The sequence below is a fragment of the Rhyacophila brunnea genome, unplaced genomic scaffold, assembly GCF_057557595.1.
Source record: "Rhyacophila brunnea isolate RB1 unplaced genomic scaffold, BYU_Rbru_1.0 scaffold_6, whole genome shotgun sequence".
NCBI lineage: Eukaryota > Metazoa > Arthropoda > Insecta > Trichoptera > Rhyacophilidae > Rhyacophila > Rhyacophila brunnea.
In genome coordinates, this window is record NW_028233276.1 from 18,453,276 (window position 1) to 18,525,364 (window position 72,089).

At 34.1% G+C, this 72,089-nt stretch overlaps 2 protein-coding genes across 7 annotated transcripts in view; one reads left to right on the forward strand and one right to left on the reverse strand.

Annotated features, from left to right (window-relative positions):
• The first annotated feature begins 5,893 nt into the window (after positions 1 to 5,893).
• On the forward strand, positions 5,894 to 6,274 carry LOC147065339 (uncharacterized). Its single transcript, XM_085956968.1, has one exon. It carries the CDS (start codon positions 5,894 to 5,896, stop codon positions 6,272 to 6,274), a length of 381 nt encoding a protein of 126 aa, XP_085813094.1.
• Positions 6,275 to 53,617: 47,343 nt separating this feature from the next.
• Positions 53,618 to 72,089, reverse strand: part of pyd (zonula occludens-like protein polychaetoid) — a 210,948-nt gene continuing 192,476 nt past the window's right edge. For 4 of the 6 annotated variants that reach the window (XM_085957305.1, XM_085957306.1, XM_085957310.1 and 1 more), the window contains 12 exons: positions 71,379 to 71,618; positions 68,652 to 68,832; positions 66,442 to 66,551; positions 66,204 to 66,353; positions 65,702 to 65,835; positions 64,816 to 65,046; positions 64,306 to 64,477; positions 63,515 to 63,766; positions 62,763 to 62,865; positions 61,504 to 61,579; positions 56,619 to 59,560; positions 53,618 to 53,985 (listed from right to left, as the gene is read on the reverse strand). In XM_085957305.1, coding sequence (XP_085813431.1) covers positions 53,756 to 53,985; positions 56,619 to 59,560; positions 61,504 to 61,579; positions 62,763 to 62,865; positions 63,515 to 63,766; positions 64,306 to 64,477; positions 64,816 to 65,046; positions 65,702 to 65,835; positions 66,204 to 66,353; positions 66,442 to 66,551; positions 68,652 to 68,832; positions 71,379 to 71,618 — 4,821 coding nt within the window. In that variant the 3' untranslated portion in view covers positions 53,618 to 53,755. The remainder of the gene's footprint in view (positions 53,986 to 56,618; positions 59,561 to 61,503; positions 61,580 to 62,762; positions 62,866 to 63,514; positions 63,767 to 64,305; positions 64,478 to 64,815; positions 65,047 to 65,701; positions 65,836 to 66,203; positions 66,354 to 66,441; positions 66,552 to 68,651; positions 68,833 to 71,378; positions 71,619 to 72,089) is intronic. The other 2 variants (XM_085957307.1, XM_085957311.1) reach the window with 2 other exon arrangements.

The window sequence follows — 72,089 nt, forward strand, 5'->3', positions numbered from 1 at the left end:
TTTGAATCTCGTAGGTCACATCTGCTCTTGAGATATTTTTGCCTGTTAGCGCGTGGGATAGTTTCCAATCCTAGTGTCCTAAAGAATTTAAATTTGCATGCGTCTGTCAATTACCTACGTGGTCGTGATCTATTCTGGGTCGGAAACGTTTCCTCGTGTCAAGCCTATCAGCTACCATTAGCGAGGAAAGTGCAAGACTAGTCAATGCGCTCCCCAAAGACATAGAAATTTTCAGTGACGTGCTATGTATTTTGCTTTCGAAATTTTATATTTTCTTCTCTCTTGTGAGGGTAATATTTGTTATAATATAAATTTCATATTATTGTGATCGTCTTGAATTTAGATTTTTTATGTCGACAATGTATTTTTTTGTTAAATAATAAATAAATAAATAAATAAATAACGTGCATTACGGTCGGTGGCGTTAGGGAGGTCTACACCAAGCGTTATATATTATAAATTATGTACAGCTGATTATGTCGATGCCATCAATCGTGAACATTTGGTTAAATGGTGGCTTAGAAACGCAATTATTCCCGACAGTAAAAAGTTAAGATATATTTACGATACCAAGTTTAATTCAGCGTATTGTAAGTACTGGGGGTTTTAAAAACAAATAAAGCAATAATCTACATTCCGTTTCAGTGGAGATACATAAATTTGTTTTTAGTACAAGGCCCGAGCCTAAGAGGGTTTCTGTTGCTGTGACAAAATGCTGTAAACCCTTCCGAATATTGTTTTCTTTATCTCGTCCTGGGGCCGTGAGGAGACTGCCACACTAAAGGGAGCATATATTTCAAGAAGGATGACTTTATATTCTACACACTATCACGTACACTTTTTGTTTATTTATTCTGTACGATATATGACGTATAACTATATTATAGTATGTATATGTTTGGGAATATGTATGCATGTTATTATAAATTTCATTTAAAATATAACTAATCAATTAAAAATATTATTATATAATTAAATTTGTGCATATACACAAGACAGAGCTAATGAATGAAAAATCGAGTCGGATGTGACAATCAAACGATGAAATATTTATCATGAATTGACAATTTAAAACTCTATTGCAAAACATCAGTTTATACTATAAAATACAACAATATACATTATAACAGGTATGGCAAACATGTCGATCGCGGCCGTATTTAATTTTACAATATCGAATTAATAAATATTCGTTTTGTACGACTACGTAGCAGCAAAAAAAACGAAGACATTGGTTTAGCTTTTATGTTTTCATTTTAAAGCAGCTTTGTTTTTAGATAATTTCAGACCGATATATTTACGGATTCTTCTTTAATTATCGCAACATTTAAGATTATTATTTCAATCTGTAGTATTTATGATTTTTTTTTCCTCCGTATATCTCAGATTTGAATCTAATATTACTTTGGGTGCACGTCCTTATGTATAAAATAAACTAATACAAAAACCACCTTCCTTGCTTGGCTAATTCTTATTCTGAAGATTGATTAAAATTTATTATCGTTATTAAAATTTAATAACTTTAACTGATACCTTTTATTTAATATTTAATACCTTTAAGGTGAGATGTTTATCATATTTTAATACCTATGTCTTAAATCGTTCGTTTCCCTTATTGAATATAATATATATTTACCTAACTAAATGAACGTATGTTTTTAAAATAAATATATTTCCATTTACATAATAATTTTTAATAACCATTGTTTACAAATTTCACAATTATAGTAAATATATCGCGAATAGTTTTTCTTCAATGTTAAAATCAATCGCAATAACAAATAAGTTAACCGCTTCTATCTAATACTAGCATCACTATCGGTAGTACAACTCATTGTGGGTCGAAACTACCTACCACTCGCAACTGTATTTCACAAGCTGTCATTAGGTACTTCCCGATCCTCAAGGATGCAGTGTCTCTTTCTACAATCCAATCACCTCAGGATATATTATTTTCCTAATCACCCATTTTTCCTTGTTTCTCTTCTGGTTTATTGAAGAAAACCCTTTTTGATGGTGGATTACCTTCGTCCTAAAGATGGCTTTTCACTTCTGCCACAATAGAGGTATTATTGTACAATACATACTGTACCTTTCTCACCGCTTGTTTTTGGCATATGATAATATCTTACGTCTTGTATCTTTGCGTTTTGAATTGTTGGGACGAATTGAATGTACTTCTTCTTTCACCCTGTCACGCCACAACATTGGGGCATAGCGCAAGCACAAGTTCGCGCCAATTCCTTTTGTCTATCGCCAACTCTCACGCCTACCGCCATGCCAGACATGCAGCGCGTAGACACCTTTACTTTAGAGTTTAGAGTGTACTTAAAAATAATGTAAAATATAGTTAAGTACTTACTAGTAATTGAACCAATCTTCTCAACTAAAAAAAATGACATTTTATTAACTATCTATTTCCTACCCTTAATATTTTATTACGTGTGAATTTTTAAACACTTGTAATAGGATTAAAAATTAATTTTCCGTAAATAACATTTCATACATACAATAACTTAACAATAAATAAATAAATAAATATAGAATTTGTTCCCATTTTTCGACGAATTATACACCTTAATATTGTAATACCTAAACAAAGGGGTTGCGACCCCTCTGAGAGTCGCTTCAAGGTTCAAGAAATACTGACAAATTTAAAGCATAATTTTTAATTTCATGCGTGATTTCCTTTTCAGCCTTTTTATATCGTTCTTTTGAAGAATAAAAATCGAAATTCTCAAAAAAACTCATTATTTATTTATTATCATCATTAGACGTGACAATCGTTGAAGAATTATGTGAGCTTATCCAGAGATACTGAAGTAGTCATGTTGCATTATTTGTTGTGCCCTTACTTTTGACTAATTTTTAACGTCATATCAGCTGTTTCTCCAGTGATCCCTGCATTCCGCCTTCAGCATACCTGTAGGTATTAGAAGTTCCGTAACGTCCTTCATTTGGCTGGACCATCGTGTAGGCGACCTCCCTTTTCCGCATCAACCCGCGATATTTCCGCTTACGAAAGCCTTTCAAAATTATTGTTTTCCCTTCTGGTTACGTGGCTAAAGAGCCGGTGACATATTTTTAAGAGCCGATGTTTCACTTTTCTTTCAGAATGGAATTATTCGTTTTATTTTGCTCGTAGAATTCACCTCCGACAATAAATATTATCAAATCTTGACTAGCTAAACTTTGATCCATTTAGATATGACACTTATTTTCCATGCTGTATCAAGCATGGCATTGCCCCCGTTATGGTGACGGTGCATGTTCAGTAATTAATCGTCTGTTCACCAACATCCGGTGTTTCTAATGCAATTGACTATTGTGAATGATAAAGAAAATTGTCAATATCTTCACTCTCCAGTTATTGAAGTGCGTCATTATTGAGCAACTAACTGTTGACCAAGTTCTATCATTATCATAGTTTTGGAATGTATTGTATTTTGGATAATGTGATATTATGATAACTAAATATTTTTTATACATAACTACCGTTTGTACCGAACTCACTTGTTGTTTATGTATTTTTATTATTCAATTCACTTTACGAAATACAAAATAATACAGCTGTTGTTAGTTCTCATTTCCAGGGTGTTTGACTTATTAGGTTCTGATAGTGTGTTAGCTTGTTTCGATTATATTATTCTTCCTAATGATAATCTTTCAGCCTTCGACATTATGTCGTCCCTAGGCAAAGTGTCGCCGTTATTCAGACGTGTAATGCCGTCCCCTTTCGTTTTTTGTCTCAAATTGTTAGATGCATCCCTACCTATTTTATTCGCTTAATAAACTGACAAATGAAACAAAAATCATTACAAAAATGATGATAAATTATCTACTGAGGATTAAAGTATTTCTGGGAAACCTACTCTCAAACAGCAATAGTTTTAGATGCGTGAAGGTCTGAGGCACTGGCATGTTAAGAGGCCCCTTCTGTTTTCTTTAAACTAAGATGTCGGTACTTTCTAACGGAACGACTGCATCGTCATCTAAGTGGAAAACCGTCACTGCTTTCAAAAGTTGTAATGATAGTATTCATTCCTTAATTTGCTGCTTATAATTTTCCGTCTTCAAGCAAGAATGAAGCAGAGTTTTTGAGAAATTAGATTATGCATGGTCATGGCAGGAAGTTTCGCTGGTACATATAACAGCTATCAGCCTGTTATAGTTCTTCACTGTTTAGCCTGTAGGCCACTTATGAAGTTGGGTAGGTAACATTTCAAATTTTCCACGTTTTCGAAAAGATAGCACTGTAAAATTAAATAGGTACTTATATAAAAGTGAGCTTTTTTTGAGAAACGATAAATTTTATAGATGATAATGTATAGGAAACGTCATATGTTTATATCTCGTGAATTAAAGCACACAAAACCATCAAAATATGTTCGTACACCCTAATCGTGGCGAAGGAATCTTCAATAAAAATTTAAATGTTCTATAGCCTACTGTAGCCTTTGAATTACGGACATACTTTGTGTTTTATAGTAAGTATAGATTTTATTTTATAGTATTTATTCTTGAACTATACATACACCCTAAAAATAATAAGTTAAACTCATGCATAGCTCAGCAATAGCTAAATCTGCAGAAAATATGTATTTTAATGCACGTCTGAAAATATAAAATACCTAATGTTACGCAATTCCTTCTTTTTAAATGCCTGAAACGAATTTTCATTTTGTTAAACGCTTGCCACACTTTATGAAATATTTTTGCGTGTGAACTCGAGATAAGATTTATACGATAGGTTTAGAATTTTACGAATAAATTATGATTATTTTTAACCCGCACACACGAGGGATGCGATAAAATTTAACGCGCCACAATAAAGTTAAATCGAGAGCCATTTTTTCAGTCATGTAGCGTTCTTTAATAATATTTTATTAAATTGGCCACACGTCTCTCGTGTATTATTGTTTGCTATTATGGCTGTCATATATTATAGTTGAAACTTCTCTTGGTTAAAACGAAGATAAAACTTTGTACAATTTATCATAGAAGCAATTAAGTTGTTAAATATTTTACATAGTTAATGCAATGCAATGGTTACAAATTTTGAAATATTTTGTTCGGAGGTATGTGACTGGATAAAATTAATATGTTAATTTTTATGAGTGGCAATAAAATGCACCTTGGCAGGGCTATTTTAAAAGTTCAAATGGATAATTCCAACGTAATATTAAGAACAGACATTCTAATAGTTTTGCATTATCTGGGGTCGTCCTTAAACGTCATCACATGATTTTTATAGTTTTTTGACCCCCCTCCCTTCAACGTCTTCTCTTTTACCGCATTTCTAAATTACGTCACATTTTTAAAACTCCCTCCATTCATTTAAAAACATGATATTCTTCTAAAATAAACGATTTTAGTAAGTATCTTATCAACAACAAAAAAACATTGTGTTTGTTTTGAGGCATCACATTTTTTACAATTATTCTCAGTGGGAAAATATTGTAATACTTAAAATAAAACACGATAATATATTATTATTATTATAGGACTTAATACACATTATTCTCTATTGAGAATTATTTTATAAGGTCTCACTTCTAAATGGCTGAAAGCAGTCAAATATTTAATGAGTATTTTCTATAGTTGGTACCGATACAAGTTCTTAAAATCATTCTGGAATTGCTTCCAAATGTTATAATATTTTGCGGTAGATGAGTGAAGGAGATAGAAAGTCGTTGGTGCTTGGATATTGTGAGGACTTTATTGATCGGTACCAGAATACAATAATACTTGAATAAAGATAACAGCGTGAGATTATAATCGCTGGTATGGATGTACTCGTAAGATCGATGTGATCGAAAGATTGATTTTATTCATGAACTGACCTAACCTAACCTATGGGTCGGAATGCTGGGCTTTATCAAAAAAATATGAGATGAAGCTGGATATCTTTGAAAGAAAGATATTAAGAAAAGTCTTTGGAGCTGTGTGTGACGAGGATGGCACGTGGCGAGGAAGGTACAACCATGAACTATATGCATTGTATGAAGATCCCCCTGTAGTGTCACACGTGAAAGTGGGGCGATTTCGTTGGGCAGGCCATGTCTCACGGATGGAAGACACCCAACCACCAAAGAGGCTTCTCTTCAACATACCAAAAGGGAAAAGAAGGGTCAGGAGACCTAGACTACGGTGGCTGGACTGTATAGAAAGAGACACAGCACCCCTGAGACTGAGGCGGTGGAGGGAGCTTGCGGTAGACAGAGGGGAGTGGAGACGTTTCCTGGAGGCGGCCAAGACCCACATTGGGTTGTAGTGCCGATGATGATAATGATGACTTGGTCCGAGTAAAATGACGGTTGACTATGTCGAATGAAGGACTCGTGACAATAGTAGTGCGTCTCGTGACAGACTCGATGAATGAGTAAGGATTCATGTATTGTCCTTCAAATTTATACGAATGCAGTACATTTATTACAAGAGATATTGTCGCTATTAACACATCATATCCAACCCTACCGATCTAGTTATTATTGAAGAAATGCTGAAGATCATTATCGCTCTATTGTTTTGTTTGACAACAAAATATACATATTGAAGTGTGTCACGCATGTAGTATGATTGTTACAAATATATAATTCATTCAAGAAGTTCATATGCATCCCTTTTTCTACGGTTCAATCGCTTTGATATCTAATATATAAAAGATAATATTTGTTTGTTTGTTCGTACTGTATGCGCTGCCATACCGTTCATCCGATTGTAACAAAACATTGTCAACTTATTGCTTGCACTTGCGTGAAGGTTATAGGCTATATCTTATATATAAAAATGAATGTCTGTCTGTCTGTCTCGTATGCGTTCCTATACCATTCATCCGATTGCGATGAGACTTTGGTGAGTTGTTGTGTGCACACCTGCGAACGTTTCTGAATTAGAAAAACTATCTTCTTCTTCTATACGTATGCGTTCCTATACCATTAATCCGATCGCGATGAAACTTTTGTCAGTTGTTGTGCGTACACCTGAAAAGGTTTCTAAATTGGTATTATATAAAATACAAAGTTTGTTGTTTGTTTGTTCCACCCAATTTTGAATTTTTCACTACATATTAATACTATTAATAACGTTTGCATATTTTGGATTCGATTTTAATTTAGTTTTTTTTTTGTTTGACCTTTACTCTTATTAGAACTATTTTCATATTGCCATATTGTATTACACAGATATTTTAATATTAAAAAAATAATCACTTATTACTATTTTTTAAATATCTAAGATAAATGTATCCACGAAGCGACCCTGTGCGAAGTCGGGTACTTCAGCTTATAGGTTATTATAATATTATTATCTCTTATCGTTTAATAAATATGGCGGGACATTTATCGTTGTATTCCGTATGATGGATTTCAATTAATTTCAAATACAACATTTACATTAATTAGTACATTTTTTTATTGCACGAGGTAACTCTTGTCCGATTAAAAAAAAATCCTTTCATAAGTAGATACGTATTTCATATTTTGGAAAATTCTCAATCGTATTGCATTTAAAATAACTATAAATAATAACGTTTTGTTGAAAATCAATTATTTATTGAGGTTATTTTCAGTTTAGTTTTCTCTTGGGTAACAATGGCGATTATATCGATCCTGTCGTCGTATTATTATCGGCGCGGCTTAAAAATAGCTAGTTGTACATTTTGAATATCATTTCGAAAATAATTTCATTTGCTTTTTATTTATTCACGAGACTTCCGCTCGCGAGAGAAAATGTATTTCCTGCCTGCCTCTAACAGCCCCAATTCCCGCCAATTCCCACTTGCGATGTATTTTTTTATATTACTTATTTCAATCGAATCGTGCATGAACGACGGATGGAACAAAAATACTTGCACATAATATATCCGACACCTGTGTGATGAAAAGCGAATTTGACAAAACAACACTGACACATTGTATTGAATATTACATATTATAAACAAATAAGTTTAGTCAACTACATATTATATTATTTTGAACAACCATATAAACATACATAGAAAAACACGTGAGGGCACTTTTGTTATTTAGTTTATTTGAGTTGATTATTATAGAATGTTGATTTGGATTTGAATGCGTGACTATATAATGCGCGTGTGGTGTGCCCTTAGGTTTGTAATGGACTGAGTTGAGTTTGACGGTCCATACATTATATTGTAATGTCGATGATTATATATGTAAATGAAGATCCTCTTAAATAATGGACGGATGGTCACCGTAAGTATACCAGTATGTATATCTTCAATATTATATTTAAATGGGTAACTTCTAATGTATTTAAGTTTTGTACTATTCCATTAAAGTCGTTTTTTGCGACCCAGGTTTCGCCTTTCGGTATCTTCAGGCGCCGTGTACACTCACCAAAGGCAAACACACACTGACAACGAACACTCTTAACTCTAGGTGTATAATTATTGTATTGATTTATTATATAAGCTAGAGTTAAGAGTGTTCATTGTCAGTGTGTGACCTTTGGTGAGTGTACATGGCGCCTGAAGATGCCGGAAGGCGAAACCCGGATCGCAATAAACGACTTAAATGGAATAGTACAAAACTTAAATCCATTATAATTTAAATTCAAGTTCCATCAAGTACCTTCGGTCGATAGTATTAATATTATAAATGGGTAACATTAAAATTTGATCATATATATGAAGTTTGTATAATAACCACGTATATCCAAAGAAATATGCTTATTGATGGCGTTCAGTTCGGACAGGTAAAGAACCATATATATATATATATATGTGTTACAGAATGTGTATGCATATATGGATCCATGTTTGATGAAATTGTTCGCAGATCAAAGCTGGACTGGAGTGTTTTTGGCAGTTTGAATAATGTCTTCAAAAGTGACCTCCCGTTGTGCCTTATGTGATAAATTACAATGTGTTCAGTATTACAAGTACACAGTTGACTCCGCCTGGCGCCTATTGTTATATAGGTATCCCATAGTATTTTTTTCAATCAATCAATACCGTGAATCAGATGGAGAAGTGCTTAAAAAAACAATCCGTATCATCAGCCAGAAATATGTTGATATTGTGGAGGTATATAATATGAACTGTTTTGGAGGGGAAATCTTTTGCATAAAAAATATTGTAATTAGGTAGGTATTAAAATACTTAATTGAAATATCTACGTTCACATAAGCAGGCAGGTATGACATAATATATAAAAAAACAAGATTTGAATAATAATATTTATTATAACAAATAAATTGAAACTACTAGAAGCAAATCCAACCATGCTCACATTACTTTTTTCGAAAGACGACGTAAAACTAAAAGAATTTTTAAATTTGTTTATTTACCTACATATTATTCTTTTGTGGAATCATTATTATTAAAGTAGTATTAGGTTCTTTAATAATTCAGATCGTCGGCATTTGTACGTACCAACTGTGATAGACCCCGATTTCGTCATTCATTTATTGTTCAATGCCAAGGATTCATTCTCTTTAGAATAGTTATTATATTGATATGTTCAATACCAATGCCCTGACGCTCAAACACTGCATTTTTCTATCTCCCACTCAACTTTTTTTCATAATTTGACATGCTGCTATCATGTTATTGAACTTTTTTTGATTATATTACCTGACTGTAATATTGTATTATTATTATTATTCTGTGTGCTCTGTTTTATTGTTATTTTTACATTTTATAAATATTAAATAAATCAATAAAATAAAATAAATAAATACGTTCAGCATAAATTAGCCTATCAATTAAAATCTGTTTATTTACATACTATCTAAAAGAGTCGAAAACAATTTTTCGATTCTTGGGTGTTGGATTTACTTCTAGTATCTTTCGATTGTAACCAGTGAACATTTTTATGGCGACTTTTAGGTGTAAAATGACTTCTAACGACTTTAGAGTACTTGTTTCGTTTATTTAACGATTGATTCCTTTGCGCCCTTTCTGCGGCAGCGATTCAAAAATGTTGACGCCTGAATTCCGTAGGTATCGTTTATATACATCAAAATAATGTAAAAACTCGTGACAGAGAGACGAGAAACGTCATGTTGCGCGCACCACCATTTCCGAAGAAGACGCAGCGCAGAGTGAGGGGCGGCCTTGATTAAAATGTGTTTCGCGATATGTACAACTGACACGTGAGACGGCGTGACGTCATCTGCAGCGAGGGTGGAATTCACGAATTGTGAATTTGCTGTCCAAATCCGCTTAAAAGTACAGAGTGGAAAATATATTTTTTATTTTAGCTAATAGGCCGCAATATAAATACTATCTATAGTGTTTCGAGGTGAAATTTATGAAAAGATTTTTTGTAGACATGTGGGAAGGCAATCGATGCCTTCAAAATGTGGTGTTGGTGAAGTGAGTCATCAAGAAACAGTTTCTTGATGAGAAACTCCAAATAATGATCGGCTCTCGACAATACGTCTGAGACGCATTCTGCAGTTTTTTGCAGATAGTTTTCAGTGCGGACCAGATAACCTGAAAAGACTCTTGGCTGTATGTAGCCTCCAGGGAATGGAAAGCTGGAGTGACCAAGTGAAGGAGCTTACTGGGAGCCATGAGAGAAGCAGTGGACCAAAAGAGGTGCAGAGTCTTAGTCGCTCAAAAGATGACACAGGGTGGTCACGACTTCGCCCAAGAGAGAATGACCGAGAAGAATAAAGTAGTGTAACCTAATAAATTATGGTTATTTTTAAAATTTATGGAAAAAAAACTCTAATAATTTACGAATTCAAGCGCTTGATAATTTTCTGAAAGTAATAATCAATAGAAAAAAGTGTTAAATGTGATATATTTTTTAACACGGCCGCTCATAACCGCGTTATCCGCATACTGTCAAATATCTTCGAGTAACACAGTTAACACGTCTTTCTTTATTATAAATGCAACCGATTAAGTAAGACGCAGTGCGGTGTGTTAAAAAATATTGTGGAAAACCGCCTTTTTGATGGAATTACTCCGAGTAATATCCATGTTATTTTGGAGCAATAAAATAACGGAAATGTGTTACCGTATTAACTATTTAGAATAGGATTACTGGTCAGATCAGTTATTGTAAATTGTATGTAAATCATTTCACCGTGGCACAGTTCGCCGTGAGTTTTCTTATCGGAGAGAGATGACCGTATACTAAATGGTCTCAGATTTTATTAGATTCAATATGAATATTAATTCAACTTTCATGACCGATTTTGGCAATGAATTGAATTGAATTCAAGAATGAAAACCTAACCAAACCTAACAAATAATCCAGTAAATCGGCTGTTTTCAAAATTTGTTTGCTGCTGGCTTACTGTAAAGTGTAAACTAACAAGAACCGTGTTTTATTTAGACATGAATTTTATGTCAGTACTATACAACCCAAGAGGTTGAGCGGTCTTTAATATACGGCCATATATTTCCGATACAACATTTCACGGTGAAGTGTGACACGGCGAACTGCATACGTACAAGTTTCCGGGCACGGGTCAGGTCTAGGTAACATATTAGGTAAGTGTGGATAGATATTCGAGAGGCGGCCGAGATACACATTGGATTGTAAACATAATGATGATACATACCGCAAAATGGAAATATATAATCTATCGTATATGAGGTCGCTTGTCGTGGAACAAATTGACAGTTGCGACTTTTTCTCGTGCCATCCCGTACCGAAAGTCGACCACTATCAGAGCGATCTTTGGATTAGTTCGGTAAAATTACACTCGTATCAATCACGGAGGTTATTAAGCCACGAAATGCCACGTTTATTTTTCATAGTTCCTTGGATAAGTTGATAAGTTGGAAAATACCTCCTCTCATACCTACTTCAGATTAATTCTGGTTAAGGATAATTAATATTATACAGAACTGTCCTTTCCTATTCATTGGAGGACATCAACATTAATTTGTCACCCTCTCAGTTCAAGAAATTATAGACTAACCTCTACGTGATATTCCAGAGAAATCTTAAAATTAGCTCAAAAAATATAGAGCCATGTTAGGTCTATATTAATGCATGATACCTACCATTCCTAAGGTTCATTGCTGTGCTTACTTCGTACAGGGACAAAGCTACCGTAAGCTGACTGCGGTCAGATTGTAGCTGGTTGGGCTTCTGTCCCATGGGATAAAAATCGTTTAAAGCCTAATTTAGACCATAGTAGGCAGGAGGTCAGCGAACAAAGTAAGAAATATTTCAATGTATTTAATTTTATTAACAGCAAAAATCAGGCGCGCACAAATAAAATTTTATGTCCATAATAATTTATTATTGTATTTTTAAGGTGGCAGGATGAGCGGGGTTAACAACATCTAGCAAGTGCCACTGATCTCCACATTTATTCAGCAAACCCTCGTATTTTGACCTCATATCCGACCTGCAGTTTTAACTATGGATTCCCACCTACAAGTGTTTGCGATCTGTCATGTCCATAAGTGGTTATAGAATACACCTGGTCTACCGGTTACAATTTAAGGGTCGCTAGTGACCGTTTGTCTCGTCTGCGCGGTCTTGTATTTTAGTCTTTTATACAATAATATGATGAGTCACAATATTAAAGATGTCTCAGATGATAGCATCAATTTGTGAGTGCCACGTGTCTTCCACTGACACAGGTTTTGCGTAACGTAGAATGCCGAACGGAGTGGGGTCAACCCTTTAAGAAGGCTATTTGACAGCCAAATCATCCGGGTCAAGATCCTCAGGCATGAAAATAAAAGATGAAGAAGAAAAGGTAAATGTCATTTACCTAAATAATTTGTATTTTTTTCGCTCCTGAAGGGGGAAGGACCCTAAATCTCTCATGCGTATGGAGGAGATACAAGTAAGGAGGGCTATGTACGCAGCCCCTGAGGGCAAGAAAAGGCCTGGATGGCCAAAACTGATATGGCTAGACTGCGACACAGGATATGTAAGAATGCTCGGTCAAAGCAACTGGAGAAAGTTGGCGTTGGATCGTCCAGGATGAAGGAGGTCAAAACCAGCCAAGGATTGTAGTGCCATAAATTATGAAACTATGTTATGGCTGGTACTCATAATCTACGTATCTTAAAATGGAGAGCAAAACAAGAAGTTTCATTTCTTTGGCGTATGCTCGTCACGTAAATTTTTTGTATCATATTTAAACGTGGCATTCTAATTTTTACTGCATATGGGTTTCAAACGATATTCAAAATTATGTGAGAAAGTAACACCATATTCACACCTACACAAAAATATTTTAGTATCATTCATAAACTTTATAGATTAATAATTCTACAATACGGCCCTGCGTATAAAATACTTTCACATCTACGCGGTATACATTAAAAGCCCCCGGATATAGATACCTACTAAACCTCGTTTCGGGAGATTATGCTAAACACAGCAAAATGTAATTGTTTTTTGAAAATGTAACTGTCACCATTTTAGCATGTTACATAAATTATTACGAATTACATTGCTATTTGTATCACTTCTTCCAAGGTAAATTATACCCAAAGCAAAAGAACATATTATTATTTTAATATAACTAAATATATATTTTTAAGTTACATGACATGACATTAATATATTATGTATTTAACAAATGAGTCTATAGTAACATATATCAACATAAATTATTATAACTAAAAAGCCAAGACGATTCATCAAGTAGGTACTGGTCACTCGAACTTATATTAATATTATATTATTTGATTATAATATTTAGTCGATATCAAACCTTTCAATCAAGCAGTTGAAAATTAACGTCTTAAATAACTTGTCGTTCCTCGCATATTCTATTTTTGTCCGATAATGACATAAAACCATTGAAAAGTAAATTAATACAGGTAATCTAAATATCTTCTTGGTCGTGCACTCATGGCTGAGGATCGTGACCACATTTAAATTTCGCCATCCTTTGAGCGACCAAGACTTTCCATCCTTCTCGATCTTCCGCTTCTCTCAGGGCAGAATGGATGGTGCCCCCAGTCAGCTCTTTCACTTGGTCGCTCCATCGCGCAGACGCTCTTCCTCTGCTTCGCCTTACCTGGAGGCTACCCAAAACTACCAGTCTCTCCAGGTTGTCCGGTCCGCGCCTGACAATATGTCCAAAAAACTGCAGAATTCTTCTCAGACATATCGTCGAGAGCCGTTCCTTTATCTTAAGTCTCTGTATGATTGACTGGTTCGTCCTGTGCTCCGTCCAAGAAATGCGAAGCATTCGGCGCCAACACCACATCTCAAAGGCATCAATTGCCTTCCGTTCTCTTGCCTTCAGGGTCCACGACTCGACTCCGTATAGAAATATCGAGAACACTAATGTTTGCACAAGCATCATTTTTGTGGCAATCGAAATTCCCCGATCCTTCCATATATTGGTAAGGCGTGTCATCGCATTTTTTGCAATCTGTGTGCGCCTTCTTATTTCCGCTTCGCATCCGCCCTTTCCACTGATGGTCGATCCAAGATTTACAAACTCGTCGACTGTTTCGAGGTTTTGGAGTGTACTTGGTGTTGGTAGAAGGTTGGCCCGATCAACAACCATAATATAAATATATACATCCTCAAAATATAATACTGTGTTCAAAGTGCATATCATAAATTACCTTTATAAACAATTCTGTATATTAATTAAGTATGTATCAACATACCTATTATCAAAAACTTAAACTTAGTAGTTAAACACCTACAAATATAGTAACCTCTTACTTAAATTAATAAACAACTGACTAAAATGAATGACTCTCTTATGATTAATTATTTTAAGTCACTGAAATAAAAAAAAAATATTTTTAAATAATATACAAAATATTTAAATACGTGGATATATTAAAATATTAAATAATATGTACATATATACCCAGTTGCCTGTGCGTTGATTTATGCTGAAAAAAGAATGTAGGTACATAATTTCAAAGTTATAAAAAAATAATTCTTCAATAAATATTAAGCAGAAAAACATGTAAATTTACCAAATTTTGAAATATAATTGGGTAAGTAGTAAAAATGTCTAGTATTAAAAAATATCAAAGTAAAATTCGAATATATTGGGAAGTATGAAAATATTAATTAAAACCATTTTCCTGGAGAAAACTTCCAGTAGGTAGCTGATTAAAATTACCCAATTCATTTTCTTAGAAATTTTTCATATAATTATTATTTTACACCAACTTTAGCGAGCGTGAAATAATTTTAATGTTCTGAATTTGACATTCCCCTAAGATATACGGCGCCTATAATTCAAACAATTTTTATAGGCTATTAAATAGTCTAAATTTTACCCTGTTTACTAACAGTGTTTTAAACGTTGTAATTTTGGAAGAAAGTACATATATTTTTTAAATGTAGCACCTAATTACCAAATTGAATGCCATGAAAAGTTGTTTTAGTATTAATTAAAAATATATTTCAATTAATTATTTCAAGGAATAAAAATAATTAAATATAGTTACCTACTGCGTTTCTAACATAGTGTAATGAGAAAAGGTTCCATAAATTTTATTAAATGTTTGACTGGATCTTGTCATTCAAGAGAGGTTTCTCGGTAAGCGTGGTTTTGGTATAAGAATAGCGTACTGGATTAATAATATCAGATACTGGTTTGAACTGAACTTTAAACCAGCGACAGACATGAAAAATCATTCACAGAAGAAAAACGTGTACTTATGGCATAATTATGATAATATATACTATGTTTTATAATACAAAAGCCCATTACCAACAAATAACGCAATTTAGAAAGCGCTTTTAAGATTATTGTAAAAATCACTATAGCGGAACAACCTAAACTTGAAATTGTGCAGATTGCGATTCCTTCTACTGCGCACGAATTATATGGATAAATTAAATTATTGTTACCATTATTATTTCCGACTGGTCCTACATGGAGCCTATTGCATCGTTTTCTCTCGCATCCAATTACGTCATATTTTCAGTCAAAACTATGCTTCACGTAATATACAATAACTTCACGATGATGTGGTATGTTTATAGTTAACTTTTTCGCAATTAGATAGAACACGTGTAGTTTAGTGGTCAGAACTAGAGATGGGAAAACTGGTCGATTTTGAAGACTAAGTATACTTAGAAAATATTCTTCTACTTAAAAAAAATATTTAGTATATAAACTTGTTCCAAAATACTTACTAGTATTTGGAATACTATATAGATCGTTTGGCGTGCGTATGCGACAAAAGTTTCATACTCAACTGAAACTAAAACCAACTACAAATTATTAGTATTTTAAAATACGTATCGGCTCAGGGAACTCAGACTGTGTATCGGCTTCAATATAATCACTAAAAATACGCTAAGCTCCGCTTGTCGAAAAGTCCCATTTATTATAAAATTTTAAATTTATGAGTTGTTTTTCTTTTAGGTTACAATATTATTGTTAACAAAAATGAATAACAGATTTTTTGATGATTTTTTTAATTGTAAACATGTTTTGAGCGGTATATAACAAGCCTAAGCCTGTGCGTCATCTCACCACTGTGCTGCGACCCAAAATTTATGACCTATTATTATTCACACATTCGAACGCAATAGACTAATAAATTAAAATATACCTATATTCAAGTGATATTTCGTTCGTGCGCATTTAATGTCAAAAGTCTACTAACTGGCGAGTGCACAGAACAGCGACTCACGATGATATCATCACAAGTTTTTTGGAATAAGTTTATTGGGCCACAAATACTTAGTATGGGTAGTTTCATCCGAAACTTGAGTACACAAACTGGTGACAGTATTTCCAACTCACATCTAGTCCTTCGTGTCAATAGTGTCAACGTGAACAGTATCGTATTTTGTTAAAAGATTTTTTTCTAGTGTTATATTTATATTTCTCAGAAGTGTATTCATATTATGTATGTTAAATAAAGGAATGTTACTTTCTAAAACCTTGTACATTATTCGTTGAATAATAAAAATCGTTCAAGTAGATAATTTCATATTTGTCAAAACTATGTATTTTCAATAAAAAAGTAGGTAATGATAATTACATTCTTAAATTTTATATTTATTCTGTCTAGATAAGTCATTTTTTGTTTATATAATAATTATTAATATAAGGTTCGAATCCTGGTCCTGGAAAATTCACATATTGTTTTTCAATTTGTGTTAGAAGTCAGAGTATGGACCTAATAGATTGAGCAAGTGGCTAACATCCATTTCTTGTAAAAAGAGAATCTGTTAACACAAACCTCCACACTGTAGAGGCTTATAATATGATCCTATCAGGATCGGACATGGTCAAAAGATGAAGAAGGAAGTATTAACTTTGGTTTTGGCTTTTTGTGTTATGTACTCAAATTTTCTGATTTATATTATATATGTATTTATATATCATATTATATACCATCATAAACCGTTCTGTGTTCGAATTTAGAACTAAGTTCATATAAAAAGTATTGAATGCTATGCCAAATGTTAGCATAATATGGCGCCCTCAGTCAGCAGACAACTTATGCTGGTGGATCTATAATTTTTTTTTTCCGTTTCGCAGTGGATTCTTATAACAGTTTATGATCAAGGTTAGATTCAAAATAGTTGTATATCACTGAGTTATAGAATACGTAATACGTAATTCTTGCTTTATAAAATACGAATAAATTTAATTTACGTCTTTAATTTATTGGACCATCATTTACACGCGGTCTTTCAAACCCTATGGTTGTACCCATGGGATGGTAGTTAGGCTGCTAAAAGGCTTTGTCTTTGTCCGATGGTGGTTAGCGATTGCTGGTAATGATGGTAGTAATCGGTTAGGTGAAATGGGTGCGAGATAAATCGTCAGTTTGAATTAAAGGCAAACCCCATTATGTGGCATTCCTGTTTTAACTTAATTTAAAGAAAATGTTTTTCATCCATATAATATTCACGTATCAAATAAAGCATTCTTGGAACTAAGATTTCTTAAGTTTTCGAGATAATACGCATTTATTTCGTGATAATTTATACAATTTGTCTATCACCGCATTTTAAATTACTTTTATAAAACGTTTCGTTTACATGGTAAGATAACAAAAATGTATGTTCGAGTTTATGCAGAAATAATTAGCTCGTCGTAGGTCAAAATTGAGTTTTTATTGTATTTTCAAACCATGATCCTGGACACTCCTTAAACGTTGTAGATAATCTATATATATAATTTTGAAGCCTTATTATCCTTTATATTTATTTTAAGCATTTGATGACTGCATAAAGTATTTTTGTTACATAAAATAGTATTCTTTTAAACCTCTCGCTCTAATGTTTTAGAATATAGTCATATTTCGGTACATGAATGTGCAGTGGTGTTAAAATTTTTTACGTTTATTAATTTTTAATCGCATTTATAAAACCATTAGTATAATTTATGACGAGATAATTTTAGTAAAATATTTACGATACAAAATTATATTGATAATCTCTGTGATCCTAAATTTGACAAGAATTAGGCATTTTATTATTCAAAAAATCGGCAAGATTAACACATTTGAAGATGATTCTAAAGATATATATTATAAGCTATGTTTTTGCCCATTCAAGTGTAATAAACATCTTATGAATAATGATTGCTTTATAATAATTATTGACCTAAGAATAAGGTAGTGTTTATCTGAAATACGCCATTTCTTTTGTCATTCCCCAGTGGTTAAGCTACAACATACGGCCGTAGCCATAAATTGACAAACTATAATTGAAGTAGGTCATTTTGACATGTCATATTGATTTCCATAGTAACGCACGTATATATTAATAATTTAGTTGCTAGGACCCCAGAACCCTAGCAACAAATAATGGTGTCGAAATAACTTTTCATACAAAACAGAATTAACTGAAAATAAATTCAATTCTACTTAAAGATGGCTAAAAGTATTTAAAAAAATGCATTGGCATCGTGTTCTGATATATTCTATAGGTTTTAAATGTCTAGCTAGTCGGGAAGTTAGTTATAAATCGATTGCAAGATTTGTACTGGATAAACAACCACCGGACAAATAAAAACGTTGTAAAATAGTTTGGGGGGGTCCATTTTGGAAAAATATCCAAAATATGTTTTTATTGATTTTCAATGTGACGTGTGGGGTCGGTTTAACAAAATCTAGGGTGCCACTGACTTATAGAATCTCGTCGCTTCAATCGTGGAATACAGCGATTTTACGAACTCTGCGGCAGATACATTCCCCATACCCAGACACTCTCCCCCAAGGCAGTCATTTGATTTACATGTATAATAGACAAAACATCCGGGTCATGATCTCGGTCATGAGGTTCTGATATGGTATTATTCAGTATACTTGAATAATTTGTTTATTTCTGGGGAGGGTCCCGTAGCCAACCCCTTGTCTCCGCGCCTGAGTTTACATAATGAGTAATGCCATAATTGATTTGCTTGGGGTCATAATTTACATTCACCAATAATCAAGTTTTAAGAAAACCGCAAAAACCATGACAGCACTATGTTGCATAATTACAAAAAAGTAATAATCTCCCATGAATATTAATGAGTGACATTATCAATTTGCATATATTTTTAATACACATATCTATATAAAACTCATTGTATCTGCTTTCAGAAATATAAAATTCACCATGGCAGTGTGAAATACGAATTGGTTAGAAAGGCTTAGTGCCAGGTCAAAATTCAAACCAAGAGTCATCTTTGATACAATTAAAATCACTTAGAAATAACACAATTATTACAAAATGTGAGTTACGACTCTAGATTAGGGATTCCAATCCCGGGATCCCGAGCTATTTTGGATACATATGAATCCCGGGATTGGTAAACATAATCCCGAAACTTTCAGGATTGATTTTTTTAATCAATTTTTATGGAAAATAAAATAAATACGAACATATAACAGAAAAAATACTTTTAATTACAAATAACTACATTAGAAATAAACTGAGTTTGAATAAAGTTTGATTTATGCCCATGTGTAAGTTGCCGATTCATTTTATTTTTTCACATAAAAATGAGAAAGATTGGAAAAAACAATGCTTCGTACTTTTAACAAAGTAATTCCACCATGATCTCATACGTTTTACGGCAGTTTCATATTTGGCTGACTAATTAGATTTATGGAGCGGAAAGGCCATACACCATGATTTGGTTTACTATTTTAAATCTTGCTAACCCATTCATTAAGTCTTTACTATCAGAAACAGCAATCTCATATTAAATTCACATTAATATTTATATTACAATATTATTTACTCCATTAAACTTATGTATTTCCAAGATTGGAACGTATACAATATTAAACAATAAATGTCTTAAATGGTATAAATTATACAAACCTTTTTTTTGACCGATTTTATCAATGTTATTTGTAAATATAAAATTTTTATATTAACTATGGAAAAAATGCCAATCGCGGAATTGTCAAATTGTAATCCCGAAATCCCGGGATCAGAATTTTGGCTAGGGATTGGATTCCCTACTCTAGATGACTCTATGATTGCCATTACTGTGTGAGAGGAGGGGTAATTAATGTGATAAAATAAAATTTAAATACATTTAAAGTTTGAATTGAGTATTTTGTGAATTGGGAATTTTTAATAGAAAAATCGTGTTCCGTAATCAAAAATCTGTAACGACTTTTTATTATTAATTTTGCACCCCAAAAATATTGTTCTAACGATTGGATCTATGTACCTAATAATGAGCAATGTCGATTCATACTGCAGAGTAAAAAAAAAGGCGATGAATGACAATATATAATATTGCAATGTCTAACGAAGAGTGACCAAAACTACTCACACCTGTAAAACCTGATGGTAATTGAATGACACAGTTTTCGCCTTACAGCAAGTTAGGTCAGGTTAGTTTTGATTATCTTGTTTCCGGGCGTAAAAGTTAGTCGCATTAGTTAGAAGAAAGAGGCCAGCGCATCTATTCTATACACAAGATTCCTATAGGCCGCTATCGGCAAGTATCGAGCGTAGTTTTTCATTTTTTGTATCGAAGTATTAGCACTTATTGTAACAATTACAATAAGTTATCCATCTAAACAGTCAAAACTGTCTATCTCGCTCTAAAATTTAGCACAGACAAGAGACTAACTTATTGTAATTGTTACAATAAGTGCTAATACTTCGATACAAAAAATTAAAAATTACTCTCGATAGCTGCCGATAGTGGCTTATTATAGCAGTCTTGTCTATAGAATATATGCGCTCGTCAAGTGTCGCCTCGTCAAGTGAAGCCTCGTGTCAAGCCTATCAGGCACCATTAGCGAGGGGTGCAAGATTAGTAAATGCGCTTCCTAAAGACATAGACATATTCAGTGATGTACTTTGGATTTTGTTTTTGAAACTTTATTTTTCTGTGTATAATTATATGTTTTTTGTTTTCAAAATTATATTTTTCTGTATTAAATTGTACTTAAGTATGTTTTGATTTAATTTGTTTTTCTGTTATTATTATTATTATTATATTCTATATTCTATTCTCTCTTGTGAGGGTAATATTTGTTATAATGTAAATCTCATGTTGTGTACGTCTTGAATTTAGATTTGTTATGTCCACAATGTTTTGTATTCTTAAATAAATAATACATAATCATAGGTACGTATAACGCACTATATAACGCACAATTTTTGCGCACGTTGCGATAGTAACCAAAAGACAAATGTTTAATAATTATCTTTTTCTCATCGTGTCGTAAAATTTCGCGGTTGTATCAGAAACAGATAGCCGTATATCATTGAAATCGAAAATAAAAACCACCGAAGTACAAGGAAAAGACATAAGATAATAGATAAGTATGTAAATTAGAAATTCATTCATATCGTATATGTATATAGAATTCTGAATGATTCATAAGTAGGTTGACAGATAGGTGCTCGTTAAATGGTCCATGAACAACGCGTAATTTTTTATCTCTATGCTATACGGCCATCTGTTTCCGATACAATAGCTCACCACTGCATGTGTACATGTAAACCTGTCTCATGCCGACCGAGCAATTGTGCGCGCTATGAATTTCCAGGTGGCGGATGATAAAATGACATCGATCAATATAAATTATTTTTATTCAGTACAGTATGTCAATTGGTTTTTAATCAAAAATATCTTAATGAAATTTTCTGGAAAAAACTTAATTAAATTAGTAGGTAACTAATTTAATCAACAATGAAATAAATTAAATTTATTGTATAGGATCACGTAACTAATTTCATCAGCATTTTTAAAGCAATACTTTAATCAAGATTCTCCAAATACAAAACAAATCAAAAGCATTATCATTTCTCTCGGGAGAACTTTTTTAATTTCCATCTGCCCGAAAAAAACTGACTATGTAAGCTAAATTTATTTTCCGGCTATTAAGTCACGAATCTCAAATCCGAAATGACTTTTCGCAAGCTTTTGTGAGGGGCGGGGGGAAGTGGGTTTTGAGTAACAGTATTCATTATAACTTAACCAATTTCACAAGTCGTTGTTAGATAAGATTGTTGAAGATGCTTTTATCTTGTTTCTCTCCCCGATCCTGCGATTTCAGGTAGGCCCTCCCTGCCCGTCGCATCGTGATATAGCCGATCGTTATAATGAAACTGTCCGAATACATGGTGTCGCGAACCATTTTATTTGGTATAAACTTTCATAATAAAAGATATGTTTTTCAAATTCAAATTAAGAACAATCTGAGATATTATTATGTCGTGCGTAATTGAGAATATAATACGTTTTAGCAGTGTTACCAACTGTAGACTAAAATATACCAAACAGAGGAAAAAATAAACTTTTAGACCAAAAAAAATATTTCATATTCAACTTCACAACGAATAAATAAATTATACCTACAACTAAAAAACATTCATAAAACATATCAAAAACACAAACATATCAACGTTAAAGATTTTTTTTTCAAATATGAAAGTCTATAAAAATAGATGACTGAAGCTAATGATTATAATATATTGCCGATTCGTTTGTAGCAAACACACTTGCTCTAATTTTTTTTTCCAGGACTGATCTAACTGGCATTGCTGTTTAAAATTTGATTGGATCATTTGATTTGAAATGAATAGATTGAAAATGATATAAAAACCTATATTTTTTTATTTTATAGTAATAAACAGTATATTTAGGTAACATTAGTTTATTACACGACAACACGTATCAGTATTTATGGCAGTTTTCTTCTATAAATTGTTTTAAAAGTATCAACACAATTCTCAACAGTGCCTAATCTTGCTGAAGAAACAATAAAACGCGGAAGAAGTATTTACTAAAAAATTAATTCACGTTCAAGTATTCACGAAATACCAAAATAAAGTTTGCATAATTATTATGGATTCGATTTTAATGTGATGTTCTTTTGTTTGGGACTTAGCTGTCAGAATTATTTTCATTTTGACGTATTGTATCCCTAGATAAAGATATACTTACTAATATTGAAGAATATAATCATTATTATTGTTTTGTTAGATAAATTTATATTGGACAATGAAGCAACCTCGTGCAAAGCCTGGTACTTCAGCTAGTAAAGTTAAGTTAGGTTAGGTTAGGTTTGTATCTCCTGCCCAGGATGGCGGAGTGGCTTACGCATCCGCTTATAATTTCGATGGTCCCAGCTTCGAATCCTATAGATAGATCGGGCAACCAATCAATCTAATAGATTGGTTATGTGGCTAAATCTGTTAATACAAACCTCCACTCCACACAAAATATAGTGATAATAACTATTGCATATACTTACTTATTATTTATATGGTAGTTATTATCTTATTAGTATTAACTGATGAAAAAATGCGTATTTTCCTATTCCATTAGATTATTAGAAGATATTTCTACTTTGCCTAACCTAACCGATACTGTAGTTACATTCTTCTTCTTTCTTTCGAGGATGTCCGATCCTAATAGGATCATAATATGGGCCTCCACAGAGTAGAGGTTTGTATTAACAGATTTTGTTTTTTTACGAGAAATGGATGTCAGCCACTTGCTCAACCTATTAGGTCCATACCCTGACAGACACAAATTGAAAAACAATATGTGTACTTGCCAAACCCAGGATTCGAACTTGGTACCCACGGCGTTATAGTCCAACGCTTAAGCCGGGCGGCCACCGTGGGTAGTATAGTTACATACTTAACCCAATATTATACGATTATAATATTATTACCGTGAATGCATACATATTGATATATCGCACTTCCATTTCAACCCGACACGATCTATTGTATTACGTGAGAGGTTTTTGTACCTATTATTTTTGGCACATACTTTCCATTCAACCCTTAACATTAAAAGGTTATATGTAAATATGTTAAATCTGCCGGTTATGTAGATGAAACCTCGCCAAAATCGACGTTACGTAATATGTAGTTAGGTTAGAACTATTTCATTAACATATTATTGTATATATAAAAATAATTCAAAAACAATATTCGAATTTCAAATGTTCAAATGGATGTATAATTTATATATGATTCAAAATTATTTAATTAGGCATTTTTATATCACACCCTCTATGTCAGCTTACTGCCTTATCATTTTGATAGCACGTCCACATCTTGAATTAAGGAAATCCTTTTTAAGTTGTAATTTGGTTTTCATTTTCACTTTTTTTATGGTTTGTTAATCATTTTCACCTATGGCATAGATAGATACTACAGGTAACATAATATTATGCTTTTATATTAGACAAATTAATAAGAATGAATATTGTAATAAAAAGTGTTTTATATTAATTTAATTTGTCTCCAGATAGGATCAAATATATTATTTTCTTTTTGATTTTTTTTAAATATAGATACCACACGGCTCCTCCAAGAATCCCTGTCGTCCGTCAGTCTCCCAAGTATTATTAGAATCCTGTAGCTTTGCCGTGCATACCTTCGGATGGCATGTTAGGGCGTCGGAATCCGATTAGCTTGAAGAACAGGAGGGTCGATTTGGAATTCTTTTGAGGCATCCATAGCATGTTACCAAGCCAGGTCTAACGTTGCTTCTTGTATTCTCTGAAAAAGTGATGAGAGGTTACATGATCCAAATTCTTATCTCCTAGTTACTTCCAAAATCATACCACCCGCACACTCAGTAACCACCGCAAGAATTTGTTCACTCTGTCACTTCACGTTCTGCATTTTAAAAGGTTCGTTTTATTATCAGTTGTCTCCGAATGATAAGTACTAATTTTTCACGCCAAGGTGTTTCTTCTCTACGGTTCATATTATACATACTAAGAATTTTATTAGTTAACCGAGTAAACCCGGTTTTTTTGGTATTGTAGAAATCGGTTTCCCGGTTAATCGGTTTCGATGCTCCAGTTATCTGCGACTCGACCAAGTGCTACGGATACCTCCAAAGAGCCGCTAAATACCATCCACATACTATATATGGCAGAGCTACAAGATCCTGATAATCGTGTCCGGAAATTTGTATGTATGCAGTTCGCCATATCACACTTCACCGTGAAATGTTGTATCGGAAATGTATGGTCATATATTAAAGACCGTCCAACCTCTTTGCGTTGTATAGTACTGAGATCAAATTCATGTCTAAATAAAACACGGTTCTTGTCGGTTTACAGGAAGCCAGCGGCAAAATTTTTAAAATAGCCGATATACTGGATTATTTGTTAGGTTAGGTTGGGTTAAATTAGGTAAAGTTAGGATCTAATATAATTGAAACATTATTATCTGCAATGCTCCACAAACAACGCGTATTTTTTTTCATCTCGGTGCTATAACGATGACCGTATAGTATACGGTCGGTAGTAAGCTCACGGTGAACTGTGCTACGGTAAAATGTAATACGTACAATTCACATGTAACCCCTGATAATATGGTTTGGAAAGACTGGCAAGCGATAGTGATTCTTGGAGGCATGACATGGTATCCATATGGACAGGACGTAAGTATCGGACATGGTCAAAGAAAAAGGAAACACCTACTATTATATTGTTTCTAAAATAATATAGGTACTATTAATTATAATAAACTTTACCAGTTTAGATAACAACATAGATAACATGACTAATATCATACGTATGCAATAATCTGTACCTAACTATTACTTAACTACCACATAATCGTCTTTTCTCCAAGGCTTTGCTGACCTTTATTTAGGGTAGTGATCTAATTTTGGAAACAAGTGCTCTGTTTTATCAGCCATACAGAACCGACCCAAAATAATTTAATTTCCGGCAAAAGAAGGTTTTAATAATCTATTTAAACTGACATAATATAATTTAGTGTAAGGTATTGTTTTACAATAGGTGTAAATTTTATGTTGGAATTGGCATTTCCGGCGGAATTTCAAAATTCCATTAATTAATTCTTCGGGTAGTTTCCGGCGATGTTTTCCATCCATATCTATGTAGATACGTACCTTGTTATAATAATGGCAAATACTACCTGTTGGACAGGGCACAAACGAAAAGAATAACAATAAATATTTACACGTCCATTTAAGTTTCAATACATATTAAATTAACTTAATATATTTTTTAATTGTGTGGTGTTCGATGTGTGAGTTACCACTTTGGGAGTCGTCGATGTGTCGTAGGTTATGGTGTTGAGGTTGAGGGTGATGATGAAGAAGTCGAAGATGTTTGCAGGAGCGAATTTTATTAGGCGTAACGTTTGGTACAATAGTATGTTACAGCAGTTATGTTACAATACTAAACTTATGATAGGTACGGATCCGAGGTCCGCATCTCGGTACAATCAGATGTTGGGCGAAGCGATATAGAGACTGCGATGGTAACAGACTGGAAACGTCTATTCGAGTTGAGTTGAGTCCTTTTGATAAATCATTACTCGTAATTTATACAGTCGAAAGTAATACCTAAACATTATATTCTAGTACATAATTATATTGAACGAGTCAGCGGTTTAAATACGAGTAGCTGTGAATTTTATTTATTATTACAGTCATAATATAATATGCTACTATGGGAATGGATATTAGACTAATTTTCTATTGCGATACCGTATTTAATATCGCCAATCAATCTGCTGACACAGGTATTGAGTTGTTTACCGAAATATGAGTTGCTGGAAATTTATTATTGCGGTCGAATAATTTGATACATTAAAAATAGATATTTGATCAATAATATACTAACAGCTACAATTTTATTAATTATTTTTAAGAAAACTTCTGAATATTACTTTTTCAAAGTTTTGTCCACTATTAGATTACCAAATTGATATATATTTAATCCTAGTAGTGACCCACCTACACATATTTTCCCCAAAAAGATGCAAGCTTTTTAAAATTTGTGCTGAAACTTTTAAAATTAGTTTTATACAATATCATGTTTTTGTAGTATTCTACGTGAATCTAACAAAATAAATGTGAAAATTCACTGACAAAGTGCGGACATGTTGGGGACAAATGTTTATTATTTCACCAAAAGTACCGCGATTCGTGGTCTCGTGGAGTATGTTGTTTTGATTAAAGCGCTAATTTTTTTATGATATGTATTGCCCAAGCTACATTATTAATTTGATAGTAATGTATACAGGTGTGGATATATGTTTAGTTTTAAAAAAACGTTTGTGTACAGGCAGATGTGAAGAAGCAACAACTTACAAACAATAAATTGTTTCCGGAGAAATGTATGTATGTCCGTACTAGCCTTTATAATAATCTGATAAATTTCACTAAAACATTTGGCGTACAATTTGAAGAACAATAATTAATAAATTGTTACAATATGCAATTACAGACTAACTTATGTTTCTTCCAAACACTATTTTTCTTCGTTGTTTTCGTAGTTCTCTCTCGAACTTAGTCTCTTTAAAGAAGATAAAAACTCGCACGCAGCACTATTTTCTCGATGAAAATTATACGTTTTTTCACTCTGTCCATTCATAGGCTTTATGCGAATTTGGTATGCCTCGCTGTATACTACCTCTCGAATTCACAGATTCTCGTCGCTAATTCAAATCCATAACGCCTTATCAATTGAGGGCTGTAATGTGAATGGGTTCCGACTGCTGCGCGGCAGTTACGCTTCGAGGTGTCATAAATGGCGGGAGATAAGGGAAATGGCCTCCGCTATCGGTCGACAGGAGCCTCCGCCTGCAGCCTGCGGGAAAGCGGATGCGGAAGTCTCGTCGGAGCACCCGTTTGCTATGCTCACCTTCGCGAGAGACGTTTAAAAATCGATTTTGTTATTGCCATCACAATGTCTGTCAAATATATAAATATGTACATAGTTATAGTTACATAGACATAGGTGGTTTTCTATAAGTAGAAAAGGCCTTTACTCTGCTATACAATACCTACCAAAACCATAAAAAAAACATGTGTATTTCTCACAAAAAGTATGTTTAAAAAATACAATAAAAGCATAAAGACCTCAATCAATCCATTAAAAATCAACATAACGAATGCAGTTTTTTTCATTCAGTTGTGGTTTTTGACATTGGCGACATATTCCTACCGAAAACCACATATTATGCCTGCAAAGGATTTGAACTGTAGCTAGACTATAGGGTTTCTTATAAACATTTTGTATTGTCATACTTGATGATTTCACAATGTCTTTTGTGTAGATAAATAAAATTGATAGTCATATAAACACGTAATATCCAGCACGTTCGCGCATCGGAACATGAAGAATATAAACTATATTTTACAGTTTTCTTTAGTAGCTTATTTTGACTATTTTGAATATTATTCTATAGTATAAAATATTACTCAAACATAACAAAATCCCTGCAACTAACATCAAAATAGCCTAACATAACCACTCAAACATATGCCTACATAAATCCACTAATAATAATTCTGTATCATCATTGACATACCTATTTAACAATTATTATTTTTGGTTACAGAATGTGATTCTGCGAAAGAGTTAAATACCTACATACATTCATATTTTACTAACCTATGTTGGTACCTAATTTGAATTTATAGTTTTATTAATTTTTTATCGTGGGAGCCTAAAAATTTGTCAGTGATTCGGGCTTCCAGATCCCAAACCCCACCACTATAATATAGACACTGGCAACTAGAATAATAAATGTTCTTTATGTTATTGTCTAATATATTATTTTCCGCTTGCATTAGGCCCGTCCGAGCAATGTAAATGTGTGGCATAAATAAGATGTATGATAGGTATATGATCCATATTACAACATATATCGTGGATGTACATACTGGTATTTATTTACAGCATTGCCTGTAAAGTATGATGCTGTACTATAAATCATTCTTAAATGGAATTTATTTTGCGGTGTTTGACTTGAAAGTTGTTTTCATTCAGGGAACATTTCGAATTTTATTTATGATATTGTTACACCGCCTTTTATTTATTTGTATATTTACTATGCATATTCAATTGTGAATATGGTTAGAATTCAAATTGGATCAAGATATTCATTTATACAGCGAGCTACGTATCAATATAAACATACTTACGAATGAGAAAAGCTATTTAAATCTTTATTGTATAAAATAGAAAAAAATATATAAACAGCCAAAATTTTAAATATTTAATGAGTAGATAGGAAACAAACTGATTTCTCTCCATTTTTGAAATGCACAACGGGCACTCTTTGAAATGCTCAAATTAGACCAATAATAATGTTATGTATTTTAGATTAAACAATGCCCAAAGTAGCACTTTATTAATAAAACTATATAGTGAAATAAAATTTATAGGTAATGTGCTTATCAATCACTTAAAACTGTGTCAATATTGTATAGGCATATCATTTATTGTGAAAGAGGTGGAAAGATGCCTTTTTGCTTCATAATAATGATTATAAAAAGATTTAAAAAAAAAACATCAATTTATCTTTAGTAATAATATGTAGGTATAACTTGAATTCAAATTGTGATCTTTATGAAGCTCGATTCGATATAAATAAAAATAAAACATGTCATTCACATTTCTTTTAAATCGATGTTTTTAAAAATAAATATAAAATATGTACATTAAAACAATGAATTATTTTAATCTTTTATTTCGGAATAACTTTTTTTTTTCGACCATGTCCGATCCTGATAGGATCATATGGGCCTCCACAGGGTGGAGGTTTGTATTGACAGATTTCGTTTTTTTACGAGAAATGGACGTCAGCCACTTGCTCAACCTATTAGGTCCATACTCTGACACACACAAATTGAAAAACAATATGTGTACTTGCCAGACCCAGGATTCGAACCCGAAACCCACGGCGTGATAGTCCAACGCTCAAGCCGCGCGAACACCGTGGGTGATATAACTTATACTAAATTTTAATCATAAAAAGTAACCATATTATACGATGTATTCATAAAAATCTGGTATTCAATTGAAACGCAAAATAGAACATTTTTTTATTGTAAGTTTATCTTAGAATTTTAAGAATGATGATCATCTTTGAAATGGTTTTAGATACGTATTGATTAATTCACTTACAGCCTAAATTATCAGTCAATTGAATTACATTGCAACTTTCATACTTTGTGGATAGATTTCCTAGTAGCGGAAGCAAGATTTCCATAGTCGATGTGTTTACGAAAAGCTGACAATTATGGAAACTGCCCCGTTAACATTATTACGGGCATCGACGTTCGAGATTATTTGCCCAAATTCAACCAGGCGTAGGTAAAGCTGTCCTGATGGGATCTCACAATTAACGTGGAATTCGATAGCATCTCTATTCCCAGGTGCTAACCGCAAACGTAAAGCCATCGCTCGCATTCGGAGTATTATGTAGGCTACATTGCGAAGTGCCCACTTCCTTTATTAATAATTATTACATAATCCCAGCACAGATGGAATCTCCTGCGACCATTACCTATGCATGTCGTGGTTTAAAGTCAACGTTCTGTATGTATAATCAAGAAAAATTCGTACGCGGACAATTGAGGTCTTCTCCGGAAAAACCGCATTATCGCGATAACGCTAGTTTTCGGTAAATCAGTTCAAATGACGCGCCATACGCTAGAAAATCGCCATGTTCGATTATTAGTCCAGTCAAATTAGACCGAAAAATACGTTATGGTTGCAAAAGGTGGGGTAGAAGATTTATTTTTTCCAACTTGTATATAATGATAATGAGTAAGAAAAAACGAGTTTGCCAATTCTGATGACTTCGGCACAACTTTTGGCGGGCAAAAAACCACAAAATTTTGGGTTTTTTTTTTGGTTTTTCGCTTATATCAGCTCAAAAACTGCCGGTCGTAGCAAAAATATTGTTATATACAATTTTAAAGCTTTTTAAATTTCATAAAATTTTTATAAAACACATTTTTTTCTATCTCTGACCGTTTATGAGATATTTGCTGTTGAAAACAGTATATTATGTGTATTCGAAAACACGCGTTTTAGTAAAAATCAAACTTTAATGAGAAGAAATACCATTTTAAACTTAAGATCTTACAAATAAACAGTTTGGGGTTACAAACTAGACTTTATGTTCAATGTGTCCAATGTTCCAGTTGGTGCGTGGGAGTGGTAGAAAGGGCCACATTCTCCCACCAGTACCGCTGGTGCCACGACATGAATTAGTACCAGTTTTGCTTAAGTCTTTCAATTGTTGCATATCCTGAAGATACAAATGGGCACTTTTGGCATAAAGAAAATGGCCTGCTGCATGAAAGAATTGAATCATTTTTTCAATACTTTTCAAATGAAGGTTCCAGTCACCAGTTCGTTCGGCCTGAATAAAGTGTTTGATGAGCGTTGTCATTCGAAAATACTGTAACCATAGATTTGCAGGGGGACCATTAATTTCTAGCATACACATGGCGTTTTCAAATTTATTTATGACCATTTTGAGGACAGTATCATTAAACTATGATGGAGATATTACTAGTAAGGTGATAGAGTGCACCTACTTCTTCTTCGGTAAGTTCAATTATTTTATCCCAACACAATACACATGTACATAATAAACATAAATGCGCGTGCGATGAAGACCAAAACTGGTGCTAATTCGTGTCGTGGCACCAGCGGTATTGGAATGTGGCCCTTTCTACCACTCCCACGCACCAACTGGAACATTGGACCTATTTAAATCCCAAACTGTTTATTTGTAAGATATTAAGTTTAAAATGGTATTTCTTCTCAAGTTTGATTTTTACTAAAACGCGTGTTTTTGAATACATATAATATATACTGTTTTCAACAGAAAATATCTCATAAACGGTCAGAGATAGAAAAAAATGTACTTTTAAAAATTTTAGGAAATTTAAAAAGCTTTAAAATTGTATATAAAATATTTTTGCTACGACCGACAGTTTTTGAGATATAAGTGAAAAACCAAAAAACATCCCAAAATTTTGCGGGTTTTTGCCCGCCAAAAGTTGTGCTGAAGTCATCAGAATTGGCAAACTCGTTTTTTTCTTACTCATTATCATTATATACAAGTTGGGGAAAAAAATCTTCTACCCCACCTTTTGCAACCAAAAAGTACAGATTGACTGGACTATATATGATGAGAATACAGAATTCCGTATCCTATCCTATTGGGCGGTTGCACTGGATCAAATACACACTGAAAAAAACATGAATTTTTTGACTAGCCATAGCTTCGGCTTCCACGCTATCCACGGCTTCAAATTGATACGAAGGCGGCCGGTCTTTTTAGCCTATTCTATCCAGAATATAAATAAAAAGTTATATTAAAACCTAATTGTCTGCGGCGGTCAATTTTTCGTGAACCTATAAATTAGTTTATTCACTCGCATGGCGGGAGGATGTCAATGATAAACATAGAAATGACACAAATAATAACACAAGCAAAATTTAACTAGTTAACTAGTTATTTAACTAGTAAATGAAAATATAATATTGATCAAGGCTGACTGTATTCAGGGCGTAGCGCTTAATTCTGAATTACTATGATAGTGATAGTTATTGATTATCTTCCAATGCAATGTGGTAACCTGTTCGCTATAAATGAAAATTTTCGATTGCATATTTCGTTCATATTTATTACCATTTATTTCAATATGCAGCAATCATCATTTTCTACAAACAACTATTTACCATACACATAAATATTATACACTACCCTCGATAGCCGCCGATAGCAGCCTTGTGTATAGAATAGATGCGCTGGGCTAAATCAATCAGTATATGAGGGGCTTAGTATCATAACTCAGAATCTCCATCAATGTGTGTTTTTGGCAAACCAAAAAAAAAACTGTTTTCATGCTACAGTTACGAATAAACAGTTTGATTATAGTTTTATTAGATGGAGGATCGCAAAATAAATTGCCTGTAGTAAATAAAGATGTTATTTTTCTTCAAACATTCAAGATATCTTTAATTTAAACTTGGAGATTTTTAGTTTTGATGTGAATCTATGGAGATTATTAGTTTATAAAATACGCCATAAGGATATTATTGTGAGTTATATTTTATTAATTAGGTAAGTATATTATAATATAATATAAATGTAATTAATTATATTTTATTAATTATACTAATTAAGTAAAACTTGAATAAAACTGGGGAACAGATGCTTACACTTTGATAGATAAACAAGTTCAATGCTGCCTTCTCATTGGTTGGAATGGAGATTCTTAGTTTAGAAAATTATAGGGCATTGGAGAATATAAGTTTTGAAAATAAACACAGATTTCACAATAATTTTATATGGGAGATTGTCAGCTTAGAAAAATAATTTATACTTTGGATGGTAGGTATGAATGAGCACGGAGAACAATGCTGCATTCATAACTCATTTTTGGGATATGCTGGAGATTATGAGTTATTATATTAGTGGCGAAGGTTGGTGGTAAGCTGTGGAGATTCGACATAAATAGAGCACGCTACACTTTGTCATACTTATTTGGTTTCATTGAACTATAATTAGAAATTGAAGATGGAATTGGAATTGGTTAGTTTTTGAAATTAAATTATACCCCGCCTATACCATACCACAATAGTAAAGATCCGACAAATAAAAATATATATATATATATGCTTTACAGCATAATTGTAGATATTTTATGGATAGAAAAATATTGTTTTCTATTATGGTTTAGTTTAGGCAGGGTTTAATTAAATTTTTAGAACTTGAACTTAAAACCAACACCATTTGCAATTTGTATTCTTAGTTCAATGAAAACAAAATTTGTAATGTCTGACAAATTTTAGTGTGCACTATTTATATCGGATCTGAGATCGCCATAGCCTACCTCCACCCTTCGCCACTGGTATTATATATTTGGTAGACATATAATTATAATTATAACATAATTGGCATATGCTTGAATGTAACCATGTACCTATAGATAGTTAATAAAAATAATCCACGAGAGAAATGCTTACTTTTATTTTATATAGTTTAAAATAAAATTGCTTTCTGTGAGTTTTCCAGTTAATGTACCTATAGTGCGTATTTTTCTGACATTCGTTCTCAACTCTCCCGTCGAATTAAAAAATAATTTAAAACCCGACATTGTTAAAACAGCGCTGTTTTATAATGCTTTTAGTTTGTATAATAATGTTTTGCTACACAGAACGCCAACAACAATTATATATTTTGCGTTGTTGTTACGCGGCTATAAAAGAACATGCATTTAATTCAATGTTTCCTGAAGTTTGCCTTTCTAGAATCGTCCGACTCGCTACATTAAGTCGCGTTTTCGCATGAATTGAACCGCAGGAACAACGCTACCATACATAAAATATATTATTTTGTTGAATAATATCATCATCATCAATATCAACTGTATAAACTTCCAATCTTCTCCTCCCGGTTGATCCAGCGCAACCATTTCACAATATTATTGTAGTCGAGGCCTGTCGAGCATCTTCATAATAATATCATCTTTTCAGTTTCGGGCCTCGGGCATCTAGGTCTGCTGTTACATTCATGGGATATGTTTGCACATGCTTCAAATTCTAACAACATAAAGGCAAACAACTTTGTAATTAATCAACGTAATCTCTATATATATAAAAATCTCGTGTCACGATGTTTGTGGTCGAACTCCTCCTCCGAAATGGCTCGACCGATTTTTATGAATTTTTTTATGTATATTTGTTAGGTATGAGAATAGGTCAACAAGTATATTTCATACCGCTAGGTGATTAGGGTATCTCTATCCAGAAAAATTTTCTTTTATTTTTTGACAATTTTTTTTGTATTTTTTTATTATTTGGCATAAAAAAACTACATATAACCCCAAATTTTCACCCTCCTACCCCCCCCCCCCCTCCCACTTTTTAATCGCGATTTTATTATTTTTGTATGAACAAATTTAACCGTCGTTCGTATTTCAAACAGAACGAAATTATTTATGTTGTTGAAAGACAGATGGCGCTACGTCCGAGAAGAATTCAAGAGAAGCGTCGCGTCATTTTGAAATTTCATTCGGCATATCACAACGCAGTGCGTGCAGAATTTTGTACGATTTATTTTAATTTATCTATTTTATGTGCGTGTATTACAGTGAACAATGCCAGCAAGACGCAAGGGGGGCCATTTGGGCCGTCGAACGAATAAAGCAACAAACATGCGAAATAGTAGAGCAGAAAGAACAGACGAACAAATCCAACAAGCTAACAAAAACGTGCGTGTAAGCATGTCGCAATTGCGTGCTTCTTAATCACAAGAGGCACGAGCTGAACGAAATCAACAACGACAATTGGAACGGAGCCAAGCGCGCCGGTTCGTAGTTAACACACGCAGAGCAAATGACCGACAACGCCAACAAGTACATCGAACATTTACATCCGCTTCGTTCCTTCGTCTCGCATTCGAGTACGAGCCAGATATTGAATATTCCGCTCATCCGAAATCCACATTCAATTCATGCTTCCAAATGACTTCGTCCAGAGCAACAGAAATAGTTCACAATACTGCGGCAAATGGTCAACATTTCCATTCTACATTCAAAATCAAAGGCCAAGTATACCACAAAGTAGGCTCATTGCTGCCAATGCCAAACGAACCACATACATTTATACAAATCTACTTCATGGGCGCGGCGGTGAGAACATCAATCATGTGGATGCACGTTGCGGCTACAATAGCCTCAATTCGCCTAATGCCAGGCCCATCGTCGGCGAACTGGACGCTCTGTTGAATGTGCACAATGAATTATTGAAATTCTTCAAAGCACACATGCACGAATTGCAAAGTGACAATCACGCTATTGTCATCAATCCTGATAAAACACCAGCTGGAGAGCACGTACGTCGATTCAATGCGACTGTTGTTGACGACATTGCTGGAATCATGGTTGGCGACCGCACATCGACGCGAGAAATCGTGATTAGAAGAAGAAACAATAATCTGGAGTTCATCGCTGACACACACCGTTCATACGACGCTCTCCAATATCCGCTAATTTTCTGGAAGGGACAAGACGGATATTGCATAAACATTAAACAACGAGATCCTGTCACAGGTAATTCATTCATTATGAACATCATTACTCATTTTGAATTGAGAAAATGAATGGTTGATGTTTTTTTTTTGTTTTTATCGGCGGTCATCGTCTACAGCGCTCTATTCCTCTTTCTGTCATAGATTCCATCCCCACACACTTACGATACATTCGTTATTTTTTATTTAACAACCAAAATTTTCACTAGAAATAATTTATATGGCAGAACAACGTTTGCCGGGTCAGCTAGTTATATTATAATATATAACAAGATTATAGATGGCGTCAGGTGCTAACCAAATCTATTAATGACGTTCTTGCTCTTACGAATAACTATTATTAATTACACTAACCATTCAGAAAAAAGACTATTCTTGGTGTGAGTATGGTAACCCTCCTACAAGATCTGAGATCAGAACGGTTTTGGGTTTGGGTCGAAATCTCGAAGGCCGGAATCCCGAATGCTGAAATCCCGAATGGCCAAAATCCCGAAAGCCTACATACCGAAAGCCGAAATCCCGAAGGCCGAAATCCCGAATACTGAAATCCCGAACGCTGAAATCCCGAATGACCGAAATCCCGAAGGCCGAAATCCCGAAAAATAAAAAAAATACAAACAGTAATAGTTGCGCAATCTTAAGAGGACGTTCTACAGAATTGGCCTTGAGAATTGAAAATATGATTTTTTAACATGTGGTCCATAATATCTGGTCTACTAGTTAATATAAAAAGGTCGTGTCAAAGTTGTTTGTGTTAATAAATTTGCTCTGTGACAGATCCGACTCATATTTCACATTTATTTCATCAGGGCTGTCGAAGACATAAATCATAAAATATATTTATAATTTTAAATATTTATTTATAATATATATTATTTAAGTTTTGTGCATCTAATGCCGGGTCCACACTGACAACAAGTTAATTTGCTGGCAACCTCGTTAGATTTTACGATAATTATTGTAAAATTTCTTAACGCTTTCGCTGCTGATTAGATAATGAGATTTTAATTGCCCCCTTTAAAATGCACGTTAATTACATCGATCGGCCGCCTGGTCATTACGCACCGTGTGCGTCTTCCGCGTCCAAAGTATTAAGCAATTATGGTAAGTATCGTAAAATTTAATGAGGTTGCCAGCAACTTGTTGCCAGTGTGGAAATGGCTTAATATCCACTGTGGTTCACGTAGTGGCATCCTGGGGTTAGCTAATTCAGGAAGTCAACACCCATGATAGAATTTTTTCCAGTTTTGGTTGCATTATATTCCAAAACTCTTCTGTAAAAATCGTTTCCGAGTTTATAAATGGAAATTTCTCGGTGTACATAGTAAACAAACCTACGAATAAAAAAAAACAAAAAGGAACATACTGATTCATCGCAGTAAAATCTGGTTATTCAAATTCGCCATTTTGAAAAGCGACGATTTTGCGTAAACAAATATCACGTGGTCTGTACGTGTGCGGCAAACTTCGAATGTGTTTGTAATTTTGTGCAAAGTGCGAATGTAATGTTTTCAAATAATTGATATGGATTAATTATACCATCGTATTATTTTCTCGAAATCATAAACATACTATAATAGTATTTGAGTATCAACCTGTGTTCAATTTGAATTGGGTTATAATAATAATATACCCGTATATATATCAATAGTATGTTTGCTACAAAATCCACCCAAGTTATCAGTACGTACTTGCACAGGTTTGATTAAAAACCATGATGAAATTAACATTTAAAAAATATGAATGCTTAATATTATTTTGACAGCCCTGTTTTCTGATCGGCTTCATCTCGCAGGTGTTCATAAAATAATAATAATTCTCCGCGCGGCAGAAATTATCAGTAATAATAATAATATTTCTTGAAATAAAATCTCCGATGATTAGTGATTTTTGCGAAAAGATCGATTTAAATTGACGTAGTTACGACGCCGAGGTCCTTTTTATACTGAATTATATTTGAACGGCGGGCTCTTCAGCGGGCCCTTAACACTTATCTTGAATTGCGCAAATTTTTACAGGGGTGACAAAAACCCATTTGTTCTGCAAAAAAATAGTTTTTTGTATCTCTTGTAAAATTGTGCAATTCAAGATACTTATCGATAGATTATTGGGTTTGGTGACAAAACAGAACACGACAAAACAGAACATGACAAAACAGAACAATGACAAAACAGAACAACGATAAAATAATTATGACATTTCAGGAAAAATATAAATTTAATATCGAAATTATCCTATCTCTATTATGTTGATAGATTTTTAATAGCAGAGATTTTCAATACGCCATAATAAATCAAATTATATACCTAATTTCTGCATTACTAATCGCTAGAAAGCCTCAAATAAACTTAACTCGGTGTTGCCGGCAAGCTTAGGATGGGTTTGGGTCGAAATCCCGAACAATACTTAAGAAAGATAAAAAAATGGTTTTTTGTCTCTCCTGAAAAAAATTGCGCAATCGTAACTCTTATCTTGAATTGCGCAATTTTTACAAAATGTAGATTTTTGACTCTCTTATAAAAGTTGCGCAATTCAAACCAAGTGTTGGGATTGCGCAATTTTTCACAGGAGAGACAAAAACCCATTATTTCTACAAAAAAATGTTTTTTGTTTCCCTTGTAAAATTTGCGCAATTCAAAATATGTGTTACGATTGCGCAATTTTTTGCAGGAGAGACAAAAAACCATTTTTTTCGTGATTTTTGATTTCGTCCGGCACCCCGATTATTATTAGCTAGTGCTCATACAGGTCGCCCTGAAATTATAAAGAAAAAGTATGAAAAACTTAGTAATCGAGTGGCAATAGTCGTGCATGCTTATCAAAATCAAACAGATAAATTGAGGTATTTACGTCAAATGGCCAACATGCAGTGATTACATTATACAATTGTATATACTCTATATATAAAAAATGCATTATTTTCAAAATAACGGTATCGTAAAAAGTATATATTATCCTTTATGATTTCACTTAAAAATTGTTTTATATATTAAATATTTATATGTAAGTATATGTATTTCGCTTAAAATTAAATTAATAAATAGATTCTACAAAAATTTATGTTTCATTTTTCCCCTGGCTGTTCTGTTTTGTCGTGTTCTGTTTTGTCATGTTCTGTTTTGTTTTGTTCTGTTTTGTCCGGTCACCGAAAATGTATAGGTTTTTTGCTTCTCACTAAAAAAAGGAGAATATGAGAGATTCCGAGACCTATTTTTATTTAAGTACCTCCGACCAAAAACGCTTACCGACGAATTCAAGAATTTTCATTTTAACCCAGTAAACGGTTTATTTAATTTTTTCGAGCATTGTTTTATCAAATTTCTCCAAATTTTCTTATATTTCGAAATTATAGTAGTTTGCATCAATTCATAACACGTAAATATCGAAATTTTAATACTCTGCGTCTTTTTTCTGATATTCAAAATTATAGTATTTTGGACGTATTATACCTTTTTAATATCGTACATAGTACACGGACCAAAATTATAGTACAAATACTATTTTAACTATAGTACGGTTGGAAACACTGGCTGAGTAGATATCAATGTTCTACAACCAACGTCTTAGCTTCGATTCAATAGCATGGACCCTACTTTTCAGTATAAATGACTGAAGCGGATGTCAGGATTTTTTTTATATACATACTGGCTCTACAATCCGATCTTGGCTGCCACCCGAAAGAGCTTATTGAACACAATTTTTACAAGAAATTGATGCTAACCACTTGTCAGACATATAAGTCCATACTCTGGATCCAATACAGATTACAAAATAACATGTGAATTCAGTGACGTCCCGTGGGGGTAGGCAGATTGAGCGTTGCTTGGGGGCGGCAGTTACTCAAAGGGCGGCAAATCGAGGATAATCATTAGGTGTATATAGAAATAGCCACCTAAACTTAGTAATAACGGAAATATCTTTCCATTAAAGGAATTAGCTCACTGGTTGGAAACAAAATGTATTAATTAATATGCAAGGTTTAACAGGACTGTATTTTTTGTCGGATTCGCGATGTCTAGTTTACTTCCGTTGTCCTTGGAGGTCACGTCCTTGATGACCAGCAATGACACGTGCAGATTTTTGAATTATAGGTAGGTACATACTTACCTAATTTAAACATTTTCCAAATATTTTTGCCAGTCACTCGCGAGTTTTGGAAGTTGCCAGGTGTATTTTGAAATGTATTTGAAACCGTGGACTATGTGGATATTTCTATTGAAGCAGAGATAGCATTTGAATTAGATTTCGTAGTATATATTTTGTCGGTAATGTATTTATACAACACATTTCTTAAATATTTTAGTCAGAAGGATAAATACTGTATAAAAATAATGGGGCGGCATTTTGTCTAGGGACGTCACTGTGTGAATTTGCCAGATACGGGATTCGACCCCGCCAACCAATACTTGAGAAATGCACACTACCGTTCATCTATCTATATCCGGTAACTATATGGAGATACATATGTACATATATGTATATGAATGAATGGAGGGATTTGTAGTTCCCCAGATTGCAGTCAAGACATCTGCAGTCGTGATAATTAATTATTGATTATGTTCCGAATTATGTATGCTCAAAAAAACCTGCTTCATTATTAAATCTTGTATAAAAATAGTTTATTATAAATTATTAGCAATTACAATTACGCTAAAACTAAATTTTTGAGAGATCCTGACCCCATCCAGGAATTGAGGTAAGTTCCTATTGTTAATACCTTGATTCAAAATCACAAAAGATGGACGTCGACATTAACAAAACTCCTCGGATGCACAGTTATTCGTTGATTGTACTGTGAATTGTGATTACGTATGTAGCAGGTGGCTAAATGACGTGAAGATCTCTTCATTAGTTTTGTATGTCCGTAAGAAATGATTTAGCTATGTTTTTGTACTATATATATTTATTAATTAGAATAATTTATTTTGTTAGTTCACTATGCTCCTATCTCCCACGGACATTTTAATAAGAAAGTCTCTGTAAACTCAGTAAAATCACACTTAGTTGCGTGGTGACCTCAGTCTTGGGTATGAGCTCCTGAGATATTATCAAGCGTAAAAAATCTTCTGATGCTTCACGTCAAACGTAGGCCCTCGTGATACGCTCAATTCAGACCGAGTGTGGTGCGGAGCGGGTTGGGTTGGAGGGGTGTGTGTTGTTATATTACCCGAAATCTGATGGATGCGGGTTCGAGTACCGCCTGGCACCAATATTATTTAATTTTTTTTCTGTGTATCATATGTAGGTATGTTTTTGTTATGTTTCCAACTATATATGAACATTAAATTGGTTTATATTATGTAAGAAACAACACACCCACGATGGCGTCGACCTATAACGCCGTGGGTCGCAGGTTCGAATCCTGGGTCTGGTAAGTACATATTTATTGTTTTTCAATTTGTGTATGAGTCAGAGTATGGACTTAATAGGTTGAGCAAGGCCCATGTGGTCGTATTAGGATCGGACGTGGTCGGAAAAAAAACAATATGTAATCGACCATGGTCTTGTAAGAATAAAAAATTACAGTACCTACCTATGTAGGTAAGGGTACACCGCCGTAATTTCGTACTAGTGGGAAAAATAGTCAGTCAAGTGTGTAATTCACGTATGTAATACAGATTATAAAGGCGAAATAAATCGTCTATTTTCAACATCGAATTAAAAGAAAAACGAATAAAATGTTAGGTAAAAAATCCACTGGCGCCCGTATAATGTACCGCACACGTAATAGTAGGATAAATTAAACCGCTTTGCACATCCCACCTACCCTCTGTCCCATGAGGGTTGTCAAGCAGTTGTTGTTAGACTCCGGGGGTAAATAATTCACCGTGTAGTGGAGATGGAGAGCCTAGTGTGGAGTAGGTCAACACTCCTGGAACCATACTTTGACCCACCTGAGTCATACAGTCCCCTATTGACCTAAACTTGAGTCTATTTTGAAATGAGTGCATACATGTTTGTTTTCGTATTTTGTTCGCTCTGTCTCAAAAAAGTTTTTACAACGGACGAAGGTTTTTTAGAATATTTGAAATAATGATAAATAAAATAATATGCATCTGAACTAAGATAGTCATTTACATGTGATTGATTGTGTAGAGTGGTAACAATCGTCTTATTATTCCCTTTTGTAAATGGAAGATTATTATTTTGGTAGTTTTGCGAGAATAAAACTGATGCGACTAATTCGTAAATAATAATAATAACATGGATTTTATTCTACTTGGGGTTTGAAATCTTAGGATTTCGAATTCTGGGATACTGCTCAATTTCTTAATCACAAAATCCCGGAATTTAAAATAGCTCGATCTCGGGTTTCGGCCGTTCGATTAGCTTGTGATTTGACAAAAAATACAGTAATAATAATCCTTTGTAAATGTGAGACCTATAAGTCTTTTCAAAGGTATAACTTATACCTATGAAAAGAATTAAACTACTTATACCTTATACCAGGGGTGGCGAATCTATGGCACGCGTGCCACCAGTGGCACGCGACATGATTTTGCATGGCACGCGTTTGAAGAGAAAAAAAAACCTATAACAATATCAATACGTTAGAGCATGAACCACGGAAGTCACGTATAGACTTTTGTTCAGGAGAGTGATTTTAGTGTAGATTAAATGTTTGAAACTCTATAACTTTTTTAATAACTATAATAATTAGGGTCTGTAAACGGTATCATTCATAATTAAATTTATTTTTGACCACAGTATGGATAGAAAGACCAAATCATTTAGAATTAATAAATTAATGGACTTCCGTATTTTATGTTCCAACACATAATGTAGAAGTACCACTAAGCAATACTTCACCAATAGATAATACACGGAAGTCCATATAGATATAAATTATTTTTATTTCCTGTGCATCATTATTAATAATTATTTTATTATGAATACACAAAATATTTCAGTAAGTCTTCATATGAAAGGGAATTATATATTTTTTTAAATTTACATAAGTACATTATTTGAAATTTATTACTGCTCTAGAAAAAAATCAACGCAATGAGAATTATTCCTGGTCATTCTCCGGGACATCAGCTGATGAGGAATTATGTGGAATTCTACCATAAAATTCTTAAAATTCCCGAGATATCCATTGTTTCATAGTTTGAAGATCTTAACCGGACACAGTGGTTTTGCCTCCAAGATCTGTCCGCTTGGCTTAATAGAATTTCCGACTTGCTTATGTGCCGAATTGCAGGATGCCGATCACATTCTCTGGGAGTGTCCCCATATGTCGGTTGAAAGGGAAGAGCTTCTCAAGTCGGTTCAACCCTCAGTTGGACCGGTCGGCCATTGCAACTTGTTATCTACGAGGGAAAATTTTTCAGCTTTTAAAAAAATTGCGGCATTTTACGGCGAGCGAGAAGGTCTTTTCTCATCGAGAATTGACTGCAATACATTATATCAAATAAGGGATCACGCACACTCTAGTGCACGCCAACCAAGGTCTTGGGAAGTTGCTCCTGGGACACTTTCGGCACAAATTTTGAAGAGCGCCTAACGTTCGTTACGCCACGGTATACGCCTGCATAACGGGTATAGAAACGTGGATAGAAAAGAAAGTTTGCAGATCTTTGTAATTTGGCCGTGCTAATTGGATGTTTTGAACATGTGGAATGCCAATGTGAAACAAAATATTTTGCGACCTTATTTTTCTACGGAGGTCCTCAGTTTGGAAATCTTCATCGGAAAACTTCGCCTTATAACGTAGATAACCAGCGCTATCTTAAGATATAAATAAAAAAGAAATAAAAAAGGTGTGCCATTAATATTCTTTTCGAGCCACAAAAGGAGCTGAAGATGATGCACACAAAGACCAATAATTGTTTATATCATTTTAATCCATGTTAATAACTTTAAAAGGCTTGTTTCTTTTACATGTCCCTACAAACTGAGCCCAATCCCATGGAGTAACAATTATCTGCATACCGTTCAGCATCTTTTTTGACGTTCAGTTATAGAGTGGTCAGTGTCGATCTCCATGTGTGTATGGCCTCGTAATAGGAATTTGTGATTTATGATTTTCAGCGTAGGAATGGTTTTCAGAAACCAGGTATATGAAAAACAATCATGATATTCCTATTTTGGCCAGGGCAATTAATTATCATACCAAATCGTCAGCTCTTCCATATTTGCTAAAACATTGCTAGATGCCCATTTCATCAAGCAGCAGCTGACCTTATTGCCACCACTTCCACTTTTTATTTCATCCATATCAGTGCTGCGTCTCACCACTTACATCATCGTACCTAAATTGTAAAATTCAGAGTCCACAATTTTCTCAGATGGAAACTATATGGAGTAGGTAAACACTTCTCCGACTCGTACTTTCATAGTGATAAATTTTTCTTTTGCAAGAGTTTTATCAATCTTATTTAATTGCAGTTGCTTCCTGTATGTCTTTGAATTTCTTTTTCTTCAAAATAAATATTAACATCTTTAAGACTCATCTTAGGGTTATCGCAGGCGTCACAGGTATCATTGTTTGGCAAATGAAACCCGAATTAAATTTTTATTTTATTTAATTGAAAATCCATTTGAATAGGTATATGGCGATAGAGCCACAATTTTGGGTTCATTCATGTGGTTATATTCTTTGAAGAATAAATCAAACATTTTTGTAAAACTTATTTTTATGTAAAGGATGTTTTTTTTAGAGGTATAGAACTTTGAAATGGAATAAAACAAAGATGACTTTTTATATTGACATGAAATTTACTTTATTCGAAAGATGCTCTTCTGGCATTATAATTTAAATATGACTTCTGGCATATGACCGCCACGGCTGGCTCGGACGTAGTCTAATCTGGAGGTCCAATTTTCGATGACTTTTTCCAACATTTGTGGCCGTATATCGGCAATAACGCGGCGAATGTTGTCCTCCAAGTGGTCAATCGTTTCGGACTTATCGGCGTAGACTAGCGACTTCACATATCCATAGCCAATTCACGGGTCCGAAACGTGAAACTATGCGGTTACCAAACGTTTCCTTCAATAAATCAATTGTGGCACGAGCTGTGTGACATGTTGCGCCGTCTTGTTGAAACCACAGCTCCTGCACATCATGGTTGTTCAATTGATGAACGAAAAAGTCAGTAATCATGGCTCTATAGCGGTCACCATTGACTGTAACGTTCTGGCCAGCATCGTTTTTAAAGAAGTACGGACCAATTATTCCACCAGCCCATAAAGCACACCAAACAGTCAATTTTTCTGGATGTAACGGTGTCTCAACATACACCTGAGGATTATCGTCACTCCAAATACGGCAGTTTTGTTTATTGACGTATCCATTCAACCAAAAGTGAGCTTCATCGCTAAACAAAATTTGCTTATGAAAATCGGGATCAACGGCAATCTTGTTTTAAAATAAATTTTCACAATTTGGAAGCGTTGTTCAGGCGTCAGTCTATTCATGTTGAAATGCCAAACCAAACTAAACATAAATCACTTAACAGCTGACAAAATGGCCGTCAATTAAAAAAGTGCTGCCAGCTTAAAGTTCTATACCTCTAAAAAAAACACCCTTTATAACTAGCTGTATCACCCGGCGCTGCCCGGGAGTTACGTAGAGTGCAAAGGATTGAATTTAAAAAAGTAAAAAAATATAATATTTTAGATTTTTATTTTTTTGTACATTTATTGCATTTAAATATCTTAAAAAGTACCTAGTACAAATTCAATTTATTATTGTAAAACTGCCCCGGGGTGCAACGGGTTAAAACTGAAATTCGAGACCCTGACCACTCACTCCGGCTCTGATGCGTCCCCGGGGTGCAACGGGTTAATACTGAAATTTGGGACCCCGACCACGCACTCCGGCTCTGATGCCACTACATACAGTTATTGTCCGTGAGTGAAGCATTCCGATCTACGCGTAACATGTCATTTGCATCTAACTTTGCCATTTGACCTCCGATCAAGCTGAAATAAACGCCAATATTTTTTTAAATGTACACATTCTAGCGACATTTTCAATAAAAAATGGGGGTTGCAGCATTAACTTCCGCGTTTCAAGGCCTTGTACGCGGCGACTTTTTTTCCGGAAAAACCGTAAAACTGTCCCCGGGGTGCAACGGGTTAAATCTGAAATTCGAGACCCCAACCACGCACTCCGGATCATCGGTCTCCGTCTACTGTCCAAATTTTGTCGAAATCCGACTCCGCGTGTGGATTTGTACAAAGAAAAACGAAAATTATAGTATAGATAATAATACATACCTACCTAACGTTTGTTAGATTCCGTGTTTATGGAATTATTATAGTGGTTTATTAATATTTTTCTTAGAGCATAAACATCGTAAAAAGGACACCCGTTGTTTATGCACTAAAGTGAATTGGACTTCAGTGATTTTTTAATTAGCTATATTGGTTAATTTACTACTTATGGACTTCAGTGTTTCATTCATTTGTGTAATGAAATAAAATAAAATTTTCTGCATATTTAACTCAGAAACGGTAAAAACTGGACTTCCGTGGTTTATCCTCTAACGAGTCTAACGTACAGATAAATGACATCACTTTGTATACAAAATAGCAGGCAAATACTCTTCAAGAATAAGCATTACGTTTTATGTAAATATAATTACATAGGTCGGTCCTTAGACTTTATGTGTCACAAATAATATTATCACACTAACCTCATCAGGCGGCGGAGGATGCCGCGCCGCGAACCTCTAATTTTAACCGATTTAGGATGCTTGAGACCACTGTAGCGAGAGAATGCCTCATCTGATCGGAGCAATTCTCGTGTCAATTTATGCGATAAGAACCAAATTAATTAATACATTAACAAATAATTTCATTTCTACCCACAAAAAATTACTGCACCCATGGGCGCCGCCAGCATTTTGTGTAAGGTGGTGCATGTAAGAAAACTCATATTCTTATTACACCAAATGTTGGATATTTCGCTTAGACATCGCAGTTTATAATTTGCAGGCACCCCACAGTCCCTTATCTCTTCGACATTCACTTACCTAAACCTTAATATAACGGTAGGTACCGCTTAAGTGACTAGTAATTCATACCTAAAGTATAACAACCAGGACTATTTCCACAATTTTTTTTGAACCAAGCATTTGCACCACCTTGCACGACGCTGCCGGCACCCATGACTGCACCAAATAACAAGCAAAAACTTGGTGAAGCTAGTAGTAGTAAGTAATTCTGGCAGACAGTTTCAAAATTGGTGGACCGAAATGTATAGCATAATTGAAAAAAGTGATAAAGCTATGTGTGCTATGTTCTGTGAGTGGTATCAAGAACATTTAAGTAAAAAAAAATTTAAAAACTATTTTTTCTTCATGAAAAACTGCTCGGCACGTCAGACAGTTGAAAAATTATATTTGGGAAATTTTAGCACGCGTACATAAAAAGGTTCACCAACCCTGCCTTATACCGTATAAGTATTATTGTTCTATTCAGATTTGAGACTTTTTTCTTGTGACCGTAACATCTAGGTAGGTAAATATATAATATTCTTTTTTTCACTTTATTTCAGTTTCCAAAAAGCTTACTTCCTACAACGGAAATATTAAATTATAGTATTTTTGGCATTGACGTGATCGTAAACACTGTGCCAGACCCTGATGAGTGACGAAAAAAAATCCATGTTGCGTAATTCCTAAAATCTTTTTCGTGTTGCAGTTTGCGAAACTTAAATCAAAATAGTATTAACAAATGTAAAATTTTCTTGTGGTTTTTCATTTGTTTCTTCTAACCACCCGACCCATTGAACGAAAATACCTACCCCATACTTGCAGAATTGAAAATCTCGGTAATTAAAAGAGATTTAAAGTAGAGCTGAAAATGGAACCGGATCCAAATCTCAAAAACCATTAAATATTTTGGAACCGGAACCGAGACCAGAACCCTTAATTCAGAACATGGTTGTTTACGCCCAAGCCGTTTCTGCCAGAGGAAAAATCTAGTGGGACTCAGTTACATCTAGTCAAAAAATTAGAACCCCAGTTCCAGGGTTCGGTTCTGGTTCATTAAAAAACTTATATTCTAAACCTAATTAACTTACCTAGCCTAATTATACCTACCTAGTTTTATTTATATATATATATTTGATTTCAAATACCAGAAGGTGCATGTCTTTACTATTTTCAAGATATTCTTACTAAGTGATGGACACAACAATTTGTAAGTATTCAACCACATTATTAAAAAAATATATAAAAGATTTCTTCGGAATGTGTAATAGGTACCTACCTAACATATTATAAATTCCTAGTTTTTGGAGAAACTGGCTCCATCATGTGACCAAAAAAATAATACAGCAATGAAATCTCCGGAACCCTGAAGCGGGTTTTCTCGCTTTATGAGGCCGTGATCAACACATACAAATTTCACGAGTTATCTCATCCGACTTTTAAACTCAAATTACTCTAGCCACTGTCGATTGATTTGCATAATCCAAAAAATTAAGCACACAGTGACATCTGTTTGAATAATTATGAAATATATAGCGATTTTAGTAAGAGCTTTGCTCTACATTCAACGTGTCTTTAAAAATCTGCACCCTGTCAGATATGCCATAGTAATATCGTGAGGCATAGATAGGAAAAGTTAAGGGGTCAGAGTTTGATATTTGACATCAACAGTTCCAGTTCCGAATCTAAAATAACTGAGATAATCTCAAGGTTTCATGGTTCGGTTCTGGTTTCATTTCCAGTTTTGATTTGAAGACAAGTGGGGTCAGTGTTGTGTTTTATTGTATTTTTTGCAGAGATGATGTCATATTGGAAAATATTATGTTGATTTATGATTATCAGCAGGTATTTTCTATGGATTTTTTTTTATTCTTAATAATTGGGAGTTGGGGTAGGATTCGGAAATGGAGCCGGATTTGCAATTGAATTTGGAGACAGAGTCGTATTCCTTTAAAATGGCTCCTCAGATTTTTTCCTCAGAAGGTAATAAAATAATAAAAAAAACATAATTGATAGAAATATATTCAATACGAAAGAAACAATTTTGCATAATACATTATCACTTATACTATGTCTACTTATTTGTGTAACGGTTCTTATTACAAATATTGTTTTAAGTCGATGGGAAGCCCCCTATAATATTTAAATTATATAATCATTATTCAACAATGAGATTCTGCGGATTTTCGCTTATATTTAATTGTATTATAAAAATAATTGCCATCTTTCGCTTAAGTCAAAACAAATGTAATTTAGGTAAACAATGATTAATAATAATTGTCACACAACTTAAAAAAAATACCAACATATTTGATTATTATATAAAATGATTTATAAAAAGTATCTAGGTATATTTGTTATCTAGATCTTTTGATATGCGACCTCAGCCACTGGGCCCAACAAATTGTTATATAAACTTAAAATACATAGTATCAGATTTTTTTACAGTTTTTCAATTTAAAATTAAAACCGTTTTTGTTTCTAATAAAACTATTTTTATTTCTAAACATTGGGGTAAATGCGTGTAACTATTACGCATGATAACCATTATATTATTATAAACTAAATAATTGATACGAGATTGGATACTATACATTTTTATAAGATAATATTTTATTTTAAGGAATAAGTATCTTTATTTGTGATTAAATAACTTTAATTTTCATTAGAATAGTTCTACATTATCATCAATACAATTTTGTACCCACTGAACTGAAGTATATAGAATAAAATTCATTACATACATTATAAAGTGAAAATTCTAAAATATATAAAATAGAATCAGTGAAGCTCATAAAGTGATTCATTCAATTTAAAAATATTGTATAACTACATATTATAATATATATGTTTAATAAAAGTAAAATAATAAATCAAAAATGGTATTACTGTCTGTCTTAAAATAATATTAAGGCACATTAGAAATGCTCAGATTATTTTAAACACAAGTTCTTTTACAAACATAAAAATAATAATGTAATTATTTATACAGTTAAAATGCTCAATACGCAACTACTGTGTGTAAATTTGAGCACATGATTTTATATAATATTTTACAATTTTAATATCAATGGGGACAATTCTTTAACCCACAGTCTTAAAGTTATAATGATAGTTATCAAGACATTAACTATACATATAAATGGCTTCGTGGCTCAATTAACAGAGCGATCATTTGTCCTTGTAGTAGGCATTGAATTTCATGATAAAGTATGGCCGTATGGGGGTCAACCATCTTATATTTTAGTTAACCCTTTCTAAGCGTTACGAATCCCGACTTAGTACAACAGTGCGCGTTGTTATTTCAAGCATCAATAAATCGTAATAAATGTCAGTCAAACATACACAAATAGAGTAGTAAAAAATCGGAGTCAAGTTCAAAAATGATTATGACAGAACCTAATATTTTATGTGACTCTAAAAATAAACATTCGTCGCCTAAAACTGATAAGAAATCACGAACAAGATTTCTTCATTGAAAAAATGCCGGCTTACTCGAGCGGCGCCATGACACTTACGAAATGGTGCTGGACTAATGCGTCGATGACAGATTAACAAGTGTAAGAACAGTTCAGTATTATAGTCTACGGCTACGATTTCGACAAATATGTCATACACATAATGAATAATAATATGGTTTATGACTTTTATGAGCATTTTTGTTGAGTGTGTTAAAAAAATATCAGTCATAAATAGCTCATTTTTATAGCATCCAGGACATCTCAAACTGTGTAACTTTTATTTGAACTCCCATACACATTGCAGCACTGCAGGTCGAGTATAAATAAATCATCCTTGAGAACTACTGGCTATTTGAGAGTAATGTACTTACCACCAGTGCCTGGTTTGTACCTACCATTGACCCCGAACTGAATGGAATCGAATGACACATAGTTTATAACAAAACGGTTTATTTTTCGAATACCTATTAGGCTATTACAATTCGTAAAATATTAAATTTCAAACACTTTTTGCACTTCTAAATGCTTTATAGTCACCACAATTTTATTTTCAAGTTCATTTGTTTTTTTTTTTATTATATTACTTCAATAACCTGTGGGTCTATTCTATACTTATCGAACACTAAAGTGATAAATAGTATCAAACTTAGGGTAGGTTTGTATCAAAATATTAGCACTTATTGTAACAATTACACGAAGTTGGTTTTTATTGTTGCAATAAGTGCGATATTTCAACAGCAGCAAGATAGGTGCTGTTAAAATATAGCACTTATTGCAACAATAAAAACCAACTTCGTGTAATTGTTACAATAAGTGCTAACATTTTGATACAAACCTACCCTAAGTATGATAATATTTATTACTTTATCACTTTAGCGGTCGATAAGTATAGAATAGACCCACTGGTACTAGAATAGGTAATCTCTTATTTTATTATAATGACATGATAGTAAGTAACTCGAGTTATTTTCGACTATAAATATAAGAAGAATTCTCCATAAAAAAAAATAGTAGTCATGAATCAAACCCTTTTGAATAGTGTTACGAAAAAAATAATTCTCAAGTGTCTGTCTCACACCAGCAGACGATGATTTGCCGCGCAGTGTATAAAAATTCAGTAGCGCGGGACCTGGTGTAGCGTAATACGACAATTTCCGCATTTATGCGGGAACGGGAATCTGATTGTTCGTGTCTTTTCTTTATAAATGGCTGATAACTAGGGTAAATAAATAATTTTTGTCTGTTTCACCTAATTCTATAACCAGAAAATAGTATTTAAAAATGTTAATCAATGATAAACAAAGAGACATATTGAATCGCGGACTCCTAGGTATATTTAAATGACACCTTGTTCAAATTATTTTCCGAAACTATTTACTCGCGGATAATATAATAGCAGATAGGCGAATGAATGCAATCTCCAAAAGCATTCCTTTTGTAAAAATATTTTGTAAATTCACTTTGATCAATGTAAATTTCGAATATTCTATTTAACAGTTTACGCACCAAATAGTTTTTCAATCATTAAAAAACAATATAACTTATTATATCGCAAACTCGTATCGTTACAAACACGTCAGTCAAATGTCTTCGACGCACATGCACTAAGAAGCGATAAGACACTATATACGCGGCAAATTTGAATTGGCCCGATGACTGATATTTTTTTATTCAAGACACGCTCCCGAAAAATATTTATTTAAATTAGATAGAACAAAAGTTTAGGCTATCCATTGACAGATGTCAAGAGAAGGATGATTTCTGAATAAATTAAATCAATGTTCGAATTATTCGCGCCTGGCCGAAAGGAGTACTAGGCAAACGAAAATCGAAATGACTTTAGTCAGCTGACGCGCGGATGACTCGCGCGTATAGGCTGACTAAAGTCAGTTGCCGCGTTAGAAAGGTTAAACTAATTAATATTGACTCCTACAACACATTTATAAATCAATATAAAAAATTAATAAATCAAGGTAAATGCACCATCATGATACGTCAAATTCATTACCAATTCGAATTAGAGAGTTTAGTGACATTATAATCATAGACAAATCAAGAGAGAAAAAAAGAGTTGAGAATGAATGCCATCTGTTGGTAAAACTTTTAACTCAAAGATTATAATCAAAAATATTGATCAAGCAACTTACTTTTATAGAATACAAAGACAGTTTTGTGAAAACAACACTTGATCTATATAAACGAATATTAAATAATGTATGTATAATATTGTGACATCCACATAATAATAATTGTAATTAATTAATTTGTGTCACCCACAATACAAAATTCGGTTCTACAATCTATCATTCAATGGTCGGTATATTTTATTTGTCAGTAAATTCACTGCTTGACTTATTTAAAAAAAGATTCATTAATTTGACATAGTAACCAATGTGGCATAATGATGATATTTTTTTTACATGTAAATAAATAAATGTAAACCATTAAAGATTAAATTTAAAAATGAATATGTCAACATACAAAGAAAACTAGATATCTATCTATAAAGCCTCGAGCTTCAAGTCACATTATTAACTATCATCAGGAATCAGGACATCTACGATTTCAAATTAACTATATCGTCTCTGTTCTGGCAGAACACACTAACTGGAGAATACTAGTTTTGAGTAATTTAACTTTGAAGTTGTTAAAATGTTTGAAATGGTCTATCACGTGAGTTTATTAAGTAATCGTAAAAAGGATGACTTTAAAATAAAGACTGTTTATTTATTAAGAAGGTTTCCAGACGGTAAAGTTTGAAAAAAGGAACATTTTAGTATAACTAACTCAATATGTCATTTTTTCGAATTAGTGTCTTCTGCCAGAACAGTGACGATATATACCTATCTATTTATAATAAATTTAATTTGTTGAAAATGTTATAACATAAATTAATTTGTACAAAGAATTTTGTTGGCATTTAATTAAATAAGTAGGTAGCTATTAAAAATGATGAAAGCAGAAATCATGAAATAACTACAAGATTAAAAAAGTTAGTTATCCAGTTTTCACTGTAGGTTTACAAATCATCAACATGTTATTCTTTTCTACTCATTCGTATGGCATAATGAATTTACCAAATTTAAGTCTTTATTTTATAAGGCAGTGAAATATTGATCGTCACTCAGAAGTGGTCTACTTTAACGGCGACCGTATTGAGAGTGGTGGTGGCAGGCAGGAGAATATTATCCCATGACGCTGGTGCCGTGCCCGGTGGCTCGGTGTCGGTGGCGTTGATGGTCAGTCCCAGAGACGGGAGGGTGTTGGCACAGTGCGGCAACCGGAGGGTCACCGGCCGAGCGAATCCCAAGCCTTGGGGTCCGCACATCACCAGCGGAGACAGGAGTGCTTCACCTGTGAAATTATTAAATTTAAAATGTATAGTTTTGCTTACTACAAAATAAAGTATATATAGGTACTGTAAACATTTTTAAGACTTCAGCGGTTATCTTACAAAGCAATAAAAAAATAATTCGTGATATCTGCCACTATTTTGCAAAGTATACAAACGGGGTAAGCGTGAAAATTTGAGGGAAAACTATTCAAAAAACTTGACAAAGGTGCTGCAACAACCTATTTTGGCGAACAAGGATTTTCTACCATTATGAACTTGAAAACAATGTACAAGAATTGGGTTTGATCTCAAAGACGGTATCCAAGTTGCTCTGACATAAAAATGTCCTGATATCATTGTTATTTGATGTCAAAAATGAAACAGCATTTTTGGAGATTGAATGAAACGCCGCAGTTCTTCAATTGTTTTTATTGTTATAGTGCGCTATTCCTATGTAACAGAAAATGTGATTATAAAACTGTTTTTAATTAATTATTGCAGTTGTGAGAATTTTATTCTTCATTTTAAAGACAACAGGTTTGCTTGTTTTTTTTTTACATGAAGCTGGGGTTAATATCATAAATTTGGGTAATACCCAAAAAACTTCAACCCCTGATTTGTCAATCATCAAATTACACCAAATAAATAGTTTAATTTTTCAAGATTTCACAGATTTGTGATTGAATATTAAATTTAAGATTTAATAAAACTCAAAAGTAAGCATGATTAATTTCTACAAAGCAAACTAATTCAAGAAAACACTATATATCATGGAAATAATCAAGCATATTAAACACAATATTATGTATCTGAAAAGATACTTCATGCAAACAATAGATAATTATGAAATTTTTTGATTAGATTGGTAACTATTCCAATTGTTCAAAATTCTAGCTTTAATAATCTGGAAGTAATAATATCATTGAATTCACACTAGCTTATATTTTTCCCGTATAATTTTCAATTGAAAGTTTTTACAGGAAAAAACAATGCTAAAAATGTGTTAACAAAAATAATAATGTAGCTAATTATTTAGTTTCAGCAAATATTTTTATTTTCTTAGCTACAAGCAGTAAAAAAATGTTTATTAAGTTAATATTGAGATGCACGCCGCGGACTATCACGTGACGTTACAGTAAGCTGCCGCTACAGGAAAAAAATGTCTAACGTCGTTTTTCTTGGTATTAAAAATGTTATCAGACTGATACTCCCATCCCGTAGCACATTTTGAACCTTTAAATGAACATTGTCAGTTAGTAAAATCTGCTGAAATCACCAGAACAACAATGAGGTCACCTCACATTGTACCGCACTGCATCGACACCTGCATGACTGAATGAACGTCTTTTATCATTTTCTACAAGCCTACACATTTTCGACTCATGTCAAAATCGCGTGTTTTTTGGTTTTAGCGGTTGGCACTGCAATATAAGAAAACTATTATCTATGGTCTGCAGGTTGGGTTCTGTTCAAAATATTATCTATGAAAATTCGCAAGTAATTTTAGCGTATGCACACATATAAACTATTAAAATTAATTGAAATTAGCATGAATAATGAATAATAATTCAAAATACTAATACATTGGATTTGGCACTCTATATCATTGAATTTACAGATGTGGTGATGGTTGAAAATATTCTGCAAAACGACGAAACCATAGACTAAATTTGTCGCCATGACAGCGCGACAGTACGCGACGTGCATCTCAATATTATTACAACTTTAGTGGCGTAGTGGGCCTGACCCGGCTCTTCAGGCAATTAAGTGATAAAAAATAAAATAATTTAAAATCACGTAGATTCAGAAAATTATGTAGGTACTTGGTTGATATTTTGAACTTTAATTTTGAATATTAAATATGTGTAGGTATAGGTATGAAGGTAAAAATGCAACAGAAGCGATTATGAGATAATGTGCCTTTTTTTACTGAAAGCAATGGAATTCAAAATTTTCGATGGGTACATTAACTCAACACTATTTTATTTAGGACTCTCGTAATAGATTTTTGGGTTGCCACTGTGTGTTCTTCCTTCTTCTTTACTCGACGTTTCGGGCTCGTTGAAAAGGCCATTCTCAAGATAATCATCCTATCTCAGCTTTTGAGAATGGCCTCTGTAGCGTGCCCGAAACATCAAGAAAAGAAAGAGGAAGAACACACAATAACAACCCACTAGTATTAATGTCTGAATTTTTTGCTTAATAAGAATTGTTATAAAGCTTGATACACACTATACACGGAATGTGGGTATATACAAACAAAGACAATATCTATTGCTCTCCAAAAGGCTAGCTAGCATACTACAAACTACAACCATGCACCAAAGTAGTTTACCAAGCATGAATGAATGGTAGAAAGCATTTTTTAAACTACTTGAATCAACACATTATACATTGCTTAAAACAAATTCATGATTAAGAAAAATACATCTCAATACCTACTAAAAGAGAAACTATAAATATGTATGCCATGTACTACTAAATAAATTAGTGCAGACCATCTGACGTTCATATCTGTAAAAGTAACGTGTGCATTAAGAAAAGAGTATCGTTGCCAGCGTCTTCTACATAACTATCATGCATGACTAAAGAGAAAGTGCTCTCGCTATTCGTGCATGTGTTGTGAATTCAAATTCATTGCTGAGCTATTTACCCTTGTCCATATCAATGGGCGGGCCTCCGACGCATTTGCTAAGGCGGGGGTCCGTCACTGTAAAGTAAATCTTCTGCTTGACCCCCGGCAAGATGGCGTCCGGCGGAATGAGGAGGGAGACGCCCCACGCCCTGTCCTCCAGTTCGCCGCCCTCGTTGTCAAATATCCCCCAAGTCGTGCACGGCCCGTCGGGGCCACCGACTTTGCCCTTCTGCCCCACGGCTAACAGATCCATATCTATGTGCAAGGGACCAGAGATTATGGTAGTATCATTCTGACCTTCGCTGCTGCTGTCACCGAATCTTCCCGATCTATTGTTGCATTTGAAAACTGGAAACGTATCGTTATTTGCGTTTCGTTCCAAGTCTTGAGATGTATACGGCGTACTCTGGGGCTTTATATCAAACTGCATGCTGCATTCGGATTCATAATGTGTTTCCATCGATGCGGCTGAGTTATAAGCGGGCATTTTCGGATCTATTTCTTCAGATACGTAAGTAGCTTTGACAGGCAATCTCGGTTGATATATCGGTTCACCTTTTAAGATATTCGCTTCGATAGCCAAGTTGCACTGTTTCTCGTTATCAGTTTTCGGCTGATTGATTCTGAGGGCATCGAAATCTATTCCGGGATGCTTCAAGCTAAGATTATTACTCTGAGAGAGAGCTTCCTGCTTGGATTGGTAAAGTGATTCCCGCCTAGACAAGTGTGCCACATCACTTAAATCATATGGACTTCGCCGCATATCAGAATCGTTTTTCTTTAAAGAATTATTCTGATCTTTCACTTCACTATGCGATTCGTATATTGTGGTGTCTTTGATATCTCGTTTGGAGACATATATTGGTTCACGGGCGCAGTTTCCTTCCATTGCGGCGGCTATCTCTCTCCTGGACTGATATATTTTTTCTTTCTTTGCTTGGTTACGAAGTCTGATTACTTCAAATTTATCTTCAACGAGTTTATTTCCTTCTTTACTGGCGAGAAGTGCAGCTTTTTGATTAAGTATCTCTTGTCTCGTGACATAAGAACTTTCAATCGGTTCATTTGTCGAACAGGGATGTTGAACAGATGATGAAATATGTTCACACGTGCACGGAGCTTGACTTGAACAATTATTACCATAATGATCCATGGATGCGTGATGATCTATCAAAGGTTTGACGTGTAACTTAGGAGTGTAGATATTTTCACCGCTAGGTGTGGATCGTTTCTCCATTAATAATTCTGATCTGGTAGCGTATGGACTTTCACCGATCCGCAATGTTGCAAAATTATCAACTAAAGTGGATTGATCATCAAAATTTGCTTTAATAGAATTATTAACATTATCATCATATCTCTGTTTGATAGCTTCTAACCTGCAGCCGTAAGTATTTTCATTAAATGATCGTGTAACAGCAGATTTTTCCCTTGTGGAGTAAACGCTGTCGGAATGAGGGCGGAGCTGACTCATTTCATCTCGGGATGAATACGATGATTCAGAGCAGTGCCTGTTTCGTCTCACTTCAACGTCAGTCGAATACGGATTTTCAGCTGACAATCTACTATGAACCGATTGACTGGCATTAAGAGGCGTGAGCCTAACGGCGGTTATCTGGTCCCTAGTCCCGTAAGGACTTTCAGTGCACATTCTCTGTTTGAGCATCTCTTGCTTGCTCTTATATATACATTCAGGTGATAATCGTTGCCGTAACATATTGTCATTATTGGAATAGGGACTTTCGGAACAGATACGTTGCTTCATCATATCTTTTTGTGAAGCGTATGGACTCTCACCCGTTAATCTTTGCTTCAGCATATCTTCTTTAGTACCGTACGGATTTTCAGATGCCAGTCTCTGTCTCAGCATTTCTTCTTTCGACGCGTAAATACTTGGCGGTGAAAATCTTTGTCTCTGAATATCATCCCTGTTGCCGTAAGGAGATTCTGAGTGCGCACGGCTAACCTTCCCATACGGACTGTCTCTAGATTTATCCCCACAACATTCCTGCCTGGAAGCATAGGTAGGATCGCGATAACTAGATATTTCACTTTTAGTTTCTGGCGTCCTCGCTCGAGTCAATTCTTCCTTACAAGAATAAGCAGTTTCATGCGATCGCTGCAATCTATTATCCTCAATGGAAGTCAACATTAATTGCTGATTAATGACTTCTTGCCGAGACGCATAAGGGCATTGTGTCTGTCTCATTATAACTTCTCGCCTGCTTGCATAAGTCGGTTCTACACCGGACATAATATCGGATCTGGTTGCGTAAGTCCTTTCAGGTTTCGGGACAATACCATAGATAGCTTCAGTCTTGGACTGAAAAATAGGTTCGCCCCCCGCGATCGACTGAGGTTTTGGATAAAACGGTTCATGTTTGATTTCTGATTTCCGTTGGTACAGGGGATCAATTGCCGTGATCATATTAAAATGTTTGAATTGGTGACCGTACACACCTCCCCTGCGGTTGTAATCAATTAACGAGTTTTGTCGACGTAAAACAGGCTTTACTTTTGGCTCTGTTTCCATATCACACAAAGAATTTTGTCTTCGAAGATTAACAGCTTCCAACAATCTTTGATTGGGTTCACCTGTGTTAGTATTCATTCGATTCTGTTCGCTAAAGGAGCTCTGTCTTTTAAGTATCGGTTTGAGGGGGGGGACCCTTTTGTCACAGGAGGAGTTGCTGCGGAACAAGCCTTTCGATCTGTTTCGACCGGAGTCTAGTTCGGCCGAAGTTAAATCGGATTTTTCTCTTCGTAATACGGGTTTTGATTTTGTTTCTGTTTCCTCGCACATCGACTTGTGTTTGGAAGATTTTTTGAACGATTTGGACCTAAACAAGTCCAGGGTTATGCTCCGTAGGAAGGAAGATTTTTTGGAAAGTTTCTTTTTCGGTTTGGGCGTGACGTTGGCCTCATTGTCGACAATCTCCGTCATCATGTCATCGGCCGGGCTACAGGATTAAACCCAAACAAACACTTTTCAGATATCTCCATATAAAATCATATCTCTTTACTGCGACAATTAATAATGTGCAATAAAAATCACGTGAATATAACAATTTGTATGGATAATTCTGACAATTTTATTGGATAAGATGTACAGGTCAGGAATCATTGAACAGACAATAATAATATAATCAACAGGAATCTTTATGTGAATTATTTTGATTTAAAATTGATTTGGCTGCGTATTCGGATAATTACTTTTTTAATCAAACTCGGCCATATCATAGATAACAGTCCAGTAAAGTCAAATCGTAAGAAATTATCCATGATTTTAATCCTAATCATCGATTGCAAATACTACAATTAAAAAATAAACATATTTATGAGTGATTTTGACTTCTGGAAGTCCTCGGCAAATTAATTGTTAATTTCCAAACATGTACATCCTATTTTTATAGACCCGTTTCAGATTGAAAAACATCAAACGAATGAAAGAAATAAAACGATTTCAAATGCACTAAGATGCAGACACATCAGCCAAAACCCGCTCGAAATAAATAATGTGCAAAATTATGTTAAACATAAGAATATAAAAAAAAAACCACCAAGTGAAGCCAACATAAAGAGAGATCATCCCAACAAGGATTATACCAACAGTATTGTAAGTAAACGAATGAATACACTGATTCGTACATTAAATATAATAATATCATTATTATGTGGACAGCAAAATTACAACGAGCGCTGCTAAACTAACGATGTCCCAAAGTGTTTGTTAGTTGTTTTAAGCAATGAGTGTTTGCATGTTAGAGCAATGTAAGGGCCTATGAATAAATAATAAAGCATGCAATATTTTAAAACAATGGAGATTAATGACAACATAAGAGGTTTGAAGAATTTGCCATCCATTATAATATCTAATGACTTTTTGCAGGACATCATAATATGAACTGGCCAGTTATTAATAAAACTGAAAATCAAAGTTCTGGTTTCAGCTGGTCCATACATATTGTCATAATATTTTCGGTATTTTTGGACCTCCCACCACAGTCACACTTCATTAAAAAATCTTTTACTCACCCCCCATTTGTCAAAATGAAACTCGTTGAAATGATCGATTTGAGTATGCGAAATATTTAATTCTCAGAAAGGAATTTTATATTTCATTGGTTTTGTGACATCACATTTTCTATAATTCCCTATTCCCAATCGTCACAAACCATCATATTATATCAGACCCCGTCTCCCCCTTAAGGCTTGATGTCATATAATATGGTATATGGACATTCATGATTCCAACCAAATCGAATGCTATTATGGATTGATGAAGTGATCACTGGATGCATCCACATGGACGCATGATCAGGTGAAGATAATTTCACATGCATATGCTTTCTTTGAACAGTCGTCAGATATTATATGGATAACAAATTTATAGGCCATCCATGGACTGAAACTGTATGCGGTTTAGAACCGTGTGCTATACTAAGCTTATATTTTCTGGTCATGGAAATATATTTCCACAAAGTATATTATAAGCATCTGATCGTATTCGTTTATACCATACACTTTCACTTACAAATTTAGTGAAAATATATTTTCATGAACAAAAATCATAAGTTTAGTATGGCACACGGATCTAAACCGAATGCGGTTTCAGTCCATGGATGGCCTCTTAATCAATGAAAATTAAAGCTTCAGAACATTTATATGCATCAATTTTCTTTTTGGTTTTGACTTTTCAAAAGATTTTTAAATGTTCATTTAAGATATAATAAAATTTATTATTTAAAAGTGAGATGAATAAAATTGAATGATTCAATATTAATAATACACAAAATAAATATTGGAATTAAGTAGCTTTTTAGAATAATGGGTGATTTATGTGACATAATCAATTTATATAATACATAAACTATCTAATGAAACCTTCGAATTGCCAACTAACCTTATATTATGTATGTGCTGTGGTTTTCTGTACAATTCAAACGCAGATCCTCTTTGTTCACGACTTCCAGCTAAGTCTACAAAGGCATAATAATTCAAGATTATAGCAATACCAATATACATATTAGGTTACATATTTTATGCAATCCCGCACGCAGACATTCGAGGCGACCCCAACAAAATCTGAACTACTGAAAAGTCAACCAAATTGCTTTCCAGATAGCGCGCACACATGAGTGATTTATTCCATAGAATCAAAATGTCAAACACTTAAACCGACTAAGCATCATTGATCAAAAATGTGTGATTAGAAAAATAAGAAATATTTGCTGTAAATATGGTGGAAACATGCCGTTACACTAATATCTAATTTTTGAAAGGATATTTCTCAACCTCTACTATAAAATAATGTTATTACACTCATGGGCATTGTCGGCGGTGGGAAATGTATGAACTATAGCCAAAAACAGCACACACAACAAATCAATACGAATTTGGTGCATTTACAGACTAGCGGCGGTGAATATATATAAAAGATTGCCGAAAGTGACAACGCTGCCAAGCACCTGCCAATTCAACGGTTAACCAACAATGTTTAGTCAACTCTGTGTGTATCAGTGCATAAAATAAAATGTGTTTTGTGGATGGTTAACATAGTTGAATGGATAAAGTTGGCTATCTGAGGTCACCTCAAGTTTCTGTGTGCAAGGTCTGACAAATAATATTTCTCTGTTTGTTTAGTCATAGAATCACTTGGGATTTTTTGCCATCATGCAAGCCTATTCCCGCAGCCGCGTTTATATACTAGACAAAACTTATCACTCGCACTCACACAACATAGACATAGTGATACAGAAGTGTGGGCACAGATGCCAAGTTCCGTTATATAGTAAACGCTACTACTAGAATGTGAGACAGTATTTTTTTTCTATGACTTTAAACCTGAATGGTTCACTATGAGAATACTCAACTATTAGTGAATCAAATGATCATAATAAACTTTATTGTTGCATTATTACATTATACAATATGTATATGGAGAAGTAAACAATGTGTCGATACTCATTATTTTACAATGCTACATGAGTAGACAGTTGATCTTGTAACAATATGCAAAAGATACTCATCATATGTTAAAATCAATTAAAACAGATGAGCTTCAACACATTATCTAGATATCTATGTAATATGGGTTACCAAAATAAATAAAAATATGCTGTACATTGGTCAAAGTGGTATTGAAAAAGAGTGTAGACTAACCAATTAAATGTGGGGTGGTGGCGTGGGGAGGTCCTCTCAAATGTGGAGGTGGGCCGGCATATGGCGGAGCTTGTGGGGGCGGCTGACCTCCATACATACTTTGCTATAATAAACAAAATGAGTATTTATTTATTTATAAATGAGTGTAGAAAAAAGTTTGAAGTAATAAAAAGTGAGCCTATCGAAGTGTTTGCATTAAATCAAAATACCACGATTTTGATAGTTTGATGGCATCCAGAAATACTGGTGAGAACTAGGAGTAATCAACAGAAGAAGAGGAAGACAACAAAATTGATAACGGCTAAGGTCCATCCCGTGCTGTAGCACCAGAAGAGAAGGAGATAAGCGATTCCAGAACATTTTTAGTATGGTTGGATTGAATATTATGCTCTTGTTCTTGCTTTGGTTTCTTGCTGACGTACTATTATTTGTGATTTTATATGATTGTAAATAAAAAATGATGGTTCATTGGATAGGACTTTGACGCAAGAGGTTGGTATTTGTTGGTAGTTGCCTGGCAAATAAATCTTATGAGCATGAGTGTGACACTTACAATATAAATAAGCAGCTAATTTAATCATTAACTTTAGTAACTTGTTATCTATCAGCTTCACTTTAATATTATACAAAAGCTCCCTTCTCCATAGAACAAGGTTTCTTTTCAACATCTTTGGAATAAATGGATTCGAACCAGCGGTCAGCTCCAATTGTGCAGCGAAATCTAAAAGCAACTATATATGTGCTTCCGTTACCTGATGTGAATGCGGTGCTGGGTGATAAGGCGGTGCAACGGTATTGGGGCCGGGATGCGAGTGACTATGTGCATGAGCGACTCCCCCCTGTGACCAATTGGCAGCCCCTCCCCCTCCACCCGGCCGGTTCATACCCGATGAATAACCGTAGCCATTCTGCGGACTTCCCGGTCCTCCAGAGTTTGTCATGTTCTGATTGGGGTTGGGAAGCTGTGGGTTGTGATTCGAGCGACCGTTCATCATCTCCATGCTCTGTAGACATGCACACATAAGTATTATTATGACCAGTATGAAAATGCATTAGTTATATAAAAATCCGTCAAGATTATATTAGTCAGATATGAAACAAATGTATTATTATTGCAATCAGGTTTTAGTTTTGTGACTAAATATTCCGTTTCATAGCCAATGCCAATTGCCTGCGAACTAAGACAGTATTATTCTCCCTCTGGCAGCATTGATTTCTGCCCGACCAATACCTGTTCTACAACGTGCTTTGTTAAGTGAAATTATTATATTATTCAATTTTGCCATTTTTTCCGGGTGCATGGAATCGTGTTTGTTGAAAACTGTTTTTAGTAAATCATTTTCTATAGTAATGTTAGCTGTAAAATTGTATGCTTTTCAACTTAATAAACTGTCCATGTGAGAGTTTATTCTCGAGGAACTCTCGTTTAACGTCTATTTTACCATTGTTGTGGAACGTCATCAAAGTGACGAAGTGTATAATAAAGTTCACTGAAAGCCAAAGAATTAACACTTATTTGGTTTAACTGTATATAAAGTCTTACCCCATTTCCAACACTGTAGCTTTTGGCGTGATGCGGTTGAGGTCCTGGATCATTCCCTGGCGGTCTATAGTGTTTAGGTTTGGGCGGTGGAACAGGTTTGTAGAGGGCGGCACCGCCTGCTTTTCCTAAACTGCCTATTAATTCCGTCGGTCCTGTGCTATTCCGGTTACTACTGTAGGGACAAAAACGGTATCTGATTAATGTCAAACCGAAACTAACGTGATATTCAATTAATCTCTAGATTGTTGTATGTAGATACATATTCACTTATTATGGATTTATTTATATCTTTCATCTCGTGCATATTTCAATAGGCTGCCAGGAATACATCCAAGAAATCATTACCCTAAACTTGTTCACTTTGAATTTGGTAATGATGAACATGTATGTATGTACAATATATGAACAATGTATGAATAAAATAATTTTAATATTTTCGTGATTTCCAGCAATGTGCTGGATATCAAACAGAATCTTCCAAATAAATTACCAACAGCTAGTGAAACTTACCTATACTTGCTATAATCGTTAGGATGAGGTCTGGCCTGAGCTGGTGGGGCGCCGCCTCTTCCGTAAGCAGCTGGACCTTGATTCTGTGAAGGACTGCCGATGGGGGGAGCCCCGTACGGGTTGGCAGTCGTTTCTCGAGTGCCGTATAAACTGGAAGAGGTGACAGAATCCATTGGAACTCCTCCAGAATGTCTCTGTTGTGGACTACCAATGGGAGCCGCATCGTATTTGCTGGAAAACGATTGACATTATGATATAGTTACATTAGCAGCCTTTTAGCAATATTATATTCACATTACCTTACAGACCTAGCCCAAGCAGATTGAGGATTGTTCTGCATCTAGAAAATTACCTTTTTTCAGCATTTCTAAGAATAACAATCAGATTTCAAAATTTCTTTAGCTTCGATGAAACCCTTTCTTGCCCAGTGGTTACACTGACACTACCTTTTATTATTTTTGTGTTGATCTTGCCATCTGGTTTTGAGTAGCCAAAACTGTTTATTATATAATATTCTAATATAGAACCCATAATATTTTAAAATTCAAGTTCCTAAACTAAACAAAGATGGAAAATATTTATACTTTTGTTCTAGTTACTGAGTAGTTAATATGTAGGTAAGTAAGTATATATTTATAATTTTAATAAAAGTAAAAAAATAAAACTCTTTTTTATTCATAATAAATGATGTTAACAAACATCCACCTAGGATAGTTCATATAGCATCAGCATGGAAACGTATACAGAATTTTTCCATTTCAGACACGATCTTTCTACACAATTTTGGGCCTAATACATTCAAGGTTCCCTTGTCATTGTTAATTAAAATCACACTAAGACTAAGTCTAGTTCTGCATTAAGGTATCAGTATGTAATATAGTCTAACCTTTCAGGCCTAGGTCCCACTTTGAGATCATCGGGTGCGTTGGGGCCAAGGCGTGCGCTGGCCATCGCCAGAGCCGTCGCTGCAAGTCCACTCGGCGCATAAGAGTCGTAGGAGGACATGCTGTCGTAGGAATTCTGCAAACAAATACCAAACATATCATTGTAATATTTACAACTTCAAACGCGTCCCCAATCAATCATAATTGCACCAATCAAACTCAGCAATTGCCAAATAGAAAAATATGCCCAACTCACAGACAGTTCTATTAACTAATATTTAGATGTGGATAGAAGAAGTAATATTTATATACATAACAGTGTATAGAAGCCTTTCTGAATATTTAAATTTTCATAAACTTATATAAATCAGAAAAATTCAATCATTATACTTTAACACTGGAGTGGTTATTTATTGAAATATACAGTAGGTTCAAAAGTTATGCCTATAATTTTTATTTTAAATATAAATATTTGACAAAACATCAATTCGATAAATGACTAACCGTATTATTTAAGTGTCGATGTCTGTCGAGAGATCCTTGAGCCGTATTCGCTTGCCGATCGTTTCCGGGACCGACTGGTCCGACTCCGTCCGTTTCCGCTCCTCGGGGGCTTCCAAACAATCTCTCCTGAGCGCTCGGTCGGTTGTTCGACTGAAATCAAATCAATGTAACCAGTTAGTAAAATACAGAATGACAGTTTTCGTGTCAATCTACAATAACATCGGTATGTCAGCCTTACCTGTGAATGATGCCTAAGTGTCGGTGGGTTTCTTCCCGGAATGGGACCAGGTAAGAGGACACCGCCCGGAGGTTTTACACCCCTGTCTATCCGAGGCGGCAAATCTGGTACTGGAATAGCAAAGTAGATTTTAAATAAATATACAATATGTTCAATCTACGATTAAAAAGTAGAAATCAATTAATACTGGACTACATAAGATAAAGTATTGTGGATGAATCTAATTAATATTATAACAGCACATCCACACAATATACACTTTTTGTATTTATTATAAGTTTTGACAGTAATTCCAGTATGATGTTAGCATGGGCGGCTTAATCCGGAAAAACCTAGCAGGTCAATTTTGAATATATTATTTTAATTTGCCTTTTCGTTGTATACTGAAAAGACGTATTGCAAATTGACTTTTTATACATTATAGAATAAGTGCTAGAAATTGTTATAGGTCGGTACCTACTAACCCTTCAAAAAATGTCCGTTTTTCATAACGCCAACCCATCGTTAACCGAAATTGCACACAACGCGTTATAATTTTTTGTAAATCAGGTCCACTTTTCTTTCTTTGCTTTTTGAAAAATCATCAATCACACGATTATAAAAATTGTCTATTTTTCCCAGATATTTTTTTTCAATACTGAGCATTGCAAGAGCGGTCAGTCTATCCTGGCCCTATTGCGTAGAAAGGTTTTTATTCTTTTGAGAGTGGAAAAACATCTTTCACTTTCAACTGTTGTCATTGGTATGACGCAAATAAATTGGAGAACTTTGATCGACTCGGAAAATGTTTCGTTGAAATTATTGCTGAGTAAAAAATGTAGAAGAGAAACTGCACTAATAGCGCCATGCAAATCATCTCGTTGATAAAACACCAATAATTCATTTTTTAACTTGATTATGTTTATTTCTTCTAACAGTTTTACCAAATTTACTTGACGTGTGGGAAAATTATTTTTAAAATCAGTGTAATTTTCTTTATTGAACAAATCGGATATAATGAGATGATCGTTGGATGCAAATCGTGCTTCCATTTCCATTATAATTGTATCACAGACTTCAATTGCTACTGCGTGCGTACTAACTGCTTCACAAAAATGTTATAAATCACCAAAAACTCCTTATATATAATTAAAATAACCAAAGGCATTCGTCAAAACCTGTCAACGAATCCGAACCGCATACACAGTTGCGTCTTGAGACCAATTATCTAGTCAGTGTTATCATTCTGTTTCATTTAATTAGGTGAAAAAATCTTTTGTCTCACACTCGGGCATTGCCGATATTACAGTAATTCACGCACCGTTACAAGCTTCGATCTCGTATTTTGTGTTATATCGATCTCTGTCTTATGTATGAGAAACGAGAGAGAAAATTTTATAAAAATATTCAATTTGGGTCAATTTTCAGACTGCCGGCGAACACAATATTTTTGTTCGGGGAATTATCGCCCAAACAAAAAAAGCCCAATAGACTGGGTTGACACACAATATCGCGCGCCCTATAATTTCAAATCCACCGATTATTATTAATATTATTATATATGACATTGCACATATTATTAATATTATTATGTCGATTGTTAGGTATTTATTTTTGCAGGTCAATGACCGAATGACCTATAGAGAGAGCCGCCAGTGGATGTTAGTATGGTTGAATTATTAATAGAAAAGTTAATATTGGCCATGTTGGCAGTTCTAAAAACACCTAATAACTGCCTCCAGTGTTTTTACATTTTCAGTGTGCTATGACAGATGTTTATTGATTATTTACTTATGTATTTATAATTGCGAACGATTGTTCATCTAAATAAAAATGGTGAGATGAAGTTATGGATATCAAAAGAACTATCTATATTTTGTAATTGATCAAAACACATATTACATAGGTGCTTTTCTTTTGATATGATACTAATATTTTGCGATTTTTTTCACAGACAAGGATCATTTATAACGATATTTTCAATCAATCAGATACCAATATCAATACTTTTTGGATCAATATCGATAATCAATAAGGTTTGCCATAAATAAATCTACAATGCGAAATCGTTTATCCAGCATCACTTCCGTAAATTTAGACTGTCAATAAAAAGCAGCTTTAACATCATTGGATGTACCACTTCTCGCAACTTAATAAAATAGCGTTAATTACGCACAACATGGAAGAAACAATCAGGTTTTATGATGCAGAAGACCAATAAAAACACTAACCGTGGCCATACATTCCTTGAGGTGATTGCGGTGGCGAGTGAGGCATCGATGAACGTCCGTACGGTCCATTGTCAGCGTCTCCCGGGGGCCCTGGCGGTCCTTGAGGGGAGCCCATTCCCTGTCCTGGGCCCCCGTTGCCTCCGTTGGATGAGAAACCGTACTTGCTGTCACCGTAGCCACTCTATCAAATGAGAATATTAATCAATTTACAAAATAAATTAATAATGCATTCAGAAACAATTAAATGATTACGTTATCTGTGTTATCACATAGACAAGTAAGACAAGACATTTGACTCCAAAGTAGCATAATCCAAATTCAGAAACGCAAACAAAATTGCATTTCTGGAAACGATTTAACCAATAGAATCGAAACGTCAAAAAACTCAACTTTCAAAATATTCAAACTGGATCAGACGAAGAAAATATAGTGATTTTGTATTATCGTTCAAGAAAATAAGATATAGGCAAAAATATTGGGTACATTCAACAATTAGAAATATACCAATACACAGTGCTTCAATTTCCTGATATGTCATTACGATCACTGCCTATTATCATTTTCATGCTCTGTGTGATTTGACAGGCCGTCAATAGCCGCTTGAACTGACTCCGAATCCGACTCAAAATGGTGAAATCTTTTTAATAAAGCAATGGTGGCGTCTAATTATTGAACTACTCCTTCAGCGTAATCCATGTGAACTACTGTCTTTCCAATAAATAATGGTGCGTTGTTGACGCTCTGTGCGGCAGTATATTAAAACACCCCTTGTAGTTCAATGCATAAGGCACTATCTTCTCACGCGGGGGTTCCAGTTTCAATTCCCGGTGAGTTCACAATACATCAATGTGATTTTAGTAATACCCGGATGTTTCTGTGATTATTTTGCAATAAATAAAATGCAATTTACACTGAAAACTTCCAGATTTTCTAATTTTTACTTGTCAGCCTATAATGGTGTGGATCCCGAATTCGAATCCCGGGTCTGATAAAAAAATTCACATAAAAAAAATCCAATCCTATGGAGAATGTATGGATTTGTATGAAAATAAATAATTTGTTGCATGGCAACTCTATGAGTGTATCTCAGCCGTAAAGAAAGGTATTGTATGAGAGTAGGCCTAATTAATATTTAGTATCACGGTAGATAGTTTTTGGATAACACTGATTTTAGTTTTAAATTTGGTGGCCAGACATATTCTTTTGGCCTATCTATACCAATTAATAAGTGGAAAACGTTTTCAGAATACTATTAGGTACCGAAACAGATACATTGATGCATACAAAACTTGTCAGTTTTAAATCTGGTGAGCATAACATCAGTATCTTTGGATTATTTTCACGTTCGAACACAGTACCGGTCACCGCACTAAAAACTGACAAGCATTATAGACCATCAACACATCGTTCGGAGACGGATCAATTGTTTTAGGTATCCGAGAAATTGTATTAATTTGACCACAGTTTAGTAAGTACCATTCACATTTTGACTGTACACCACACTTTTCTAATCCGCCCACAACTCTCAAGCCAAGCTTAGTTTTAAAAATTATGTAGTATTGTTGCAGATGTTGTTATTAGAGAGATCAAGCATTCGTCACAATGATTTTGTTTTACCAGACACCAAGAATAAAGATATTATTATTTGAGGGAGTCCTGGAATTTGAGAGAGAATACATACAATAGCTTCACGGATTTACATTAATTATATTTACAGAAGAAAATTGGTGTAAATCCAAATACATGATTTAATTAAATTTATTCAACATTCTAGCAACTCCAGGTAATTTTCAATGACACATATAATACTTAAATATTTGGTAGATACAAAATTTATAGATATAGAACTACAATATCAATTTGTAGAATTATAGCTATTATAAGTGGGACCCATAGTGGTCTGGGGTGGACAAAAACAAATGCAAGTTAGTTTTTTTTTCTTCAATATTTCAAATCCAGTGTAAGGACACAATATGTTGGGTAATAATGGTTGACAACCATTCGTCATAAAAAACTATATTAATATAACCTCCACTCTGTAGAACCCCATATGCTCCGCTTAGTTTAAGTGACCCTAATTTTGTAATTTTTTTAAATTGACATCATTAAATTACGTAGCGACTTCCAAAAGTACTGCCAATAGATTGATATTGTCTATTACTTATTTATATATTGTATTTATTTTGGAATGTACATGTGAAAAAGACAGGCAAAACTAGGATTCCATGCATAGTGGTGGACCATCCAAAAAGATGGGAAGATAACTACTCAACTTCGCTAAAATCTGAATTAAACATACCTAACTGTCTATGACAAGAAGATTATATGAAATTCTACAGATTGGTTAATTAGTTGATAGCTGTATTGATTGTCACACCATTATCAAGTCTCCAACAATAAATGATTTGTCTCTGCAGAAACACTTTAACCATAAAGTACTCGAGTATAGACAAATCGATTATATCTTTGTAGTTTTGATAATGGTGTAACAACCGAAATACGTATCTACTATAAAGCATGTGTAGAATTATATATAATTAAATTTATATTATTATTTTGTAAAAAGATAATTCTATTTTAACCCTAAATAAATACTAACTGAATTAATAAATTAAATTCATCCTTAACGTGATGAAAGAATATGTATTTAGAAAAGGCTTCAAGGTGAATAATTGAAACGCGCAATCTGTAATAAATTGAATGGTTACATTCATCGAGCATACTGACCGTGTAGGGCGGAGGGGGCGGCACCATCTCCCCTATTCCCGCAATGGCGATGCTGTCCCTCTCGAGATTGTCCTGCGTGGTGGCGACGGAGGGGTCGGAGGAGGCCCTCATGAGACGCGGCCCGCTCGTGCCCCCGCCCACCTCCACGTCGCTCTCGGGGCTGGACGCATACGAGAGGCGCGACGACTCGTGAGACGAAGACATCGGGAATAGGAAGTCGTCGGACAGCGGTTCCGATCGCTGGGCGGGCAAAAGGAGCGCAGCCGCAAACGCAAGCCGGTTTACACCATTAGTTCAGACAAACAGACAACACACGCACGACACGACACTCTACGACAATAACTCCGTGTAGTTTGGAAGTAACAGGGACACCGGGGTAAGTTCTGATCGAATGAAATAAACAAGACAAGCCATCTAGTCCATTTAAAATTCCAAAGGATAAAATATTAAATAATAAATTACAGCACTTTCAAAAAAGTGTAAAGTTAGCTCTCATTGAGTGACTCTATAATTAATATATTCCAGCTAAAATACTAGCAATATTTTAAGATTCTTGTTCAACAATACATCAACAATACAACTGAAAATAGATTTAATATATTTTCATAGTTTGGATATTTTTTCTAACTCAAAATCTTTCAATGATTTTTAATTACCAAAAATGTTCAATTTTATAAAAATTAGGATTAGGTGCCTAATTAAATCATTGGT

Coding starts and splice junctions, on each gene's coding strand:
- LOC147065339 (XM_085956968.1), top strand. CDS start 5,894: ATGAAGCTGGATATCTTTGAAAGAAAGATATTAAGAAAAGTCTTTGGA.